This window comes from Onychostoma macrolepis, chromosome 07 (genome assembly GCF_012432095.1).
Source record: "Onychostoma macrolepis isolate SWU-2019 chromosome 07, ASM1243209v1, whole genome shotgun sequence".
NCBI classification, from domain to species: Eukaryota; Metazoa; Chordata; class Actinopteri; order Cypriniformes; family Cyprinidae; genus Onychostoma; species Onychostoma macrolepis.
Genome location: NC_081161.1, coordinates 44,354,617 through 44,426,705, shown reverse-complemented (window position 1 = coordinate 44,426,705; position 72,089 = coordinate 44,354,617). Strand labels below are relative to the sequence as shown.

Here is a 72,089-nt window from a genome sequence, read left to right as displayed (position 1 = left end):
TGTTTACTATGCTATGTAAATCACTTTGGAAGAGGTGGTAGTGAGACCAGCAGGGGGTGCTCACCCTGTGTGGGTCCTAATGCCCCCTGTCTATCATGGCCTCCCAATAATCCCCATCCACTTGATTGGCTCTATCTCTCTCTCCTCTCCACCTGTAGCTGGTGTGTGGTGAGCGCACTGGCGCCGTTGTCCTGTGGCTGCCGTCGCATCATCCAAGTGGATGCTGCACACTGGTGGTGGTTGAGGAGAGACCCCCCCACATTATTGTAAAGCGCTTTGTGTGTACAGCAATACACAATAAAGCACTATATAAATGCATCATTCATTCATTCAAGATTAAAATAACACTTCATTGTAGTCATATTTCATATCTGGTATTTATCTGTTTTTATTTACAGATTCACCCAGATCTACACTGACTGTGACACCAAAGACTATATTCACTGGAGAGACAGTCAATCTGACCTGTGTTATAGAGTCTGATCACAGTAACTGGAGATATGAGTGGTATAAAGACAGTGTAATGTTACAGACGTCTGATGGTTACACTGTAAACAGAGACACTCTCACTATCAGAGGAGCTACTGAGTCTGATCAGGGTCAGTACTGGTGTAGAGGACAGAGAGATGAAAGACCACAATCATCACAGGACAGTAACCGAATTAATCTGTCTGTTAATGGTGAGTAAATACTGTGATAAATACTTGCCTGTTGTTTAAAATAACCAGACAATATACTCATAAAACTTGAGGTTCCCTGAGAAACTTTTTGAAAGCCTTCAGGAGATCTGCAACGCTGCTCAATTGATAGTTTTCACATGACATCACACCCTGATAGGAACGCCCACCTGGAGGCAAAACGAAGCTTCGCTCCACTGACCGACAGTTATTTTTACGCAGATTGCATTAAGTAGTAATGTAGTAAAATGCAGATATTAAAAACTTGCATTTTGTTCACATACCTTTGTTTTATTCTTTTGAGAGCTGATTAAATATTTGCGGCTGGGAGACAGATGAAAAATTGACAGGCTTGTGCTGCAGTTCTGGATGTTTTGCCCTCCAAGTCTTCGAGCCGGTCATGTGACTGAAAGCTATGAATAAGTGCTTGTTTCTCTGTTTTTCTGTCACGTTCAGGTCAGATTTCTGTCTTCAACATCCTCAGTTTTCTTCTGGCAGCTTGTCCGTATCTGCTGTCGACAGTCGTGCTGCTGTTCAAATGCTGCAGAGCGAGAGGTACAACTGTCTGATCTGTCTGATCCGTCTCTCCTCTGAGTGTCTTTTCTCAAACCATTCACATTCACTGACAGACAGACCTTTACTCTGTCTTTTTATATGTTATAAATCAATATTTACAACAGATGGAGGTCAGTCATAAGCAGCAACTGCAGTGGAAGCAAAACAGAACATGTCAAATCGAATTGTGAAAGTAAATGTTTTGTGTGTGTGTGCGTGTGTGTGTGTGTGTGTGTGTGTGTGTGTCTCAGTTACATCTACTGAAGACCACAGCCAGTTTGCCGTAACAGAGGAACAAACTTCATCCTGATTTCATCCATTCTTCAAACCGCTCGTAGAGTCACAGGATGCTGGAGTCTGAGGCTGAAGGCTGGGAAACTCACAAGATAACAGACACACGATCACACTCTCACACATACGGATGATTTAGTGTCTCTAATTCACCTGTGCTGTATTAGACTGTGAGAGAAACCAACACACGGAGAACAGCAAACTCACACAGAAAGACCTCCGGACTCATCATCTACTCCAAAGAGTTTTTTAATGTGTCAGTCAAATTCACTATAAGCTATTAAAAGTTGCTCTTTAAAGATAGCCAACTATGGTTGTTAGTTCCATTGAACTCTATTGGTAACAATTTTTGGATACTTTTAAAATGGGGGGGGGGGGGTCGCTTTGTTGTTTGATAATGAATTGTGAGAGAGACTGATAAGTTGTGTTTGCTATGCCGGCTGGGTTCACAAAGGGGATCCATGGCGTTCGTGTTCTTTACTTTGTTACTGTACTTAAATACATTTTTCAATGCATACAATTTTCAATACTTAAATACAACTCACTGATTCAAATGATCCGTTTAGAGCGAGTCTTCAGTGAACTGAACTCATCTTGTGAGCGCGCGCATCTGATGCTGAGAAGAGTAAAGTTACTAATGTTGAATTTTAGGATTAATTATTGTAACTGAAAATCATATTTAGGTCAAAACTGTCAGTTGTTTGTGAACTAAATCTGCTGTAAAGGGTGATCTATTTAAGCCCACTGAAATGCTTGAATGCAGACAGAACAATGTCAGTGTTTTAGGTCAAAAAACGAAACATTAAAATAACACAGATTAAATAAAATAATACATGCACGTTCATTTTTTATTAAGTTTTATTAAAATGCTACGCATTTAGCCCTATATGACGTCTGTTTTTAATGTTCATCAACAGCTACATTTTTATATTTTTTAGATCAACTAGCCAACACTCAATGTTTATTCATAACCATACTGAAAATAAGTGAATATTGTTAGCTGATGCTAACTGTCTAGCTAACAAGCTTGCTGGTGCTAAGTTGAGGAAATTTTTAGATATAAAGTTTTAGATATAAAGATATAAAATATTTTTATTCAACCACCTAGATAGATTACATCTGAGGGTAAAAGAAAGGATGTGATGTTCAGAAGATGGTAACTACAGTAATTATCAAAGTGGGAAGTGATGCCCTCTGGGGGCCTTTGGCCAGAGGTGTTTTAACACCACAGACAAAAAAATCATTATGAAAATGTGATTATATTTTCCTAATCCCAGGTATTTTGAGCAGTAGGATTATAAAAATATGTGCTAATATAAAATTAAATTAAGTAGTCTATATAAAATTGCAAAATAAATCTATCAGTACTTTTACTTTTACTGGAGTAATATATTCTTATATGTATCTGTACGTTTACTCAAGTACTTGATTTGTGTACTTCGTCCAGCACTGATGAAATGCCTGTGCTCTTGCGTGAGATGCTGTGAGGAAGTGTGTTTCTCTCTCTTCTGTTTCTCTGTATCTGCTGTCACGGATGCCTCAGTCTGTCGTCTAAACGTTGAAGTGATGTGGTGGAGAGTCGTTGGGTGGCCTTGCTTTATGTGACATTATAGATTTTTGTCAGTTTATGCTTGGTTGTTTCCCAATGAAATACTTTGGTGTTAGGTAGTCAGTGAAATAAATTTAGAAAGCATGTATACTTTCTTTGTCTTCTTTTTTTATTACTTGCAGACACCAAAAACTGAGGAGGAATGGCAAACAATTGCTGCTTCGTTCCAGCAAAGATGGCAGTTTCCGCACTGCTTGGGTGCCCTTGATGGGAAACACATCTTTATTCAGCCACCAGCACACAGTGGAAGTACATTTCACAATTACAAAGGAAGATTCTCAATTTTGATGATGGCAGTGGTGGATGCCAACTATAAGTCTCTGTATGTGAGTGTTGGTGCTCAGGGCAGGATAGCAGATGCAGGACTTTTTGCCCACTCTGATTTCAGACAAGCACTTGACCAGGGACTCCTCAACATCCCACCTCCACTGCCAAACTCAGAAGCCGTTATACCATTCATGTTTTTAGGAGATGATGCATATCCTTTACGTGCAGACCTAATGAAGCCCTACTCTCACAGGCACATGGATCATCAGGAGAGGATCTTTAATTAGAGACTATCACGTGCACATCGTGTTGTTGAAAATGTCTTTGGCATTCTGGCCAATAGGTGGAGGCTATTTCGCACCACTATCCCTCTTCACCCAGACAATGTGGGGAAAATCACATTAGCAGCAGTCTGCCTCCATAACTTCCTCAGTGAACGGCGCTCTGATGCATACACACCCCCTGGACTGGCTGACAGAGAGGATGAAGACCACAGACTTATGGAGGGACAGTGGAGGAAAGAGGAACCAGCACTGCAGTCTTGGCAAGGAGGAAAAGCTAGAAACTTCAGCCTTCAAGTGCGGCAACAGAGAGACGCACTTAGAGTACTTTGTTTCTCCTGCAGGCCTTGTTCCTTGGCAAGACACATTTGTTTAATTGAGTGCAAATCAGTCTACCAAACTATTGTAGTAATATAATATGCTGTACTAAAGATAGTTTTTTAATTGTAACTATTAAACTTACAATACAATGTACAGTGATTGACAGTGATTACACCAGGATTGCACATTGCCCTGTTTATTTTATTTGATGAATAAACAGAAATAAATATACTTTTCTATCACCTCTTTTAACCCAATTAATTATTCTCTGCAATCTTCTACAACTTACAAATGAATTATGAAAATACATACAATAAAAATGTTACTGAACTAAGGAAATATGTAAACCAGGGGCACCCCTAGTTGGGCAGCCCTGATGTAAGCAAATATGAGCTCATAAAAACAAAATATAGTACATTTAAAGCATATTCATAACAAGCAGAATGCATAGCATAAATTAAGTTAAGTCTTTAGTCCTCAACATCATGGACCATCTTAGGAAACCCATGTGTTTGAGGATGGTCACATTGTGTCTTGTAATTATGTGCATGCGGTGGTGGAAGTGAGTGAGATGAAGAATGAGGTGAGCAATGAAGGGTGGGTTTTGTGGATAATTTGGGGTTGCGCCAAACTGCTCTGATTCTTGTGCCTCATAAATTATATTCATTATTTTTCTTTTTACACTAATTCGTAAGGTGTTATCTTTAATGTTGCTCATTTCTATTGCCACCTGGTGCCCAAACGTGGCTTCTGAATTAGCAGCAGCAGCAGACTGCTTTGAACTGGCATTTTGAACGAATGCTGACATCTCTTTCAACACTGTAAGTTTCTGAATTTCTATGTCTTCAGATTGTCTCTGTTTCTTTGGTTGTGCTTTTGTTGTTGGAAAAGCACTTTTTTCTTTTGTAAGTGTCAGTTTGAGCATTCCTGGACCGTTTTTGAAGTGGCCTTGCTTCCTGGTCAGATCCATGCAGTCTTCTTGATCACTCATTTCATTTGGGTACTTCTCATCTTCTGTCAACTGTTCCTTTATTGATGGGTCAAGCTGTAAAGACATTAAAGTCTTGGTGAATAATTAATTGACATATAAAAGTATCCACAATAAAGAAATAGTAAAATCTTTTACAAGTCTAGCTTAATACACAAAGTATATAAATATAAATATAAAATATAATATAAAGTAAGAAGTAATAAATAAATTTGAATAGACATAAGTGTATATAAGATCATTATTTTAATAAAAAATTAGAACATACATTTATCTCATTATTTACACATGATATGTCTACATTCAAAAGGGTGCTTTGCAGACATTTATTGACATTTCATTCAAGATCTGAATTTGTCAGTCCTCATTTATCATTTTAATTGTACAGGAAAGTGTGCAAACTGTGTATTACAGTCACACAACTCATTGTCTATACAAAAAAAAAAAAAAGCTGCTCTGCTGTGGCTTTGTTTGTAAATGAAGAGTTCATCTGCTAAAACAGATAACTGCGATAAAAGCATGTTTTTTTTATTATTCTGCATTCCAAGTAATATCAATCAAACTGCAGTTGGGTTGTTTTGATTAAATAATAAAATAAAAAATAAATAAAGCTAACTCACACAATAAAAACATAATAAAAACAGGATTTATGGAAATTAATAAAAAGTTATCTGTTAAATAAAAGTTATCTGTTTTTGCAAATTAACTCATCAAATACTTTCGTTGACAATATTTTGTCTAAAACGTAAGTCACTTAATGTTGAGTACTTGTGATACTGACTTTTTATGAGTTTTTTTGTTTTTTCTGTTTGGTTCCTACCCACACAGACAGGCTGCGCGAGCTAGAACACTACCTTGTTACAGTTAGTAAATAGCCGTTAATATATAACCGTTAATGTAATACAATCAATCATTAGCAGCTATTGATGAAGCATTTCATTTACACTGAAAAAAGTTTCATTTATTTATTATTTCATTTCCTAACCAAATATTATATAAATATTCACACGATCAATAACAACAACAAAAAAGCTGAGAAACACGTTAACAAGTTATTAACTTTCCTCCGAGAACTTTAGGTATAGTAATTGTTATGAAACCATTTAGTTGACAGGAGCCCAAAAAATAGACCATCACTCTCATCTCCATATCAGTGTTATGAAAATACAGGAGCTCAGATCAGATCATGTTTCTGACTAATTCACTGAAAGCTCTGTCTTCTTTCTTTACAGATTCACCCACATCTACACTGACTGTGACACCAAACTATCCTGTATTCACCGGAGAGACAGTCAATCTGACCTGTGTTATAGAGTCTCACAGTGACTGGAGATATGAGTGGTATAAAGACAGTGTAATGTTACAGACGTCTGATCGTTACACTGTAAACAGAGACACTCTCACTATCAGAGGAGCTACTGAGTCTGATCAGGGTCAGTACTGGTGTAGAGGACAGATAAGATCAGTCTCATCACAATCAAGCTCTACTGTTTCTCTCTCTGTGAAGGGTAAGATTAATATCATTGTCCTCATAAACAGTGTTTCCAACAGATTTTAAGGGAAAGTAGTTTGTATATGCATAAATATAAAAGCATATATGCAGACATCACTCACAATGCACTTGTGTAGCCAGTTAGACAGATTGTGTTTGTGACTGAGTGTGTGGCAGAGAAAATGGTTTTGTGTCATTTTGAGGGAAAATGCATGCATTTAAAAGTTTGAGTTCACAACTAGTCATTTTTCATTTGAATAATTTTACTAATTTCAGTTTGATTTAACAACACAATGTATTTTACATTTATTTTAAATGTATATCTCAATTAAAAGTGTATAAGTGTATGAATAGCATAAGAAAGTTTGCCTAACACAGCTATTCAAGATAAAAGTCATACAGTCATACGCTTGTAACGTCAGTGACTTCTAATGAGAGACATGAAGCTGGTGCTTATTTTTCAAATGTTTTCCAAACTGGGCTTCAGCTGACTTACTGACAAAGTCAGGATATTATGCAGCTGAGAGTCAGTTAGTTTGCTGCTCAAGTTCATCAGACTCCGAGGTGCAGGGTAGGTACTGTCTCGCGTAGCCAGACTGACGGCTGAAGGTCTGGAATAGATGGCAGGTTTTATTGGCCAAGGCCCGCCCATGAGGCCATTTGACCGACATGTCAAACAACCAATCACAGTTCGTTTCGTTTAGTGTCATGTTTCGGGGTGAATAAATGTCACCACAATAGAGTGGGGGAACTATGACGTCACTCTGTAGGCAGATCGGCGGTTATCATGAAACTGGTTCCTCAACAAAAAGTCAAAGGGATTTTTCCACAGGCTTTTGGATTATCGCCAAAAATAAGCTGTGTTCAATCATAGTTCATCAAACTTACACGTTTTGTCCATCAAGATAATCTTCACAAAATAATATAACTTTGATGAATTTTGAAGCCGAAATAAAAGCGCCAGAACTGAAAAAACTAAACTTAGGCTATAAACGAACTACAGCACCACGGTCGCTCGTCTTCAGCGTCACCACCACCGCGCTCCCGACAACTGTTTCAAACTTATTTTTTTTTATATGGTAAGATTCAACTTATTTTAGTGAACAAAGTACCTCATTTCAGCTCTCATTTTGTTAGGGTGGTTAGTCACAAAAAAAAAATTATTTTATCCTTGCTTCTAGGAAATCCTCAATGCTTTCTAACAGCTTCATGTGGCCGTAAACATTTAATTTTAACGTGGCTTTAAGCACTATGCATCATTAAAGTTTCACTTTCACCAAGTAAAGCCGGTAAATGTAGTGTTTACATGGAATAATCATAACATGAGTTTACCTTACGGTCCGAACCAGAGTCTCTGCATCAGTGAGCGATAAAACGAGCTTCTTCCATCCGAAGACGTGTCGCATTTCAGGGCAAAGCAAAAAAACTTTGTCGAACAATGATATAAAATGCAGGAAACAATTCATTGGTTATTCTACAATTAATTGTATTACAAATTATACTACAACTGGAAAATACAGTAAATTGATAAACTGTTCGGCGTGATGATGTTCAATATCTCCGACAGGCCTGTAGTCCCATTTAGCAACTTGTTAGCAACTGTCTATTTTAAGAAACATAACAGTTTTTAAAAAATCACGAGAGGGGTGTAACTGGTGTGTTTTATGTCGTAGAATAAAACGTGAAAGTATCTTCAGCTTGTGTGAACCACGGACCTTATTTCAGGAATTTAACCAAAATCCCATTCAAAAAACCCATTGACTCTGTGACGATGAACCGGAAGTGATAAAATGCACTCGCTTCCGGGTTTTCGCCTTCAAAGTGACATCATAGTTCCACCACTCTATAACAGAAAATAACTATAACTATAACTATAACTGTACAACTCTCAGATGTATTTGAAAGATTCTGTGCCGCAAACTTTAAATATTTCACATACTTTTGAAAATCCATATTTTATTTGATCCTGACAAGCGCTCGTCGTCAGTTATAAACATGACAGCTTTCTTCTTTCGTGAGAGGGTTTGGTGTCACGGCATCTTTGTTTCCAGGAGGAACGTTAAAGAACGTGACACACGTCTCCGGAAATCCTGTATAATTCAACCAATCCGACGAGGACTTCGAAACTCCTGAAGTGTTTCCAGATAAGTGCGCCGTATGCATCAGACGTTTAGCCAATGGTCCGTGTGCGTGACGTCTGAGGCTGAGACTAGGTACTGCCAAACAGAGACAATATCATTTGTGCCTGTTTGCATCAGGAAACTTCACTGGCAGTGATTTTGAGTGGATCAAGATCTATCAAGCTTAATGCTATATTATTATTATTATTATTATTATATGCTTAAAACACTGATTCTTTCATGAATGAAACAAGGTCTCAAAGCCACTTTATAAAGCTCAATCGATGATCAACGCTTCACCTGTAATGTTTCATTTCAAAGAGATCAATGGTTGATGTTGCATGAATACTTCAAGAAATATCGCTTTAATCTTCTAAGAACTTGTAGCAAACTGTTTCACAAATGTCTTGACCTGAAGAAAGACAGATGTAGGTAATCGCTAAAAATTTTTTTCAAACAAAATGCCACATAACATCAGTGTTAACTCAACGTAGAGTTACTCTCACGGGACATTGCACTTATTCACAATCACAAAAGTACATTATCTGCATCTGCTTCAAAGACTTACTGGTTAAACGATTCTCTCGTGTGCTGTTCTGACGAGCGCCTTTTCTGAGCAAATACACCCAATGCCCACGCATTAAAAAGCCCGTCAAACAGCGCCTGATTACTGAACTAAGTTATGTTTTGTGCTAAAACACACAAGGTTTATGTATAGACTCGGTTATGTCTAAAATGAAAGTAAACAGCTGAGAGAAACGGATGTGTGCCTGTATATTAGATGCGTGCAGGTCTTAAAGGGACAGAACTAAACATTGGCCGACTGTCATTAAAGGGATAGTTCAACCTAAAAATACATTTCTGTCATTATTTATTCACTGACATGTTGTCCCAAACCTGTATTAATTTCTTTCTTGTGCTGAACACAAAAGAAGATATTTTGAAGAATGTGGGTAACCAAACAGTTGCTGGTCCTCATTGACTTTAACAGTACGAAAAAAATACTATGGAAGTCACTGTAGACCAGCAACTGTTTGGTTTTCCACCTTCTTCAAAATATAATGTATGTTCAGCAGAAGAAAGAAACTCAGGTTTAAAACAAATTTTGAGTGAGTAAATGAAGGTATAAAAATAAAACACTAGCCTATTTTAATTTTGGGGTGAATTATTTCTTTAATTTTAATAAAACACCAAACACAAAGAGAAAAATCACTCACTACTCTTGACTGAAAAACTTTAATACAGTTGCTTTAATAGGAATCAATCTATATAGTGTTTTATTTTTATATTTGTTCATTCAGTTTCTTGACTGCTCCTGCTAAATACACTTATTATACCTGAAAATAAAACACGGTTTATTTTATTTGTATATTATGTGTATTTCTAATGTGTATCTTTGCTCTCATTTTTTAATAACAAAGATAAAATAATGACAACGATTTTTATCTTCACCCACTTTGGCCTAAATATTCACCATACTTTTTTATATTTTGTTACCTTGAAAGGCTTTGTCTTTATAATAGGGAAATTAGTTTGTAATGCTCAAACAACTTGCAAAATAGAAAAACCAACATGAAAAAGAATCATGATAAAATCGTGAATTGTGATATTTCTAAAAACAATTTTTTGCCATATCACCCACCCCTAACCGAGGGGGACCAAACCCATACAACACCCCCCCAACCTCCCCACGATTGTGCCCTCGTAACGCCATTTTGCCCCTCCAGAGGTCTGTGCACGCCACTGCACAAATTCATTTTATATATAAAATAAGATGGATAATACAAAATTACTGTGTTGAGTTAATACTTCATTGCAAGTCTCTTTATCTTTGTCTGCTTTTATCTTTAACAGCTTTACCCAGATCTACACTGACTGTGACACCAGACAGTCCTGTATTCACTGGAGAGACAGTCAATCTGACCTGTGTTATAGAGTCTGATCACAGTGACTGGAGATATGAGTGGTTTAAAGACAGTGTAATGTTACAGACGTCTGATGGTTACACTGTAAACAGAGACACTCTCACTATCAGAGGAGCTACTGAGTCTGATCAGGGTCAGTACTGGTGTAGAGGACAGAGAGATGAAAGACCACAATCATCACAATCAAGCTCAGCTGTTTCTCTCTCTGTGAAAGTTGAGTTGAATTTCATTGTCCTCATAAACTCTCTGTATTACATATTTGATAATTTATTCAGACAAGACATTTGTGCTGAATCTACAAACTCCTGAAATTTTCAGCGTAACATATAAAACATCAAGTTACAGCGAACAAAAATAACACAATCGACGATAGTAGTGATGGCCGGTGCAGAATGACAAAAAGATTTATTGCTTTGACCTTTCGTGACCTCATAATAATATTAATGATAACCATATGTGACCTTTGATCTCATAACGAGTTCCAGATGCGGAAATCGGAGAAGCGTGAAATTCCGACGTCATCCGGGGAAGAGCTATGTTGTTTGTACAAGTGTAAACCCATAAATGATCTGTCAAGCATTGTTTTTGAAGATTTTATGGACCGTTTTGCGTTTTGTTTTGGGGAGTGCCCTCCATCTGCGGCGCGCGTGTCAGGTTGCGTTCGAGGCGCACGCTCTCTCTCTCTCTCTCTCTATGGAAAAGATAATGGTTTTAAGGAGAAAATCAGAATAAATAAACATTTTTAAACAGAACAGTTTTAAGACACACTCCCCAGCTCGCACATATATTCGGTTGGCTGTATAAAAATAATTGAAATAATATAGGCTATCAATGAGAAGTGATACATACTAATAAAATGTTTAGTTTAACAAATAAAATGGTCTTACGTTCTTCATGGTATACCAGTTGGCATCAAATGACCTGATTACAAAATTGTGTTTAGTTTAAACTTTAATTATGTATTCCTCTCTGCAGAGTGAGCACGCTCCTGTCTGTCTGCCTCTGTGTGTGTGTGTGTGTGTGTGTGAGACGCAGGCCCTCCACCGCTCATGCCATTTCTGTACGCTGCGAGTGAGAAAGTTTTTGTAAACATTTGATTTATTTCTATGCTTTAATGTTTCCCTAATACGTCTGAGGTTCTTATATTTTAACTTATTTCACATCAAACGATTGTTTAAAAGTTTCTTATATCTTCAAAATTGAATGTTTTTAAACTAAAACTAGTAACATCTCAGTAGTTTTATAGCGGATTAGATGTTCGTTTTGTTCGCTTATCTAACCCCGGCTCGTAAGGGCTTCAAAACTTTTTCAATTATTTATCTAAAATGACAACTAATCAACCCTTTATGCTACGAATTTGACGTTGGTTGCTATCCTCTCTCTCGCTCTTCCTCTCCCTCTCTTTCTCTCTCTCTCTCACGCGCATGCGTGCGCATTCAATCGTCCCGAGTCGTAGGCTATTCTCTTCTTTTAAATGAAAATCAATAAATAAACTGTGCGATCATGCACGATATAAAACAATGCAAACATTTACACTAGTTTTAGTCGTCACTAAAAATATAAAAAAAATTTACCAGGAGCGGAAAAAAGAGTTTGTCATGTTAGAAAAAGTTATCAAAAGGGGAAAACAATATGTATTTTAATAGGCCACACGATAAGGGTTATCGTGGACATGTCTGGACATGTCAAATTTTTATGTTTTCCATAGACAATTCAATTCCATTCATTTATTTGCACAGTAACAAATTGTTGCAAAGCAGTTTCTACATTATATTTAGAACCTTTAATATTTATATTTACATTAATTAATTTTATACCGTATCATTATGGAATTAGATTTGTGCCAAATAAAATGAATGTAATTTTTAAAGAAACGTATGAAAATATCAAGTGAAACTAAATAAAATGTCTTTGAAACTAAAAAATAAATAAATTACAGGCAAAATCTTTGACCTCGTTTTTAATACACTGCAGGTTTTGCAACTGTTTTCTCATCTTTCATTCGTTGATCTGTACTTACAAATGCACTTCCAGAGTTTTCATTTACGCTTCTAAAGTTTTCTTTTACGATTCTGAAGATTTCATTTACGCTTCTGAAGTTTTCGTTCGCCATTCTGACACAAAGCTCTCGTGGGGGCGGGGTTAACAGCGGTGTGTTCTCATTGGCTACTGAGTTTTTGATTGACAGCTTCTTGACCTGGAAGTGAAGGCGTCAGTATCGTTGCGCCTGTGTGGATGTGAGCGTCTGTTAGCGGCTTCCTATTTCATTTTAATGATATAAAGTTAGGAGTTTTGTTTTTGAATTCAATCTGTATTCATCTGTTGCTACTACTCTGTCAACATAAGCTTTTAGGAGCATGAGAAAACGCGAGAGAAAAAGGTCATATTGAGGTTTAATTATTAAAGTACTGTAATACTGGAAATATCGTATAATGTCCAGTGTTCTCTTATTATATGTGTTTATTGCTCTTGATTCTTTTGCATTATAGGGTCTAATTAGGTTGAGCTGTTACATTTGAAATACAATACTATACTGTGATATTCAGACGTCAAGAAAGTCTCACTCCAACCAGGCAATCAAGCTCATTTTATTACATATCCCACACAAACAATGTTCTTGCTGCCAATTGTTTTTATCATGCTGATCATTTTGTTTAGTTATTTTATTTAGTTAACATCATCTAACATTTAAAATTTTAAATACATTTTTAACAATCATCAACTCTTTCAAGTGTGACTTTTATAAACCAGTTGAATGAATGTAAATGAAAATATGAATTAATTCAAATAAATTGACATTCTTTATTGTCACTATAGCATATACACAAGTATCAAAGTGAAAGTCTTGGATGCAATTATGTTGTGACAGGAAAGACCAGAATCCACAAAACACTAACTGCATATATACATAATGCACAGTATTATTATAATTTACATTACCACACAAAATGCACAAGAACATAACATACAGAATGTTTAAAATTCATATGTTTTAAACACTGCAATGATCCTTTCAACAGTTCCTGTTACAGTATAAGTTACAAAACAGGGAATGAGTATGTAATGTACTGGAGTGCAATATCAGTCTTTACGGGATAGTCCACGCCAAAAAGAAAATTCTTTCATTTACTCACTTTCATGCTATTCCAGATGTATATAACTTTCTTTCTTGACACAAAGATTTTTAAGAAAATAATCCATTTCTGAGAATCCACATAACACAAGTGAACTGTAACCCATGCACATTTGACAGTTGAGTGGAAGTGATTATTAATAGTCAAAAGTTTATATTATTAGTGTTTTTCTTATCTGTTGTTTCACTTCAAAAGATACTGATTTAAAAACTAAGGTCAGATGGATTACGGTCATGGTCACTGTGTGTGGTTTTTAAAGCATCTTTAGGACTCACAGAGATTAATTATTTGCCTAAAAATCTTAACTTGTGTTTACCTGTCCAGTAGAAAGAAAGTACAGTAATATGCATTTGAGACAGCATGAGGGTGAGTAAAATTAAAAATATATATATATTTTTTTTTTGAACTATCCCCTTAACAATCACATGCTGTTGGTATGCCAATTCGAGATCAGCATAGACTAATAAGAATAAAGTGCAACCTCTTGTGTACTTGTGAACAGTGTTTGTTTTATCTAGAGCTCCAAAGAAGTAAAAATATTTGCATAATATCAGGTGTTTGAAGATCAAGATCCCAGTCATTCAAAGGTGATGTGTCTGAACACAATAAGATTCTTGTCTGATGAGGGCAGTGGATCTCTGGTGCTATCACTACATCCTCTGGGTCAGCATCAGAAGTTTATGGAAGAGTTGCTCTTCTCTCTGGAAACAGAGAAAGGACATGTATCATAGTCTAACAATACAAACTGCTTTGAACTCCCATGGCACATTTCAAACTTAAAATATTTCAAACAAATAAATACACAATATAATTATTTAATATATATATTAGTATTAACTTGGTACTAAAATACCTCAAAGTTATGTACCATTAATCATCTGTAATACCGCTGTGTAACCATTAGATGGCTCTGTATAGCCCTATATAATCATGACTGTGTATACCCTAGTTGCTGGAAACTGTTTTCAGTCATAATTATTTGCATGTATTAGGTTTTGCATTTGGATATATATTTAGGCATTATTTGTCAAAGTTTGTTTGTTTGTTTGTAAAAGGCTTACCTTGCTAAAGTTGACAGCGCAGTGATTGACAGCGGGCTTGTAAAATAGCATTGGTTATTGTCAGATACAGTAAATTTAGTACTGTACAATCTATGTGCTGGGGGAAAATATGAACTAATCGAAGCAAATATGATCTAATTGAAGACTGTAACTGTGTGTAGATAACCAGGTCCTGTGATTGGACTAAATCAAGAACACTCACCGTGAGTATCCTGATAACAACGATGATTGATGATCATGATGATTATATCATTCATCTGTGCTATTCCTAAGAAATCATCTCATCAGTGTAGTGTAGCAGCAGAAAAATACTGATAAAATAATAATAAAAAATCTTTATATATCATTTTATATCATTAAAATGAAATAGGAAGCCGCTAACAGACGCTCACATCCACACAGGCGCAACGATACTGACGCCTTCACTTCCAGGTCAAGAAGCTGTCAATCAAAAACTCAGTAGCCAATGAGAACACACCGCTGTTAACCCCGCCCCCACGAGAGCTTTGTGTCAGAATGGCGAACGAAAACTTCAGAATCGTAAACGAAAACTTTAGAAGCGTAAATGAAAACTCTGGAAGTGCATTTGTAAGTACAGATCAACGAATGAAAGATGAGAAAACAGTTGCAAAACCTGCAGTGTATTAAAAACGAGGTCAAAGATTTTGCCTGTAATTTATTTATTTTTTAGTTTCAAAGACATTTTATTCAGTTTCACTTGATATTTTCATACGTTTCTTTAAAAATTACATTCATTTTATTTGGCACAAATCTAATTCCATATATCATCCCCTAAACCTACCCATTGCAGTAAACTTTTATTTTTCATAAGCATCATTTAGTATAATTTAATTTAAAAAGCTAATTTATTTACATTTTTTAATTTAATTTAAAAAAAGTTATGCTCGTGGGTACAATCATTTGGAGTATTACTACACTCCATAGACACTCCATGACACTCCATAGACAAAATCTTTTTTTTTTTACTGTATGCCTACCAAAATTCTGCATACAACCATTTTAATAAAATATTGATTGTAAGCTATCTTAATTATGAAAACTCAAGAAATTTCATCATCAATTTGCAAAACACAAGCATGTACATTCATGATGCTAACATATTATTGTAACACAGTTTGTACTGAATACACTATAATCAGACTTTAACCAGTAATGATGTATATTTTTAAGATACTGAAAAACACAAATGTCAAAACTTCTACGGTGCTCCAGCGATTATATGTATAGCATACAGTATAAAAACAAACATTTCAAGCTAAAAAGAGACTCAAGTAACAAACTTTTTTGTTTTGTTTTGTTTTGTTTTTGTAAGTAACAGTCATGTTTCAGCAAAGCAAACCATTTATCACACATTTTAAACAAGTATTTTAGTTTTTTTTTTTTTTTCACTGACCACACATAAATCCTGTTTTTCTTAAAAACACAAACATGCACGTTCGGGCTGCTGGCATACTATTGTAGACCAGTTTGTGCTGAATACAGTATAATCAGACTTTAGCCATTAATATGCTTTTAAGATTCTGAAAATCACCAATGGTAATACATGGGATGGTATCACAAAATGTTACAAAGGCAGTTCATTCATACATTTTAAACACATATTTAGCATTTATTTAAGTTTATTGAACTTATAAAACACACCATTCTCATCTTTTAAAGATGTCAATAAATACAATGTGATTATATGTAACATATTATATAAAAATAAACATTTACAATAGCCAGGCTAGGCGATAATAAAATGTCTTACTTTTTTTTTTTTTTTCTGTGAACAATGATGTCCATTCTGTGAATTAAAGATTTCCAAAAAATAAAATAAAATAATAAATAAAAATGTTTAAGTTGTAAACGATATCAAATATAAACAAAACTCGCAGCTCCTCTTTGGGGTAATCTCGACACAGACAAGACAAGGGAGGGTGAGGACCGAGTTACAGACCAGATGATCTGAGATGTTAGTCTGCTATCCTTCTCTCTAAAAGAGAGTGTCCCTACTTCAGCTGATGTCCGGTGACTCTTATTTCAACTAAAGAATAGTTTATATTAGATTTATTCCACATTAAACACTTCAGCATCTTTAAAAGGTTCTTATTTTAATTATCATCTCCAATGTTTTATTCCCCTCACACATGCGATAAAACATTTCGCCAAAGTCTTTCTGCATATTTAAAAAAAAATAAATTAAAATTTTAAAAAGGTCCATATGTGAAGGTTCTGGGTGTTTGTCACAGCGTTGACGTATCTTCCGTCAAATGCGGAGATTCCTTATTTAAGTTTTGTCTTTTAGAAAATTTTATATTTAACTTATTTCAAGGCATATTACCCGCTTAAAAAGCTAAATAAAAAATAAAAAAGCGGCCATATCTTAGAGTATTAGCCTACTAGGGTGAGCCTGTGATCTAGTTCTACACTTATATAGTTGTATATGGTCGTACTTTTCTGAACGTTCTTTATCAGCAGGGTGAAACATACCCTTAGCTGAAAATATACTATTGGTTGTCTACTAAGAAACATATGTAGACAGACCATATGACGATGTAACATCTTGCCTGATGGTAGCGTGATTTGAAGGGTCACGTCTTTGAAGAGGGAGTTTATGGCTTTTGCAGGAACCAATCCTTTTACCCATAACGTTCCGGCACATTTAAAATGTTTGTTTAAGTCAACTACAGTCATGTGAAAAGTCTTTACAAAATCGTCCATGTCGCCATGGTACACATTCTTCGGAGTTGTAAACTACTCTTGAATGAATCCGCACATGTGAGGAATACCTTATGCGGAGCAATGGGCCTCCCCCCTGAGAATATTTAATTACGCTTTAAAAACACAGAACAAGCTAAATGAATGTCAGACGGTATGAAAATACCTACAGTGTTAAAACCCATCTACAATATGTATTAAACATATGCTTTGTTGTTAAGACTGCTTACTAATAGTGGTAATACTGATGTTAAGTTTTAACAGTTCACAAGTCTCATAAATCTATATCATTTTCATTTATTACTTTTCTTATTTTTACAAAGATGCAATTCATAGTAAATATAAGGTCAAAACATGATATTACAAAAGAAATCAGGTTGACAAATGTTTTTAAAAATAGGGAATGACAACTCCAAACAGATCCTCACACCCACACCCACCCAAACACACACACACACACACACACACACAGAGGCACCATTCAGGAAGGTCAGCAGTTCAGATCAGAACTTTTTCAAAAATCAAGTATTGTGCATTTGTATAAGACTTACTGTTTTAAAGCATCAACTTCCTTTAAAGCTTGAATAAAAGGCTACCAGTTGTAGTTTCATATCCGTTGTGTTCTAACAAAGTCATTAATCGATTCTCTTTGATTTATAAGATTTACTTTTATTACTGCACAAAGGTTCCCACTACTTTTATAAGTCTGACAAATATGTGATGAATACATGAGGAAGTGAGAATCAGGTTACCAATTAAGTTTGACACAATGTTTTTTAAGAAAGGGATTTTATTTATTTTAAACACAACTAAACTAGATAAAGATTCTTCTTTCTTTTTGACAAACCTACATTTAAAAGTATTTGATCTTTAAATTATTTGCTCTTATTTTCTAAGGTCCAATAGACGAACCTTCTTAACTGAACAAAGAAAACATATTTTACATTCATTCATCATATTTTATTCAATATTTTTGTTCGTGTATCGTGGTTTCATGCCTTTGTCTAACGCTTTAGATGCATCAGAATGCGGATTTTTCACCATCCAACATGAAATTAAAGAGGCGTATCAGCCGAGCTTGTTTCAACTTACCGTTTAGGTTATTATTTTTACTCACATAGATATAGAACAGATATAGAATAAACCTTATTATCCATGCTTTTCCCCTACAGACCCAAAGATAATATCCAAACAAGATCTATGGGGGCACAGTTGTAGGCCTGCGTCTCACACACACACACACACACACACACACAGAGGCAGACAGACAGGAGCGTGCTCACTCTGCAGAGAGGAATACATAATTAAAGTTTAAACTAAACACAATTTTTGTAATCAGGTCATTTGATGCCAACTGGTATACCATGAAGAACGTAAGACCATTTTATTTGTTAAACTAAACATTTTATTAGTATGTATCACTTCTCATTGATAGCCTATATTATTTCAATTATTTTTATACAGCCAACCGAATATATGTGCGAGCTGGGGAGTGTGTCTTAAAACTGTTCTGTTTAAAAATGTTTATTTATTCTGATTTTCTCCTTAAAACCATTATCTTTTTCCATAGAGAGAGAGAGAGAGAGAGAGCGTGCGCCTCGGAACGCAACCTGACACGCGCGCCGCAGATGGGAGGGCACTCCCCAAAACAAAACGCAAAACGGTCCATAAAATCTTCAAAAACAATGCTTGACAGATCATTTATGGGTTTACACGATCAATGTGTCACCTGTGATGTTTAATTTCAAAGAGATCAATGGTGTTGATTCAATGCACTGAACAGTACTGACGCTAAATTTAGCTTCTCTCCTGAGGCCACAAGAGGAGCGCATCCAGCAAAATATCACTTATTCAAAGTAATAAAATAACATGACTATCTTTGAAAAAAGTGCATACTGTTTAAAATAATGTTAAGTTGCTTGAACAACTAGAAACAAAACAGCATCATGGATGTATGTGTTGTTTAACACAAAGGACCGAAAACCAATCACAAAGAGTACTTTTTTTTTCCATTTAAAAACATGAGATGAAGTGGGATGAGGAAAAAAACACCATACATTCTCGAGACATGTTTTATTAAAATTTGAACTTACATTAATTTTACATGGCTTTCTAAACATGTGACTTATGCGAAACGCGAGTGCAATGGTGATAGATGTAATAAATATGTGCTCTGTGTGAACGGCTTGGTTTCAGTTTTGCCGTAGATCTTCTTCACATTGATGTTCTCTTTTTCCGCAGTATTTTAAATGAGCAGTGCTACATCTAGTGGGTTCAGCTGGATACACTAACAAAAGCATTAAAATGCAACATCGTCATCGCGTCTCGTATGCCACTGATAAGGCTGCCTGACGCACAACTAAAATTCAAATAGAAAGTTTTTGCATTCGAATGTGGATTTTTATTTTGAATTCAACAAATATTCGAAATTCAAATATTTATTTGACTGCCCTAGTATGTTTTCCATCAAAACATTGAAAATATAGATATAAATGATTATTTTGTAACCTCGCTGCATGTAGCCTCTGATTTGAATGCTCTGTTGGAAAGGGCTTGTTACAAGACTTTAATGTAAACACACACTGCTATGATTGACTGACAATCCTCAAAAACTTTTACTAAAACAGACACCAAGATGAACTAATGGTGAAAAGTGTTGATTATAGCATTATATTTCGATCTATCAAAGGTTGCAGCAGTGAGCATTGTAGCCGAACACTCGTGTCTGAAACATGATGCAATAAACACAATCTCACAAATCATCATAACTAACACAATGAAAACAATGTAAATGACTTGTTGAGCAGGGTAAACTGTGTAAGTGATTATTACAGGAGTTTAACCACTGTTCGAGTCACAGGCTTCATCACTGATAGACTCCAGCGATTATAAAGAGAACAACATTTGATCGCTTTTCTGTATATAAAATAATCACAGTATCAATAAATCAAGCTACTAACAGGAACAGTGTGAAACTGATTTAGTTAACTGTTATCTGTTTAATCATTGCCTTGATTTACGAACGCATAAACCACAGTAAACCACTTTGTAACAAAGAACATCTGTACATCTATTTTATCTGTGTCTGCTTTTATCTTTAACAGATTTACCCACATCTACAGTGATTGTGACACCAAAGACTATATTCACTGGAGAGACAGTCAATCTGACGTGTGTTATAGAGTTTGATCATAATAACTGGAGATATGAGTGGTTTAAAGACAGTGTAATGTTACAGACGTCTGATCGTTACACTGTAAACAGAGACACTCTCACTATCAGAGGAGCTACTGAGTCTGATCAGGGTCAGTACTGGTGTAGAGGACAGAGAGATGAAAGACCACAATCATCACAGGAGAGTAACCGAATAAATCTGTATGTTAATGGTGAGTAAATACTGTGATAAACACTTGCTTGTTGTTTAAAATAAACATCTACAATTGCATTAAGTAGTAATGTAGTAAAATGCAGATATTAAAAACTTGCATTTTGTTCACATACCTTTGTTTTATTCTTTTGAGAGCTGATTAAATATTTGCGGCTGGGAGACAGATGGAAAATTGACAGGCTTGTGCTGCAGTTCTGGATGTTTTGCCCTCCAAGTCTTCGAGCCGGTCACGTGACTGAAAGCTATGAATAAGTGCTTGTTTCTCTGTTTTTCTGTCACGTTCAGGTCAGATTTCTGTCTTCAACATCCTCAGTTTTCTTCTGGCAGCTTGTCCGTATCTGCTGTCGACAGTCGTGCTGCTGTTCAAATGCTGCAGAGCGAGAGGTACAACTTCTGTCTGATCCGTCTCTCCTCTGAGTGTCTTTTCTCAAACCATTCACATTCACTGACAGACAGACCTTTACTCTCTGTCTTTTTATATGTTATGAATCAATATGTTTTGTGTGTGTGTGTGTGTCTCACAGTTACATCTACTGAAGACCACAGCCAGTTTGCCGTAACAGAGGAACAAACTTCATCCTGATTTCATCCATTCTTCAAACCGCTCGTAGAGTCACAGGATGCTGGAGTCTGAGGCTGAAGGCTGGGAAACTCACAAGATAACAGACACACGATCACACTCTCACACATACGGACAATTTAGTGTCTCTAATTCACCTGTGCTGTATTAGACTGAGAGAAACCAAACCAACACACGGAGAACAGCAAACTCACACAGAAAGACCTCCGGACTCATCATCTACTCCAAAAAGAGTTTTTTAATGAGTCAAATTCACTATAACCTATTAAAAGCTATTAAAAGTTGCTCTCTAAAGATATTCAGGGAACAAACAAAACTGTAAAATAAAAATAAATACATTTTACAGCAGTTTATAAGTTCTTCTATGGGTCCACAAATGAGAAATGTTCAAACTGATGGCATTTCAGCCCAGAGATGTTTTTATTCAGGGGCTGTTTCATAAAACTATAGTTTACCAAATAAGCCAGGCTTATTTCAGTTATTCTGACTTATTGTCACTAGATTTGGTTTCTGAAAGCAAGTTTACCAGCTCGAGCTCAGTCACTGTGGTCAGGAGCAGACTAACTGTCCGGCTGAGCTGAGCTCCTCTAACACGGACTGATAGGAACGCATCAATATTACCACTGACTCTCTCACATACTATTAGATGACTTTATTAATAGTCCAAAAATAAAAGTATACAGAAAATACACCTTAAATAATCAAATAAAAAAAAATAAAAAATAGGCTACAACCAACTGTAGGCTATTTAATGAAAAATGGAAAGGGTACTTGTAATTTTCCAGGACATATCCATTTTCCATTATCCATTGTAACCCAAAAGCACAAAATACAATGCGTAATTTAAAATGCAGGAAAAAAAAAAAAATCTTGTGAAAAATCAATACAGAACATTTCTTGTTTCTAACACATTTTCATTTCTAACACGTTAACAGTGGATTGTGCCCTATTTTTACAGATTTGTCTTAGAGTGTAGTATACTAACTAACCACTTATACACAATGCTTCAAACTATAATAGTTCAGAATGTGTATGTTTACTAGTTTACTAGCTAATAAGGGAAGTTGTGGCCTAATGGTTAGAGAGTTGGACTCGTGATCCAAAGGTTGTGAGTTCGAGTCTCGGGCCGGCAGGGATTGTAGGTGGGGGGAGTGAATGTCCAGCGCTCTCTCCACCTCAATACTAGGCTGAGGTGCCCTTGAGCAAGGCACGAACCCCAGGCCCCCACCTACAATCCCTGCTGGCCCGAGACTCGATCTCACTCGAACTTATTCCCTGATTCTCTGATCAATCCTCTAACAGGAACGTGAGGAAGAGGTCAGATAAAATAGAAGTTGATTTTGATGATTTTTTAGTTCAAGGGATACAAAGAGACTGGAGTAGGGAGTAGGAACGTCGCAGACGGGCCCAAGAGAGAGCGAGAGGACCAGAAGATCAAGATGAAGGCAATATTGAGACTGATGAGAAAACAGGAAACGACAAATAAAAGAATAATGAAATTAATAAGAGAGATGATTGAATTATGTGATTATTCAGATGAACTGCAAAAGTTAACAAATGATTTAGAGACAGTGAAACTCTAGACTCCTGTTATAAAAATATGAGTGTTGAAAGCTATGTATAAATATATCTTATGTTGAAACCATAGATGATTATAATCTTGTAGGTTTAACGGTTATATAGTTGCTGTGCTTATTTTGTAACATGACGGTTAAAAGCAAGAGGATGCACTTTCCATTTCCATGCAAGGTGGAACCTTTAGCTAAACCGTGGCATAAGATGCTCTTAACACCTGCTAGAGGTGTTATATTGTGGTTTAGGCATATAGGTTTATATGTTGCTTATGTTTGAAAAAGATGTCATAATTTTTTCCTATAGTTTAAAATAGAACTAGACACGCTTGCTATCTAGAGATGTTGTAATATTTCCTTCTGAACTTTTGACATTACTTTTGTATAGACTCTGACATAAAGGTCATGTTTCCTGCCTGGGATGGAGGAGGCAGTTACAAGCGGTGCAAGAACTATATAAATGCTTGTTAGACTATATGTCAGGGCCGGCACTTCGTGGTGAAGACTACTCGCTGTTATTTTATTGTTATTTGCTTATGAGTTATTTGTTTTTTTAATAAAACGAAACCAATGCTTTGGTGATTCGTTAACTTTCTTAAACAAGTCTCTGAGTGATTAATTAATAAGTCAAGTCAAGTCACCTTTATTTATATAGCGCTTTTACAATACAGATTGTGTCAAAGCACTTAACAGTATCAAATTGGAGGATAGAGTGTCAGTAATGTCAGTAATAAGATTAAACACTCAATTTTCAGTTAAAGGCATTTCATTATTGAATTCAGAGATGTCATTGTCTAGCTCAGTTTAGTTTAAATAGTATCTGTGCAATCAAATCGGCGATAATCGCTAGAAATTAAGTGTCCCCAACTGAGCAAGCCAGAGGCGACAGCGGCAAGGAACCAAAACTCCTCTGAGACATAATGGAGAAAAAAACCTTGGGAGAAACCAGGCTCAGTCGGGGGGCCAGTTCTCCTCTGACCAGACGAAACCCGCAGTTCAAAAGTTTCTATTTCTATTTTAATTTTGTTGCAATTTCTAACAATAGTAGTATTATGTAGTTAGGTATTTTATTATATTTTAGTTATTTTGTTATTTTTGGTTGATATATCTGGGGATATATCTCTGGGGTCATCCGGGCGTCCTGGTCTCCGCCGACGATCAGGGCCGCAGACGTCACCTCCGGCGCCGACCCACCATCTGATCGGACACGGACCGAGAAACAGACTAGGAAAGAAACAGACAAACATTAGCGCAGATGCCATTCTACTTACGATGTAACGAGTACATCGTGTGTTATGGGGAGTGTTCCCGGTTCGGTTGATCTAATTAATGCAGCCTAACAATCCTTTAACGGATTTGAATAATAGAAGCGTATTAATGTGTTATGTGTAAGCCAGGCTAAAGAGATGGGTCTTTAATCTAGATTTAAACTGACAGAGTGTGTCTGCCTCCCGAACAGTGTTAGGTAGACTGTTCCAGAGTTTGGGTGCTAAATAGGAAAAGGATCTGCCGCCCGCAGTCGATTTTGATATTTTAGGTATTATCAAACGGCCAGAGTTTTGAGAACGCAGCGGACGTTATATAATGCGATAAGAGCTCGCTCAAGTACTGAGGAGCTAAACCATTCAGGGCTTTATAAGTAATTAACAAGATTTTAAAATCTATCCGATGCTTGATAGGGAGCCAGTGCAGTGTTGACAGAACCGGGCTAATATGGTCATATTTCCTGGTTCTAGTAAGGACTCTAGCTGCTGCATTTTGGACCAACTGTAGTTTGTTGATCAAGCGTGCAGAACAACCACCAATAAAGCATTACAATAGTCTAACCTTGAGGTCATAAGCATGAATTAACATTTCTGCATTTGACGTTGAGAGCATTGGTCGCAATTTAGATATGCTTTTGAGATGAAAAATGCAGTTTTACAGATGCTAGAAACATGGCTTTCAAATGAAAGATTGCTATCGAACAGCACACCTAGGTTCCTGACTGATGAAGAATAATAATAACTTGTTATCTGAACCTGAATATAACTTAACCGAGCTTCAAGAGGTACGGATTTGACTGAGCCAGGACGGTCACCGGCTGGAAAGCACCCGGAATCATTAACGACATCCATCCAGATAAGAGGTAATTATGCATTCGCTATTTAGAAGGTACTTATGGATGATGAAGATGTGAATTATGAAGTTTTAGGGTCTTTTAACCGGTATATAAGCACAACAGTGTGCACGTTGGATGGGTTAAATGCAGAGCACAAATTCCGAGTATGGGTCACCATACGTGGCTGTATGTCACTTCACTTTCACTTTCACTTTCACACTTTAATAAAAAAAAAAAAACTTAAATTGTTCAAAAATGTGTGTTTAATTATTCAATATTGTATTAAAAATACACTTAGGCCTATCTATATTTTAATGTTATAGTATGCATTTATTATTTTACTAACAAATCTAAATTAACTTATATAAAATATATTTTTGCTGAGATTTGATGCAGTGACACAATGTTGCACTGTGATTACACAATGACGTCACAATGTCATTTAGCAACTTTTAGCAACAAATCAACCTTCCTTTAGCAACTTCCCCTGAAAATTAGTTGACAGCACTGCAGGAAAACAATGGATCGCAATGACAGTTGAGGACGCTGAGGAAATTTTAAATGTTTATTTACACTCGTATGATGGACCACGGATAAAATTACGAGCCTGTTATGCAGCCAAGAGAGCAGGAACAGGCCCGGATTAGACAGAACAACGGTCGGAGGAGACACATTGAGTTGATGTGTGAGGAGAACAGGGCAGGTGTCTTGGTGAGAGACCAGTGTTAGCTTACAGATATACACACGTTAGCTAACGATATGTAATCAGGCAAGAGCAAAGCTAGTATTGTTCATTTATGAGTTTTGACCAGTAACAGAAACTAATACGCATTGATCAGACGTGTCATGCTCATTAATATCCGACACTGTTACGTGATATAGCGCCCACCGTTTTACGTACCTTGCTGCACGTTTCGCCGCAGTTTCAAATAGAAATGTCCACTAAGTGGCGCTAAAACACAGGTTCAATATGTGAACCCTGGCACGTTTTTATTACGTAAATATTGGTACGTATTGCTGTTTTTTTATTACGTTGCTTCAGATACGTATTGCAGCGGTTCAGAATTCAAATATCCGGGGACTGTCGCTAAAGATTAATGCTCTATCGTGTTGGAAATATGCCCTACACCAAATCCAGCCCTAAACCTACCCGATAGTGTTAACAAATGCAAAACTGATATAAAAACGTATTAGCTGTTGCATCTGTGCCATTCGAACTTCCTTTCACGCAGATTTTAACTGCTTTGTCGAACCGTAATTACAAGTGATTCGAACCGGTGCTTCTTACTTTTGAAGTCCGTCTCCGTACTCCGTGAACCACCGAACAAACTTATCATCTATGAAAACCCATAGATATGAAGCTGGATGTGTGCGATGCTAACGTTCAAAAGCATCGGTTTTCAAATCTCTCAGCATATTAATATTGTTTTGAAGTCATAGCATGATATTCTTCAAGTAATTGTGCGAAAATTACGCTTTATTAATCGCAACTCTGTAAATTTGTGTGAAAGTGTTCATTTATTTTGGAAACTGCAGTGATATGTACTTATTGGTACGTATTTCATGTCACGCTAAAAAGTGCACCCAGGTACGTAAATGCCATGAGACCAGGTAGGTTTTTACACGTTTTTTAAAAATATAACTATATTACTAATGCTTACAGATAGCTGCGACGCTAACCCTGCTGAAAAAAAAGAACCCTGCCCAAAACACAATAGAAAATGTAATGGTTATAATGGGAATTGTATTGGTTTTAATGGAAACTGTAATTGTGTCTGGTATGTGATGGATTCTATTGGTGGGATGTTAAATCCTGTTGGAAAAATGCCCAAAACACACTACAAAAAGGAATTTTGTAATGGTTTTACTGGAAAAAGCTAATGGTTTATAATGGTATTTTAATGGAAACCATTAGAATTTCTGTGATGGTTTCAATTAGGCTTCTATTGTTTTGTTTTTAGCAGGGAATGCTAGCTGCGGTGCTTTACAACAACTTACATACATCTCATTGTGTCTCATTATTTAAATAACTTGGTAGTTAGCAAATGTTAAAAAACAAGACTTATGGTGCACAGTTGACATTTTCGTGGAGCTGCATCTCTGACGGATCCGTGAGCATCATGTCTCCCGCCAGCGGCCGAACCACAGGCGGACCGGGACCCGATGAAGGAACGTGGAGTCTCACTCGCTTTTTGCTTCGGTATCCCATGTTGAACTGTATCATATTGCCAGAATGATAATCTTCCGGTATTTATACAAAGTGATTTTATATAAAGCATATACAAGTGCTTATAAAGTGTTTATACAAGTGTTTTATATAAAGTGATCGCTTACACACCACCGCATTTCCTGAAGCAGATGCATTAGAGAAGTCCAGTCTCTTCAGCTGCACAAACGCACCGAGGCCTGGAAGACACCGTCCTATTTCTTGTTAGGAAACCTGTGGACTCGATATCCTGACGGGCTGGAGTTTGTGCAACCTCCACAATCACAGTAATTTACCATGACGATGATAAATTTAAATTAAAATAACTACCGAAAACACACTGACTCATGCCCGCTCCCACTGAATACCATGGCGGCTCGTGGGTTTTAAAAAAGAGGCGGCATGGTCTGGGGATCCCTGCTGATTAATATTATTAACGTAGCCTATTTGCTTAACCACTTTAAAATAGCTTTTTGGTTGGTTTTAGTCAGAAAACGTAAAGAAAAGGACTCATACAGCAAGATAATATAATTTAACTTACGTTACCTGGCCTATCACTTGAAGTAAACATAAAAGTCTGTGTTAAAAGCGAGCTGCTGTTGTGCCATTTAATTAAGCCGACTGCTGTAGCTTAGCCTACATCCAGTTTTAGGCTTGTTCTCCCTTTATTTTTAATTTGTGTACACTGTTTGAATGACAGCTTGGTAAATCTGTTGGCGATCTGTTGGGGTGTAAAAAATAAATAAATCTGTTGGCGATCAAATATTCAGTATCGCTACTCATCATAAGTAACTTACTTCATACGTTCAAACTAATATCACGTAATTTACATCTCTATAATGATTGGTTGATATACCAGAAGGGAGACTAGCCTTGCGAGGTTTCCCAGATAACAAAATTTGTCTGGCCCACCTGGCCACAACCTTCCCTAACTTCTGGCCCAATTCTGGCTGGGTCCCTGGCGCAAAACTGGCCCACACACTAAAAACCAACTCAAACAATTTCCTCTGGCCCAGATGCGGCCCACGCCCTGTAAAATGACTCTTATTTATTGACATTGCCCAAATCTGGCCCGCATACTGTAGAGTGACTTCTATTATTTTATGTGGCCCAGGTCTGGCCCAGACACTTTAAGGCAGATCTGGCTGAGACTCGGCTTGGTCCCCGGGCCAAATGTGGCTGTAAATGTAAATGTAATTCAGCAGTGAAACACAAATACAACCATTTAAAAACATTAAGAAGGCTTTCATTTTAAAATTACCAAATACTTTAATATAAATATATATTAACAATGAACATGTCATGTTTTTGTTATGTTTTTGCTCCCCATGTGTTCTGTGACCCAGTTTTTCCCGTCTGATTGTTAATTTAATTCCAGGTGTGTCTCCTTAGTTCCTTGATTGTCCTGTCTTTAAAAGCCCCAGTCCTTTCAGTTAGTGTTTGTCGGTCTTTGAATGTCTTCCTGCCTGTGATTTGTGTTCCGTGTGGATTAAAACTCAAGTTTTGTGAAATTCCTACTTTTCCTGGTTCCCGTGCTTCCCTTGAAGTGTGACAGAACAAATGCACTACAGTATAAACATTAACACACTTTTTATAGCTCTACTTTCTCAACTGTCACCCAGAATTCAGAAAATGTAGCTATACTGTTCAGTGCGAACTCATTGTAACACATTAAAGTAATTTAAATTAAACTTATATACACGTGTAAATAGAAATAGACATACATAAATACATAACAAAATATATACAAATAATTTAATGTTTTTATGACACAAACTGCAGGGTGGTCACATACATATAATACAACATTCATTGTGCTTCATGTTCATGGTGAGTTTGATATTTATTCTGTCAATGCTGTTAAGATGAAAATAGCAAATTTTAAAATGACATATTTATGAACTGACGCTGAATACGTTCATACTCATTTAAATTAAGTTAAATACTTTAGTATGCTAATATAATTACTTTTTCATATTATTCTGCTACAGATCTCATCAGAGATATGTAGTGTTACCTGCCTGCAGGACATCTGCACATTTCATCTCCGGTGTCTGGCGTCCAGTGATCAGAATCCCTCCTACAGCTGGACCGGTCATCAGATCCAGACTCAAGGATCTCACCTGAATATCAGCCTCCGTCCAGCAGAGAGCGCTACACTCAGGGCCGTTGCCAGAAAATCTTCAGTGGGGGGGGGCACACTTTTTTATGATCTCAGAAACAGACATTCACCAAAAAATAACAACCTGTATTATTACTTAAATTGATCACGTTCTATTTTAAAACATATTTAAAAAGATAGTCTGTCGATAATCTGTCGACTTTTGTGTTACTGTTATATTATGACTTGTATGTAGGCTGTTAGAATCACTGCTCAAATCGCCAGAGTTTAGTTCTGCACGCTCGCGAATCTTCTCTTTGTAACACTATTTAAATAGAGATTCACTGCGCAGTGTAGAGAGAGATTCCTTGATTATAACTTAACTATGAGATCGTGATGATGAACTAGATGGGTGACAGCTTTTTAATTGCTGTAAAGGGAGCTTTCTGTCATATATTATCCATTCAGAATTTGAACATAAGTTGTTTATCATACTGCTAAGAGAACCACACCACTGTGTTATTAGCTTCATAATAATTTACCGTTGTAGAAATGAGTGGTTCTTTGAGCTAAATGCTGCTGAATACATGATTTTTTCCACGCAATATTCATAGACTAGATCAGTAAAATAAATGTTTTTCGTTCTCAATATTAAGTTCACTCGTGATCATGTAAGCAGGGGGGCACGTCGAGTCATTTAGGGGGGCACTGCCCCCTAATGCCCCCCCTTGGCGACGGGCCTGGCTACACTCACCTGCACAGCCAACAACACCGTCAGCGTCAGGTATACTACTGAGACTGTAGTGTGCAGAGAGACATCTGAGGAGCAAAGGTTCTGTGTAAAACGTTGAATTCTTAAATTATATAATTTACAAAAAGTTTACTTTGAAATAAAGACAGACTAAGAAACAGGCCCACACATTTTGGAGACCCATTTGAATGGCAAGATTATGTATATTTGTTAAATTGCTCTAAAATGATCTTGTTAGATTTTTATTCATCATGATCTGTACTTAAGCAATTTTAGGATATGTACAACAGACCACTCAGATCATTAGGATCGAGTCAGTTAGAAATACCAAGGGTTCACACAAAACCAGGAGAGTCTGCTTTTAGCTATTATGCAGCCCGCAGCTGAAGCAGCTTCCAGAAGAGATCAGATCTGCTGAAACATTAGCCAGATTTAAATCCAGACTCAAAACTCATCTGTTCAGCTGTGCATTTACTGATGAACACTGGTCTATGTCTGAACTTACTGCACTGTATTCTATTCATAATCATTTTCTATTCTTAACTGTTTTAAATTAATTTTAAATCAATTTCCAAATCATTTAAAAGTTTAAAAGTTCCCTGTTTGGTCCTTTTATGTAAAGCACTTTGAATTACCATTGTGTATGAAATGTGCTATATAAATAAACTTGCCTTGCCATATTAACAACAACGTGGGCACAATTACAGCAGTAAAATCTGTTCAAGCCACCAGTTGATACAGTGTTTTTATTTATCTTATTTACTTTTGATATTGTTTATTTTTGATGAGATGAACTTGCAAACATCTTCAACTTGCATGTGTCACATACTGCTCAGTGAATCTAAAACACTCAGTGAATCAAATCACAAACTACATTTTAACCACAAGATGTTTGCAGCCACATCAGGTGCAGTTTTTTAATACTAAAAGTAGGCTACCAGTATGGCTCAGATTTTCCCCTTAAAAGGGCTTTTAACACTGCACTTAGCCCCAAATTGTCTTATATTTTTCCTGAAACTCACTTTTATCCCCTGGTAAAGGAACGTTGCACAGAATTGTCTTTTACCTGGGATTTACCAACTTAACATTTGGATTTTTCCCATTTCCTACTTGGAAATAACGTCTGGATCACCACTTGATGATGGATATCCGACCTGTGAACTTGGTGCAGATCGATCAACCCTGACCTCAATGACACGAGTTATTTGATGTGGTTTCCAAGATGGCAGCATCCTACTTCCAGCGAGCGTAGTGTGGAGCGGTCTCATGTCAAACTTAAAAACAAACCTGTTTGTTTACAATTAGACATTAAAAACAAAAGTTACACAGGTAGGTCTTTACCTGCTAGGGCACTGCTGCCTAACACACCTCCTTTGGTGCCTACGAACTGGCAGGCTGCAGGCTCATCAGCCAGGTACCACCGCTCATTGACGTTTCGCCTCTTTTAACCCAGAACGTCTCCTGGTGGCACGGCAGTGACAGAGACGTCTCCCCGTCACCCCCTGCAGCCTGCGTCTGTGCTAGGTGGTGCCCCAACACACGTCCTTCCTCTTTATGCAGAGCCAAAATCTACTCTTCTTGGCTTCTTCAGCCAGATCTTTGAGGGCCTTCCTAAAGCATGCTCCAGACACTCCCAGCTCTCTCAAGAGGTGAACAGCTGATGTCCCCACGAAGCCACGGCATCCCAACTCCACCGGATAAATGATGGTTTTCCATCCCTGCACTCAGCAGTGAGATCATCGTATTTCAACCTCTTCCTTTCCAATGCAGCCTCCATCCCTGCCTCCCACGGAATGGTTAACTCAATAAGGAGTACTGTATTGGAGCTGCTGGACCATATCACAATGTCTGGGCGCAGGCTTGTGCTGGTGATCTCAGTGGGGAACTGAAGCTTCCTGTCAAGGTCGACTCTCATGCTGCAGTCCTGGGTCAAGAGGGTTGGTCTCCGTGGCACTCCGTGGTGCTTGTTCCACCTCCCCCTTCCTGAACAAACTGGATGTAATGGACTGCTGGTGCAGAATGCCCTCTACTCGCTTCCTGCCTCTGTCTCTCCAGGATCTCTGCCAGCCTCCTAAGGACCTGGTCATTCCGCCTGACAGGATATGATGGAGGCTTGCTCTCGGGGTGTTGCAAAGAGAGCAGCATTTCTCCTTGCCAAACCACATCTATATAGTGACAGGTGCTGTGAGAAAAAGTCAACACTGATACTTGTTGCTTATTTCAGTGTTTCTGTCTCACTCTTGTCCTAAGGTTATCGTAGCCAGCCGGATCCGGTCCGTATCCAAACCAGATGATGGACCTGCACCCGGAGACGACCACAACGCAGCCCTGAATGTCAGTGAAGACCACGACAAGTGAACATCACGACTGGACAGACATCAGATCACAGATCCTCAGCGAAGACCACGAGAAACAGACAAGTCCTCTGCACAGACCCCTACGGCCAGCAGTGAACGTGTCCGGCCAGGAGCTGCTAGGACCACGATGCAGTTTTATCATGCTTACAGTCACTGTTAAACAAGCTGTCCACTACTGGATAAACAGCAGCCCTGCTGGACAGACTACAACTTCTCCTCCGACCGAATTACAGCGTGACGGATCCTGATCTTCAGCAGTAGGAGCTGGATGAAATATTGTGAATGACATCAGTCCACAATCTCACTAGTGATGCAGTCTGAAATCATAATCACACCATCTTTGTTCATTTAACCAGAGGAGAGCTGAGCTGACTGCTCCAGGTGTTTTTTCTTGGTTTCAGTCACCTGCTGGAGTTTGGGTTCCACTGTCACCTCTGGATTGCTTAGCTGAGGTTTAAAAAACACTGAATATTCAGGAATAATATTGATTTGACTGTCCTGACACTATTGTATAATGGCAAGACTTGAACTGAATCGAGTTGGATTATGATTTCACTGTTTTCTCCAGAGCTTCTTTATTGCTGAATTGACTTTGTTTCATAATGTATTAATTTTGCAACATTTTCACTGATATTGAATTTTATTAAATCAACATCAAGCTGACACAAAGTGAATAATGAAACTTTTGTGTGCTATAAAATTCCTTATAGCTGAATTGGACTACTTCATTCGTAAAGATTAACTTTACAAAGTTATTGGAACTGAATTTTCTTTTAGAGGTAAAGTTTCTCATTAAATAAAATAATGTTTTTGTACAATTTGTGGTTGCATTTGATTAAATTATTTATTATTAAGGAAAGTTTAGATTTTTTCAAGTTTTGAATGATTTTATGCTTTATTAATATTAATAAAGGGAGACATATGGAATATTTAAGCTTTCATAAAGCAATCTAGTCTATATAATATTTGTCAGCTCTACTTTAGGTATTTCCATAACTAGTTTTGGACAAATTACCCATTTTAAATAAGGTATGAACCGCTTTATTAGTGGATACAGGGTCTGTTCCGGATCCGGTCCGTATCCGTAATCCTTATCTGTTCCAGATCCGTTGAGCTGTGCAAGTGGACCCCGATATGGAACCGTTTTGCTTGTGGTACCTCCGGAGAGGATCCGATCACGGACGCTAAACATTCTTGCAAACTGTCTAAACTGAATTATACATGTCATGCAGACATTCATATGAGGAGTATAACATTTACATTTACATTTACATTTAGTCATTTTGCAGACGCTTTTATCCAAAGCGACTTACAATTTGGGGAACACATGAAGCGATTCATCTTGAAGAGGCAATTCGACAAAGGAAGTGCTTGTAACACCAAGTCTCAGGCATTGTTTAAATAAGTACAAGCTAGCAAGGGAAGGAATAAGTAAGGAGAAAGATTTTTTTTTTTTTTATGTGTAGGTTGAAGTCAAGTAGTGTCGAAAGAGATGAGTTTTCAGCTGTTGCTTGAAGATTGACAGGGATCCAGTACTCCGAATATGGGTGGGAAGATCATTCCACCAGCCAGGAATGGTGAACGAGAATGTTCTGGAGAGTGATTTTGAGCCTCTTTGTGATGGTACCACGAGGCGTCGCTCACTAGCAGATCTCAGATTTCTGGAGGGATGTAGATTCTTAATAGTGAGTGCATGTAGGCGGGTGCTGAGCCTGTGGTTGTTCTATGAGCAAGCATCAGTGTCTTGAACTTGATGCGAGCTGCGATTGGTAGCCAATGCAATGAGATAAAGAGAGGTGTAACATGGGCTCTTTTGGGTTCCTTGAAGACCAGTCGTGCCGCATTCTGAATCATTTGTAGAGGTTTGACTGTGTTTGATGGAAGTCCAGCCAGAAGAGCATTGCAGTAGTCCAGCCTAGAAATGACAAGGGCCTGGACAAGAAGTTGTGCAGCATGCTCCGTCAGAAAGGGCCTGATCTTTCTGATGTTGTGTAGTGCAAACCTGCAAGATCGAGCAGTCTTTGCAATGTGGTCTTTGAAGGTCAGCTGGTCATCAAAGATTACACCAAGATTTCTGACCGAAGTTGATGGGGTAATTGTTGATGAACCTAACTGGATCGTGATGTCATGCTGTAGAGTTGGGCGGCAGGAAAGACAAGAAGCTCAGTCTTTGCCAGGTTGAGCTGGAGGTGATGTTCTTTCATCCATGCCGAGATGTCTGACAGGCAACCTGAGATCCTTGCAGCTACCGTTGGATCATCTGGTTGAAAAGAGATAGAGCTGTGTGTCATCAGCATAGCAGTGGTAGGAGAATCCATGTGCCTGTATGATGGGACCCAGTGATGTAGTGTATGTGGAGAAGAGGAGGGTCCAAGAACCGATCCCTGAGGAACCCCAGTGACCAGTGTATGTGCTTTGGATACCTCCCTCCCAGGCCACCCTGAAAGACCTACCAGTGAGATAGGATTCAAACCAGCGAGTGGAATTCCAGCGATGCCCAGTGATGAGAGAGTGGAGAGGAGTATCTGATGATTGACAGTGTCAAGCGGCAGATAGATCCAGCAGAATGAGGACTGATGATTTGGAATGGGCTTTTGCAATTCGCAGGGCTTCAGTGACCGAGAGAAGCGCAGTCTCAGTTGAATGGCCACTCCTGAAACCTGACTGTTTAGCGTCCAGTTTGTTGTTCTGTGAAAGAAACAATGAGACCTGGTTGAAGACAACACGTTCAAGTGTTTTCGCTATGAATGGAAGGAGAGAGACAGGTCTATAGTTTTCTATAAGAGAAGTGTTTAATGTAGGTTTTTGAGCAGTGGGGTTACCCGAGCCTGCTTGAACGCAGTGGGGAAGATGCCTGTGAGGAGGGATGTGTTGATGATGTGTGTGAGTGTCGGTAGGCGTGGGAGAGATTGCTTGCAGAAGGTGCGAGGGATTGGGTCAAGAGGACATGTTGTAGGATGGTTGGAGAGGAGAAGTTTGGATACTTCAGCCTCCGTCAGGGGACAGAAGGAGAAAATGGGAGGTTTAGCAGTGGAAGTGGTTGGTTGGGGGTCCTGTGTGCGTGGAGATGAGAACTGATCACTGATCGATCTAGTTTTGTCTGTAAAAAGTAGCAAAGTCATCAGCTGTAATAGAAGTGGTGGGAGGTGGTGGAGGGGACAGAGGAGAATTAAATGTTCTGAAGAGATTACGCATGTCTGGGCGCTGTTGATCTTGTTGTGGAAATGTGAGGATTTGGCAGTGTGGACATCAGCAGAGAAAGATGAGAGCAGAGACTGATACCTACTCAGGTCCGACGGGTTGTTTGATTTGTGCCATTTTCTCTCTGCCGCTCTGAGTTTAGTCCGATGTTCACGAAGAACATCAGATAACCAGGGGTTAGAAGGGGCAGTCCGTGCTGACCTAGAGGAGAGAGGACAAATGTCGTCTAGACAAGAAGTTAAGGTAGAGCATAAAGTTTCAGTAGCTGCGTTTACATCCAGAGATGAGAAATGGGTAGGTGAGGGAAGAGAGGAGGATACCACAGAGGAAAGATGGGAAGGAGAAAGGGAGCGCAGGTTTCGTCTAAAAGTAACCGGTAGGGGGGTTGGTGGCACACGGGTAGCAAAATGTAGTGTAAATGTAATGAAGAAATGGTCCGAGATATGTAGCGGTTGTACCAGAATGTTATCTGCAGTACAATTGCGTGTGTAAATTAAATCAAGTTGGTTGCCTGATTTGTGCGTGCTAGTAGTGGTAAGGCGATTGAGATCAAATGAAGCTAGTAGCGAGTGGAAGTCTGTAGCATAAGGCTTGTCTAGGTGAATGTTGAAATCACCAAAGACTAAGAGTGGAATGCCATCCTCCACAAAGAGGACAACAACCCGTCCAGCTCCTCTAGGAAGGTGGCTAGAATTTGTCCAGGGGGACGGTAGATTACCACAATCTGGAGTTTTATCGGAGCTGATACAGTAATGGCATGACATTCAAATGAGTTGTAATTGCAAAGGGTAGAGTGGGTTGAGTATTTCCAATTGTGTGAAACGAGCAGGCCAGTACCCCACCCGACCAACTTGACGCCAAGTATGAGAGAAAGAGAAATTAGTAGAGAGCAGCTGGGGTTGCTGAGTCTTCTGGACGAATCCAGGTCTCAGTCAAGCCCAAGATGCTGAGAGTGGATTTTAAAGAAAAGGCAGAAATGAAGTCAGCTTTGTTGACGGCTGACTGACAATTCCAGAGACCCACAGAGAAAGCCAGAGGTGTAGTGGAAGATGTAGAGATAGGGCGAGGTTAGCAGTATTACGTTGCCGTCTGCGAGTGATGTTAGGCGTGGCTGAGAGAGAACCGGAATGTTTTGGAGACACATGATAGAGGTAGAAGGAAAGAGGATAGGAGAGCAGAGTGAGGAAGGAAAAAGGTACTTAAGTGTGTAGCTCGGTGTCGTTGCTCGGTTCAAGTCGCACAGGAAAAAGTCGCAGGTCTTTACACCTCGGTCTTCACACGAAGAGGCTGAACACGACGGCTGAACGCTTCCGCAGACGCTTCGCGTCAGCGCACACACCTCAAACAAATACACAGTCTAGAGTGAAAAAGCTGTGGTCGCTTTTAATTAGCACAACCACCAGCCAATCGCAGGGCAATGGCTCAAATCGAAACTAACACTTCGCACTTAAGTGCAGGAAAGGAGTTTAAGCTAAAGGGCAGTTATTATAATGATCAATAAGTGCAATCAAAAATATAAACCACAACGAAAAAGCAGAATAGAAATAGGTAGGAAACGAACTATTCTTTCCTAGCAACAAGGAATTAATTTAAACAACAGAGCTAAGAATGAGTATTAAAACACTTACGCACTGCCGTCTGTCTCTTCTGGTGACTAATCGCCTTCTCCCGGGGTCTAACAGTGCCCGAACAGTTTAAATAGTTTTTACAGTCGCTGTGGTCGCTTTTAATTAGCACAACCACCAGCCAATCGCAGGGCAATGGCTCAAATCGAAACTAACACTTCGCACTTAAGTGCAGGAAAGGAGTTTAAGCTAAAGGGCAGTTATTATAATGATCAATAAGTGCAATCAAAAATATAAACCACAACGAAAAAGCAGAATAGAAATAGAAATAACAGCAAATTAGTCATTCAGAGAACAAGTTTTATTTTTGAACATGAAAAATATACTGAGGTTCGGACCTCAGCGACCTCATAGCTGCTACGGGCCTGTCCTTGCTGTCTTTGGAGGGTTAGAGAGCTCTCGGATTTCATCAGAAATATCTTAATTTGTGTTCTGAAGATGAACGAAGGTTTTATGGGTTTAGAATGATATGAGAGCGAGGGTTTCAGTTTGGCCTTTAAGAGTCCTAATAAAAGTGTTCAGTGAGTGGATGGAGTTGAGCTGATAGTTGCTGGTGTTTCTTCTGCTTTGTTCTCTGCAGCTCTTTTCCACTCGTCTTGACTGCAGCTGCCTGTCGTCTGTGTTGAAGGCAAGGCTTTTGGCCGACAAACTGAGACCAGAGCTACTCACAATCTCTCCAGAATGAAGCACACTTCAGCTGCAAACTACAAAAAGTATAACTCAAATTACATGAAAAGGCCTACATTAGATGTTCCTCGTGACATCTCATCTTAATGTGTGCGGCTGTGAGTGTGAATGAACAAAATAACAGTTTCAGAACAATTCTAAAAGAACGTATCTTCAAGTAGAGAAACAGAGCTCTAACAACTTGCATGCACTAAAAAAAGAAGCTCAATATCTTAGAATGGATCTGTTTTTCTTCCTATTTCTTCATTTATTTCTGTAAAGAGTTTCGTCTCCTCCCTCATCTCTTCTTGAAGTGTGAAATGACTGTTTAAACAGGAAGTGTCTGTTTTAGATGACACCGGACAGCAGGTTATTTTTATTAATGTGTCAGTATGGGGTCCGGTGCACTGCCTCTCATTCTCCGTAAGTATTTTATTATATTCTATATCTGGGGTGCAAAGCTCAGTTTCTGAAGGGCCACAGTCCAGCAGTGTTTCCAGCCTTGTTATCTGTAGTTCTCAAATCAGCTCAAATTTGCAGAGCTTCAGACGTCCAGGAACTGAGTTTGGCTGCCCTCTTCTACACTTTCTTCTGTTTTCTGTTTCAAATATGTTGTATTCAGTTGAAGATCAATCTCAACAGGTTGTGCTGTGTGTAGGAGGGTTTGTGACTTTAGTCTTACTGCTGATTCTATTCTCTTTTTCTGGCATGTTTTGGTTTTATTGAGACAGTACAGATTAGAATTGACAGGAAGTGAAGTGTGGGGTGGATCAGGAAAGGTCCTCGTGTCAGGATTAGCACAATAACAGCTGTATGTTGGCGCACTGCAAGACTATCAGCACCGACTGCAGATTATATTCTTTATTGTTCAAATTTAATGTGATGACATCTTAAAGTATATGTTAAAGTATTTAGACAGCTGAGTTACACTTAAAGGGTTAGTTCACCCAAAAATGAAAATGATGTCATTCTGCCAAAGCCGTAAGACCTTCGTTCATCTTCAGAACACAAACTAAGATATTTTTGATTAAACCCGAGAGCTTTCTGACCCTCAATAGACAGCAAGGAACCCGAACCCTTCAAGGCAGCTATGAAGCTATGAGGATACTTTTTTTGTGCAAAGAAAACAAAAATATAAACTTTATTTAAGCATTATTTCTCTTCTGTGTGAGTGTTTAATGCACATTCAGGAGAGCACCACAGCGCATGTGTGTGATGCTACTAAAGCAGGAGTCGTAGAACCTGCATACGCTGCACCTTCTTTACAAGCAGAAGAAGATGCACACTAGGGCTGTCACGATATTAGATTTTTCATATCACGGTTATTGTGGCCATAAGAATCCATGGTATCGATATATCGCGATATCTATAGAAAACTTTGGGGGATATCAGTCAAATTATTTTTACTTTGTTTATTGAGTTTTCTTTTCACCCAACAAACATAAAGATACTGATAAACACAGGGCACAAGACTCTGGCTTTCTCTGTCATTTGTTAACGTTAGTTAATGTATTAACTAACATAAACAAACAATGAACAATACATTTATTACACAATTTATTAATCTTTGTTAATAAAAATACAGTTGTTCATGTTAGTTCACAGTGCATTAATGTTTACAAACACTACATTACATTTACATTAGTAAATGCTGAAATTAACGAACTAAGATTAATAAATGCTGCAGAAGTATTGCTCATTCTTATATCATGTTAACTAATGCAATTAACTAATGTTAACTAATGAACCCTGTTGTAAAGTGTTGCCATATTAACATCTACACTATTACTTTAACCTGTTAACTTGTATACCTGTATTTTAAGCTCTTTAACCTATAGTTGTGCCAGCGCCACTGAAGGCATGCAGTTTTAATGTGCATGTAGCGCCCTCTTCAGGTATTAGGTGAATTCACCTGTTTGAACCGTTGACGCTAGAACCCGGATTCCTTTTGATTGTGTCTCTCGATGTGATTTCACTTAAAATCAAACGGTGATTCTGCTGGTTATACTACCACTTACAAAGTGCAACTCTGATCTCTGTAAACTACTTTCCACGAATATTAACTACCTCTCAATACATTGGAGTGACCAAACTATGTAGCAGAAATACACAGACTAATTCTAAAGAAGATAAACAGAAGGAATCAAAGATGAATCAAAACCTGTTCTCTCAGCTTATAACTAAACTTTTACCTTCAAACACAGTGCTTGATTGACTCTTCTCACCCCCTCAACAACCCACTTCAAGGGTTAAACTTTTACACAAATATCAAAATAGAGGTTTTCACTGAAACACTCTTCCAAATGAAACTTCAGCTCTTTCCCTTGAGAAGTACAAATGTGTTTCCAACCAGTGTAAACCAATATATCAGTATCCTTTGGAAAACTAAAATATAAATACAGTATGTAAAGAACTTTAGATATAGTTAGAAATACAAATGTAACCCTGAGTACTGATGTACTCTCCAGCAATCACAGAGTATCGAACAACAATATTGTTCAGAAATAGAAAAATAGCTTAATGTGGGCCCACCACACGAACACATGCACACTCAAACACACGCACACAGCACAAACCCTGTTGCAGGCCTGAAAGCGTCGCTTGAGTGCGTTGAGGCCGAGAGAAACGTAAAATGGCCGCTTCGCTCTTCAAGAGCACGAATAAACCAAACAAAATGTACCTGAATACACTTCAAGGATCCCGTCACCCGTCAGATCAGTCCACGTGAGGCTGTGGTCAGTCGCCGAGCTCCGTGACGCTCCCGCGATGCCAGAGGAACCCCTAACCCCTTGGCGATTAGGAGCGCTATCTGGATTTCCTCTATGCACCTAACTCTTTCACAGGCGCTAATTTTGATGATAAACCTGATGTAAGTTTATAAACCTCACCAGCAATCCACGTTAGTCCCGTTTACTGCAATGGCGATCAAGCGTTAAAACAGCATTTCTTCCGAATCGCGTCGAGTTGACCTCTTAGTGATGTCGTGTTGACTTCACAACAGAATAATATACTGATTAGCACTCAAACAATACAGTTCTGACTACGTTATTCACAAATATAGTGACACATTTTCTGTTCTCATGCCGACAACATCACTTACGCACCCTTTTTTTTCCGTCTCCCCCTCTCTTGACTGACAACCTGGCTAACCAATCACAGTTGCCTGTCTTGACATTAGGCGGGATTAAGTCAACTCTTTAAACAATAACCTTAAATCAAACACAACTTGTTGACACAGACATGTCTGAACAGGTACATTTCTTTAAAACAGAAACACTTTAGCCACAAGGGAAAATAACGTAGTAAATAAATGTAAATATTAACAAATTAACCCAGGGTTACATGCATCTAGAACGGCCGCAGATGAGGCATTAAGTGCATGGCACTGCGACCAACTTACCAGTTTACAGAGTTTAATATAGCAATGTGGTCGCTCATTTTTTCAAGATCGGTTTTAATCGTGTAACTGTTAATAATAGATTTTGTGACGGGGTGGAAGAATCACGCGACAAGGAGAGCTCAAATAAATACCCCGGAGGGTGGATTTTTATTAACAAGAAGTGCAGATGCGAGGTGAAAGGTGGCAGGCTGGCGTGAAGTGGTGCTCTCAATGTGGTTCCTCGTGGTGCGGTGAATGTGGCGTGCAGCTCTCGTCAGAGCGGGCTCGGTCACTCGCTGGCCTCTGAGGGAAAGGAAAGAGACAACACACATTAGTCTTCAGCCTGAGCGGAGTTCTCCCCCATCGTGCAGCCTCACGCGGCTTATCTGGCCGCGGGCTGACGAGTTGCAGGTGTGGCCGATCCCGTCGTGATGAGCAGGTGCAGGCGTTTCGTGTTTGTCTCCAGGGCAACGCTGATGAAGTGTCGGGACGCTCGTCACACTCCCCCCCCCTAAGCGTTGTCCTGGTCCTGGGAAAAAAAGGCAACAATAAGGGGGAGACTGGGGGTGGGTGGGGAGTGACCCTTGACAGACCTGCATAGGCTGACCACAGCCGAGAGAGTCCATCGGCGTTGGAGTTGGAGGCTCCAGCCTGGTGACGGATGGTGAAGCAGAAGTCCTGGAGCGCGAGGAACCACCGCGTCACCCTGGCGTTGGTGTCTTTTGCCCTGGCCATCCACTGAAGGGGCGCGTGGTCGGTTAGCAGGGTGAATTTCCAGCCCAGCAGGTAGTACCTCAGCTCCAGGACTGCCCACTTGATGGCTAGAGCCTCTTTCTCGACAGTCGCGTAGTTCTTCTCGGCCTTCGTCAGCTTCCTGCTGATGTATAGGACAGGGTGTTCCTCACCTTCCTGCACCTGGGACAGGACGGCTCCCAACCCTGTCTCGGATGCGTCCGTTTGCAGCAGAAAGGGGCAGCCGAAGTCGGGGGCTCTGAGCACCGGTTCCTCCGTGAGCGCCTGTTTGATGTGTTGAAATGCCTCTTCGGTCTCGGGTGTCCAGTGAACGCGCTCGGGCTGCCCCTTTCTGGTCAGGTCTGTCAAGGGGGCAGCTATAGAGGAGAAGTTGGGGATGAAGCAGCGATAGTATCCAGCCAACCCCAGGAACGCTCGCACTTGGGTCTTCGTCCGGGGTTGTGGTGCGTCTCGCACTGCTTCCACTTTCCTTTCTTGGGGCTTGATAAGGCCTCTGCCCACCCGAAATCCCAGATACTTGGCCTCTGCGAGCGCCAGGTGACATTTCCTGGGGTTGGCAGTGAGTCCAGCCTTGCGCAGATCTATGAGCACCCTCCGCAGACGGTCTAGGTGGTCCTCCCAACGCTCCGAGTGGATGACTACATCATCCAGGTACGCAGTGGCATACTGTTGGTGAGGCCGGAGGATGACATCCATCAGTCGCTGGAAGGTGGCTGGGGCCCCGTGAAGGCCGAAGGGAAGGGTCCGGTACTGCCAGTGGCCGGAGGGGGTCGAGAAGGCCGTCTTCGGTTTGGCATTTTCGGTGAGGGGGACTTGCCAATATCCCTTGGTTAGATCCAGGGTGGAAATGTACCGGGCCCTTCCCAGACGATCCAATAATTCATCCACCCGGGGCATTGGGTAGCCGTCGAATTCGGAGACTTCGTTGAGGCTTCGAAAGTCATTACAAAAGCGGAGGGTGCCATCCGGTTTTGGGACCAGGACTATGGGGCTGGACCACGGGCTGCGCGATGGTTCAATCACCCCCAACTTTAGCATTTCTTGAATCTCGTCCTCAATAGCTTGCCGACGAGCCTCTGGGATCCGGTAGGGCCGCTGCTTGATGATTACGCCTGGTGGTGTCCGTATGTCATGGTGGATTATTTGGGTTTTCCCGGGGACAGAGGAGAACACATCCGAGAACTGACCGATCAGGTGTTGCAGCTCAGCCCTCTGGGTCGCCGACAGATCCGGGTTGGTGTCTACAACGACGGGCTTCATGGCGGCAAGGGCGGCTGTTTGTTCTCGGGTCCCCACCCACCTTTTCAGGAGGTTTATATGGTAGAGTTGATGCGGGCTCCGCTTCCCCGGTTGTCGTACCTTATAGGTTACTGGGCTTATCCTCTCTACCACGGTGTAGGGCCCCTGCCAGGCGGCTAGAAATTTGCAAGCGGAGGTGGGGACCAGCACCATGACCTGATCGCCCGTCTGGAACTCCCGGGGCTGAGCTGCTCGGTTGTAGTGGCGAGCTTGGGCCTGTTGTGCCTTGGCCAGGTGTTCCCGGACTAATGGCATGACGCGGTCGATCCGGTGCCTCATCTCGTGGACATGCTCGACCAGGGACCGATGTGGGGTGGGTTGTTGTTGTTCCCATGCCTCCTTTGCGATGTCGAGCAGCCCATGAGGTTGCCTTCCGAAGAGGAGCTCGAACGGGGTGAAGCCGGTGGACGCCTGGGGGACCTCCCGTATCCCAAACAGGACGTAGGGCAGCATCTGATCCCAGTCCCTCTTGTCCTCTGCTGCCACTCGCGGAGCATCTGTTTGAGGGTCTGGTTGAACCGCTCGGAGTCCGTCCGTTTGGGGATGGTACACGGTGGTCCTCAACTGTTTTACCCGGAGCAGGCGGCACAGGTCAGCCATTAGCCGGGACATGAACGGCGTTCCCTGATCGGTCAGAATCTCCGTCAGGATGCCGACCCGGCTGAAGAGCAGGAAGAGCTCGTGTGCGATATTTTTAGCGGTGGCTTTTCGGAGTGGGATGGCCTCAGGGTACCGGGTGGCGTAGTCTACCACGACGAGGATGTGTTCATGTCCCCGGGCCGATTTGGGCAGCGGGCCTACCAGATCCATCCCGATCCGCTCGAAGGGTACCTCAATGATGGGCAGCGGAATGAGCGGAGAGGGGGGAGGGCGGTTTGTCGAGGTTTTCTGGCACTCCGGGCAGGCTTGACAGAACCGTCGTACTTCCGCCTCTAGGCCGGGCCAGTGGAATCGGTCCCGAATTCGGTTGATGGTATTCCCCGCCCCGAGGTGTCCAGCCAAGGGATGGGCGTGTGCCAGGTGCAGAATCGTCTCCGTCTTGGAGCGAGGGAACACCAATAGCTTTTTTTCCTCCCCCCTTCGCTGAGCGACACAGTAGAGTAGGCCGTTCTCTACGATAAAGTGGGGGAGAGGGTGGGGCTTTGGCCAAACTTCTTTCCCCTCTAGGACACAGACCTGGTTCCAGCTATTTTTTAAGCGGTCATCTTCCCGCTGGGCCTGGCCAAACGAGCCCCCTCCCGACACCTGTTGATACACATCATAAAAGAGGTTAGAATCATGGGAGGGGGACTCACCATCTCTCCCGCTGTCGGAGGCCAAGAGAACGGGGCGGCTTCTGGACCTCCTGGTGCTGCGCCGCCAACAGCGACCCCCATTACGGCAGGCAGGCTGTGTTGCGGCTCGGAGTAGGGCCTCGAATCCCGGCCAGTCTCGTCCTAGCAACACCGCTATGGGCAGGTCCCTCACAAGGCCGACTTCCAGTGGCCAGGCAGGCGCCCGGTGCCGCAGAGATTGTAACGCGTCGCACGGGCACCTCCCGTGTATCTCCATGGACACAGGTAAGGGGAAGGACGGTCTTGGCTCCGTGAAGTGGGGGCAGGATCTTGGTCTGGACGAGACTGACCGCGCTACCCGAGTCGAGGATGGCCTGATGCGGTCGGCCGTTGATTCGGACTTCGGCCGATGGAGCTCCTCGTGGAAGTTCCCGGTGGAGAACACAGCCTGCCCACCAGGTTCGGGCTTTTGATGACGACGGAGCTGTGGGCATCGACATGTCCTGGACATCGGGAGCCGCCGCCCTCTCTACTGGTCGTGAGGCACCCTCCGGCGTGCGTTGCTCCGGAGCCACCCTCCGGGGAAACGGCGGTACTCTCTCCCCTGCTTCGCGTCGATGGGCCGCCTCGGCCAGCTCGATCGCCTCCACCAGTTCAGCCGTCGTGTTGGGGTTCCTCATACCGACGGCTTGCCGAAGTGGACGCGGTAGTGCTCTGAGGAGACGATCGATGATGACGCGTTCCGTTACCTCGGCAGCGGTGGGCACTCCAGCCAATAGCCAGTGTTGGGCCAGCCGGGTCAGTTCGGCAACCTGCAGTCTCGCTGGACGTTGCGGCTGGTAGGTCCAGTCGTGGAGCGCCTGGGCCGCGCACACTGGGGACAGCCCCACCCGGGCTAGGATCTCTCTCTTGACTGCTTCGTAGTTCTCAGCCACGGCCGTGGGGAAACTGAAGAAGGTTCTCTGGGGTTCACCAGTTAATAACGGCGCCAGTGCGTGGGCCCACTCGTCCGGATCCCATCCCTCCATTGTTGCGGTGTTTTCAAACATTTGGAGGTAGGCCTCCACGTCGTCGTGGGCCGTCATCTTCGGTAAGAGCTGGGCGGCTTGTACGCGTGGGTCCGGTAACAGAACGCGCTGGCGGGCGGCCGTGCGAAGAGCGGCGATTTCCTGGTCAGCCTGGCCCTGTCGGGCGGCCAGATGTTCCACAATTTGTTGTTGGCGCAGGCTGACTTCGGTTAGCTGCTGGAGTAGCTCGTCCATCCTTAGGGGAGGAGTACTCGCTGACCTGAAAGTGCAGAGAACAAAAAGAAAAACTGGGGTTGAGATGTGTAGATCACTTGTCGGTGAAACTTCCGTTCATGCCCGCATTCTCCACCACTGTGACGGGGTGGAAGAATCACGCGACAAGGAGAGCTCAAATAAATACCCCGGATGGTGGATTTTTATTAACAAGAAGTGCAGATGCGAGGTGAAAGGTGGCAGGCTGGCGTGAAGTGGTGCTCTCAATGTGGTTCCTCGTGGTGCGGTGAATGTGGCGTGCAGCTCTCGTCAGAGCGGGCTCGGTCACTCGCTGGCCTCTAAGGGAAAGGAAAGAGACAACACACATTAGTCTTCAGCCTGAGCGGAGTTCTCCCCCATCGTGCAGCCGCGGGCTGACGAGTTGCAGGTGTGGCCGATCCCGTCGTGATGAGCAGGTGCAGGCGTTTCGTGTTTGTCTCCAGGGCAACGCTGATGAAGTGTCGGGACGCTCGTCACAATTTGAACAAACAAATAAAGTGTTACGCACAGGCCGTATTGACTGCAAATACAAAAATAAGACGAGTAAAGAAAACGCGGTACTTATTAAAATAATCACCCTTTACTTAAATATATGAACACAGAAAACCTCGGTTAACAGGTTAATGTAAGATTTCCCATTCTATGACTAATCCAATAATCACAATTTACTCTGTAACTGAACATGGCTTTCCTCGGAGTAGCTGCGTGCGCTGCGTCGTCTTCTTGTTTGACAGGTGTCAGGGATAAGGCACAATACTGCCACCTGGAGGTCAACCAGGTACTGGCGCTGGAGTATTTACATGTGTTATCATAAGAGTCCTGTTCATTTTAAATATTGCGGTTATCGCCAATACCGGTATATCGTCACACACTAAATTAACACGATATCGATAATTGTTTCTTTGAATATCACGGTTATTGTCAATACCGGTATATCGTGACACCCCTAATGCACACTGTAGCTACATAAAACAGTATTCATAAACATTTTGAAGACTTCAAAAGAGAGGATGAATTGCAATTTTTTGCCCAGCCTTAATTATTAGAACCAGATTAAACAGACGATAAACTAAGAGAGATGGACACCGGCTCCTGCGTCAGCAGCATCACACGCATGCACTCTCCTGAATGAGCATCAAAGACCGAGACAGAAGTGTCATAGCCAGTGTCTGCTGTGCCCTTGACAGCCACCAGAGGACACGCTTCTGCATTATTGTTTGTTTTGTTCTGGACTTCAGTTCCCATCACCCCTTGCACTGATTGTGTCATTCCCACCAGCTGTTGATCATTTACCTGTTAGCTCCAACCTGATCTCACAGAATTCCGTGTAATGTTCACGGACTTAATTAACCCCGAATCTGTGGTGGCATCACGGAATCGCCGAAAATTCCGTGATGGGCTCACAGAAGGCATCAGCCGTGGTCCATGCACGGATTCACTGGTTCAACACCAGCACTGCATCGGACCACGTAAAAAGAATGACTCCGATGCAGTTATACTTTCACTGGAGTACCTGACCCCACCCCTACCCTAAACCTACCCGGTTCTGAACAATAATGATGACGATAAATTCCCCAGTATCGCGTCGGCATATTGATGCTAAGGGTTTCCGTGCGTGGAGCACGGCTGATGCCTGTCAATGACTTACATTGGTATCACTTCTGTGAGCCCATCACGGAATTTTTTCTGTGAGCCCATCACAGAATTTTTTCTGTGAGCCCATCACGGAATTTTCGGCGATTCCGTGATGCCACCACAGATTCGGAGGTTAATTAAATCCGTGAACATTACACGGAATTCTGTGAGATCATGTTGGTTAGCTCACTGTTATTTATGCCATGCTCACTTTGTCCTTGGTTGCTGCAGTATTACCTGTTTCTTTGTGTTTGGGTTCTGTTTGTGGATTACCTCGTGCCAGTGTTTTTGCTCTTTGTTTTTGTAAGAATAAAGCTACACTTGGATCTGCTATTTTTTTCTCCGAGTCATTCAGTGACAAAAAGAGAATGAATTGTTGAATAAAGTCATTATTTTTGTTGTCTTTGCACACAAAGTATTCTCATAGCTTCATAAAATTACAGTTGAACCAATGATGTCACATGGACTATTTTAACAATGTTCTTATTATCTTTCTGGGTCTTGAACATGGTAGTTAATGTTGCTGTCTATAAAGGGTCTCGGCTCTTGGATTTCATCAAAAATATCTTAATTTGTGTTCCAAAGATGAATGAACGTATTACTGGTTTAGTACAACATGAGGATGAGTAATTAATGACAGTATTTCCATTTTTGGGTGAACTATCCCTTTAAAAATGTATGAATTTCTTTGCATTAGACTCAACATGTCAAACCAAGTGCCAACAAATGATGCTCGAGCTTTTTTAGAACTAACTTCTGTTTTCTGAGACACTTTTTCACTAAATTTTTAACCAGGTTGCTTCAACATAATTTTTAGTGGATGTTTGAAGTCAGTTCTGCTCAGGTTTATAAACCAGAGCTGTAGTTCATCAAATTAACATAAACATGTTCCACTAATGCTTGACTCTCAGAAAGACTCTGGACTGCAGTTTGAAAGACATAATTATTATACATCATATTTATTATCATGTTTTATTTTGTGAAATGTTTTTCATTGAAAATTGTGATTGTGCTATATTTCGTTAAAATAAAGGCCACTTGTTTCGATATATTGCAAATATGTATATGTTGTATCAGCCTGTTTACGTTGTGAACACTAAAAGCACTGAGGTCACTTACAGCAGTTTTCTTTTCTAACTGAACTGAGTTTGGTTCATTTAAAATATACTTCATGTGAAAACACCCTAAGTGTCTAAATTATTTTTGGGGCCACTGTAAAGTCATTATTAAGTTGATGGTACCAACGTCAAACAGGAAGTGAGTGTATTACATACAGTTATATACATTGCGTATAATTATATACAACTACAGCGTGTCTATTTTCCTATTTTTAAACAGGAGATTTAAATAATCAAATATAATAAATAGGATTATATATATATATTCTAAAATATGCTTTTGGTAAATAAATTCATTTTATTTACAGAAGACAATCATGTGACTAGCCACGTGAGCAACGTGTTCCTGGGTTCGTAGGATCACAGAACTCGCTTCTCAACTGTGAATAAATCACCTTCTGAATCCATGAGTTTTATCACTGTGTACACAGGTGTTGTGTACATTTTTTTTTACAGACGTCCACATGAGAAACCGTCCAAATCGGGCTAGTTTCTGGCATGCAAAAATTCTGCATTTGATATATTTCAAGTTTTACGAAAAAAAAACAAAAAAAAAACAGGTGAAGCAAACAGAGGAAACAATGCAAAATTTATTTGGGACATTATACAGACAGAAAAGCAAAAATACAAAGATAGCAAAACAAATATAAAAACAAAACGAGCAAAGAAAAGCTAAACAGACAGCACTACAGAAACTGGTACCACATTGGTTGATGAGAATATTGTGATATTTGTTGTTAATCTCAGTGGTTGAAGGTGCTTCTCTGGCAGGCCAGACTTATTTATTTAAAACGTATTTATTTAAACCGTTAATGGATAATTAATTGGAGGAGCATGGGCGCACGTCTGCAGAGCACATAAAGTTGTGTTTGATTCGAGCAGATCAATCAGCGTCTGACTTGAAGCAGTATAAAGCCCATCAAAGTAGGCGACAGCAAGAGTGATTCGCGAGCAGGTTTACAGTCATCACAGTTTCTCCAGAGCGGCTGGCTGCACGAGCTTTGATGATGACAGCTAATTCACAGTTGACCAGACTCACTCACTGTATCCAGGGAAGTGCCCTTGTGTCAACAAGCTTGGCCCCCCTCTGGTCCCCCTAAACTTGGTATCATATCACACCAAAGGATTCTGGGTACAGCATTTTGTGACAAGATGATTGACAGGGTAGTTTAAACAGTTACAGGATGCACGTAACTAAGCAACAGAGCATCTGTTAAAGAAGCAGCTATGACGAAGTAGTATGTCCCAAAGCTTGCCTACTATTCTGCTACATACTCAAAAGTATGTACTTTTTCTTCACAAAAGAGTACATACTTTTAGGGCATAGTATAAATAGCGAATTGGGACGCAGCACATCCATTTCTCGTGACCACAAGTTTAATCCATAAACAAACCTGCGTGACCATAGCAACCTGGGATTATCAGCTATTTCGTCACCTCGCGCGCGCTGAATGAATTCTCTCAGAAACAACAGAATGAAGATGAATGTAAGAGATTCATTCACAGTGTAAACAGCTTGAGATATTATTATGGGAGTTTTTGAGAGTGCTTGAACTCACTGGACTGAAGTGAAAATGTTCTTTGATAAATGTTCTTTGCTTTCTTTCTGTACAATGAAAGTGTTAAAGGCAAATTAGTAACTTACAATGTTTTTATTAAATTCACATTAAATACAAAGTCAGTCGTATTAAAATATGTTATGGCATGACACCCGTATTGTTAGGAGTTGGGACTTCAGTTTTGTCATTTTCTGTTTCATCTATCTGTTCTTGTTTTCCCTTATTTGGTTTTGTTCCGGTTTTCCTCATTAGTTCTTCATTAGTTAATTAAGGTTAAGTCGGTTCACCTGAGCTTTGACATTATCTCATTTACTCCCTAGTTTTAGTTGGCTTTATAAGCATTCAGTTTGAAGTCCGTTTTTCTCGAGTCTTAACGTTATTCTTATGAAGTTATCTTTGTGTTGTTTACTTTGTTACTGAACTCATTATTGCTATTAAAGATCCTGATTGCGCTGTTCCTTCGTCTCCTCGTACTCCTTGGGAACAACACTCGTAACACATATCTGGTTCTTAAGTAAAAAGGCGTTTTTATGCAAAGTTAATAGATTACAGTATTAGGCTACTTTGCACATCAACAGTAGATCAACTAACAATCTATAAAGGTGCAAAATGCATTTACTTCCACATATTTGAGAAGCGAGATATTTCATTATATAGTTTGGGAATATTTAGAATATAAATAAAACATGAACATATATCAGTTATACAGTGGTATCGTTGCTGCTGTGTGTCACATGACACGCGATCACCCCTTCACTCGTGCCCCCTCAAAAATAATGAGTGCATGATGCCCCTGACACTACAATACAACATTATTTGTCAAATAAATGAAACATGATGAAACATTTATTTGAGTTGAAATTGTTATAGCTTATTCTAGAGATTGCAGTGATACATGACTTAATGAAAAATGACTAAATTAATAATAATGTAAGTAGGTTAAGATACATTTTAAAAGTTGAATGAATGAAACTGCATCATATCTGTGTTTCTTCTGCTTTTAGTGCTGATGTCCTTCATCCGCGCTGGACTCACTCAAGGTACTGTGCTGTACTGCTGTACTATTAACAAATGAGAAGTGTTTTGTTGTTCTTTGATGTTTATTTGCCCAGAATGCAGTGTTTTTTCTCACAAGGAGGTTTTGAGTTCATAACAGTAATTGATACAGTAGGCGATCAATATTTACTCATTTGTGTATTAATACAGAGAGACCAAAACCTGTAGTGAAGGTGACTCCAGATCAGCGTGTGTTCAGAGGAGAGACAGTCACTCTCACATGTGACATACAGCGAGCAGGAGACATTCAGTGGAGATACAGCTGGTTTAAAGATGGAGACACTCGCAATTCATACAGAACAACAACAACAGCAGAGTTCAGTTTCACAGTTTATGTGTCTAATAGCGGTGAATACAGCTGTAGAGGAGAGAGATCAGACTCACAGAGATCAGACATCAGTGCTGCTGTTACACTGACTGTATCAGGTGAGTGATCATATTCACATCTGTTTAATGCTCATTTAAATCATTATTTGTTGCTCCAGGGTGCATAAGTTTAGCATTTTAGCTCTGACTGATTTAATTGAACTGAATATATGTAGAAAATTACTTGCTAAAATAATTAAATTAACAGCAACACTGAAATAACAGCATACAGTTTATCTGTCAGTCAGATACATGTGAAAGTTGTATTTTTTACTATAACCCTGTGCATTTTCTTCAGAGGTGTCAAGTAACGAAGTACAAATACTTCCTTACCTTACTTAAGTAGAAATTTTGGGTATCTATACTTTACTGGAGTAATTATTTTTCAGACGACTTTTTACTTCTACTCCTTACATTTTAACGCAATTATCTGTACTTTCTACTCCTTACATTTTAAAAATAGTCTCGTTACTCGTATTTCATTTCGGCTTGTTTTCATTCCAGCTTGTCATTGTTCAAAAAATAAAAATAAAAAAAACCTATCCAGATAAGCGCCATCCGGATAGAATGAATTTGATTGTGGTTGGATGAGAAGTATAAACATATACCATTCCGACACCCTATCGGTTTGTACGCGATCCATCACGTCACACTCCAGCAAGGACATAGCCAGTGTTGGGGTCGTTACTCAAAAAAGATTATTTCTTAAAAGTTATTATTTCTCCACTACTGGCTCATTTATCAAACGGGTGCTTTCTCTTCGTCCTCCGCAAATTAAGCTACAGTAAGTAGTTCGGTAGAGAGACGTTTGAATAAATTAGCGATTGCGATTGACAATGTTGTGATAAGTAGGCTACACTACCCCCAACACTGGACATAGCAGATGTAGCCAAGTACGAAGATGTCCGTGGCAGAGACTCAAGAAGAGAACTCGAGCGAAATGTAACTGATGTAGATTACCCTGTTGTTGTACACAGCATTGAGTCCAAAGTGTGTGTTACATCTTCTAGTTAAATGTGACATTGTTGCCATTAGCTATAGAATTGAGCATAGTACAAACCAGGAAGTTATCAGGATTGAGTTTATTAATCACTTGGATTAATCATTAATTTTGACAGCACTAATGTTTATTGTATATAGTCAGGGGTGCACATAAGTGGTCCGCATGCGCGACCAAAATTAAAAATGCGCTGCGTAAATAAGTTCTGCCAGCGCATTTGTGTACCGACATGGTTGACAGCTGTTAATGCACAATTACCATTTTAGATCGACAAACTGTACTGTATGAGATTTCTATTCAAACTGAAAGCACAATCTAGGCTACCGCTGCCGTTTTCAAAGCAAAACTGTCTGACATTTCATACACTGACGCAATTCCATCAGCAGCGCTAAACCCGGAAGCCATAATATTTACTTGCTGGCAACCCGCCAAAATAAAAGCTCGCTGATTTTACGTTTGAAAATGATGAAAATAAAAATAAAAATAATGATAATAATAAAAAAAATTAAATGTTAACATTTTTATTTAAGTTTACTATGAAATAATTGCATTTGTATTATCATACTTGATTGTTTAGTTTATTTATTTTTAGTTAGTTAATTTATATATATAAAAACAAAAATAATAAATGAAGTGCAATAGTATTATTATCACTATTATTAATTAATTTTTTTATAGTTATAGTTTATGGGTCACACTACATGCCATGGCCTGTGTGAGGACCAAACCAAATCTCCAGGTTCTCATATGAGAACCAGGCTGAAAAATTCATGTGCACCCCTGTATATAGACAACCATACAAGGGTAATTGTTACTAAGCCTGCCCTGGGTACAGCAATTTTCTTGTCCGTTGCCCTCACAGATTCCTGCAGCTAAGCTTGGGTGTACATTTACATTCCAATATAGGTTAATGATGACATTCCTCTGAAGTTTGACTTTTTGCACCATTACAATACTTATAGGCAACTAGTCATCATATCTTCTGCTCCATGAAACACGTTAATGCTCAGTCGTACACATATATGGTTCTTTAATGTATTTACATTGTACTAAAATGCGTTAATTTTTTAATGGGCATATATGCGGCTGAAACAGGTAGCCTAGTGCAACCCAAATTTTTTAACATTAACATTTTAATATAACATTATATTCATTATGGCCTTTAGAAAAATGTTTTTTTGAGGAGGTGGGGTAGTGCACGATAGGCCCCTGTGGCACGGCCTAAGCTTTTGTCCTTAATGGCATTTTTTCCCTTACATTACTTTTACTTTTATACTTTAAGTAGTTTTGAAACCAGTACTTTTACACTTTTACTTGAGTAAAAAGCTTGAGTTGATACTTCAACTTCTACAGAAGTCTTTTTAAACCCTAGTATCTATATTTCTACCTGAGTAATGAATGTGAATACTTTTGACACCAGTGGTTTCGAATCATGCTTCGGGATCTCGACACCGTGTCGAAACATCAGCTTTGTGTCAGCCGTTGCTATAAGAAACAGGCCCTCCCATTTTGGAGACCCATTTGAATGGAAAGATTATGTATATTTGTTAAATGACTCTAAAATGAAAATTTAAATTAGAGTCAGCCATCCCTACTACATTTGGCCTTAAGATGTTTTGTGAATACGGTTCCTGATGGATTCTGACTCTCATTGTGAAGTCTTGTTTGTGTTTTACACTGTATTTCTGAGCGCTCGCTCTGGTTTTCATGTCATGGTTTTAATCTTCAGCCTGGTTTCCTGGATTTGCCTGTGTTTACCTGTTGTTTCTATTGTTTGTCCTGTGGTTGACCCTTTGTCTATTACGATGGATTACCCCTTAATAAATCTGTGTTTGGATCTTCGACTCAAGGTCTAGAACAGTGATTCGTTACGATTAGCAGAATCAGTTGTGTTTAATTAAGGATGAAGCTAAACTCTGCAGAGCTGCAGCTCCTGGTTAAAGTGAACTAAATGAAATAAACTGAAGAAATCCAGCATACGTCACCAAAGAGAAGTCTGTCGTTTCACTGGATGTATGTGTGGATCAATTGTTCAGTTCTGTGAAACATTTACAAAATTAAAACAAAAGAGTTGTTTAAAGTCCACGTGAACCTGAAGTTGCTGCCAATTTTATTTCAGTGTTGTGATATATTTCCAGCTGAAACTGAATATTGAGTAGAGGGCAGGGGTTTATTTTTGCGCTCCTCCTCTCTGTCTCTCACTCATAGCAGACTAACGGTCGGAGGGGTGTGTTTAAAGATATTCTGCCCAAGCCATCAATCTGACGTCATCAGAGAAGAAATGCCATTCTAATAAAGTAAATAAAGTTTTGATTTCATGCAGACCTTAAGTCACTTTATGTTTTTGGCTTTCTTTACAGATTTACCCAGATCTACACTGACTGTGACACCAGACAGACCTGTATTCACTGGAGAGACAGTCAATCTGACCTGTGTTATAGAGTCTCACAGTGACTGGAGACGGAGAAATGGACTGACAGATGACAGGAGATATGACTGGACATATTACCAGACATATGAGTGGAGATATGAGTGGTATAAAGACAGAGTAATGTTACAGACGTCTGATGGTTACACTGTAAACAGAGACACTCTCACTATCAGAGGAGCTACTGAGTCTGATCAGGGTCAGTACTGGTGTGGAGGACAGAGAGATGAAAGACCATCATCCTCACATTTCAGCACTATTGTTTCTTTCTCTGTGAAAGGTGAGTTGAAAATCATTGTCCTTCTGCACTACATGTATGATCACACATCCAATCAAAACACCTTCTCCTTCTCAAATGTTACATTCACTCTACTCATAAATATCATAATTTACACTTAATTTGAGGGTTTCGTTGTTGCATCTGTTGTGAACACAAGAACAGGTCCTGTGTGAACAGCTCCTTAACAAGTTAAAGGAGAATTAAACAATTAAACCCTGTGTGTGCTTACAGGAATCTCAAAATGTATTTTAAATTTGAACTATGAAGTGTCATCTTAAAAACACAACACTCATGGCACTATATATATATATGTATTATAGCTTTAATAATGTTGATAAAAGCTAGAGACACGATACAACAGATAAAGGTTTCAGTCTGATCTGAGCACAGACCTGAACATCATAATATTTCTGTGTGAACTTCCCCTATAATACACTCTTAAAAATAAAGCTTTGATGTTAAATGAAGAACCTTTAACATACATAATAATATCTTTCCATTTAACAAAAGGGTCTTTAGATTATCAAAATGTTCTTCAAACTTTGCAAAATGGTTATTTTAAGAACTGTTCACTGAATGGTTCTGGCACCAATACAGCTCTTTTATTGCATCACTATGACAACTTAAGTCACTTATTAATGATGACAGGAGCTTTCAAAGTTCAAAAAGGACCTAAAACACCATGATTGTTTTAATAAACCAATGACTCGTGTGCTATATTCAAGCTCTTCTACCTTTATACAATAGTTTTGTGAGAAACAACCCAAAGTGTCTGAAGTATTTTAGTCCACATCACTCTGCCATCAGAGCAGTCAGACAATATTAACCAGCATGTATTGGTCATTAGTGAATTAAAGTGAATTGCCATTTTCTTTTCATGTTTTCAGAGGATGGATGTTTCCGTGATAATTAAGACACAAAGCATGTAAAGGTGTTTTGAACAATCGCCAAAGGTGTTATTTGCTGCTTAGCAACAAGCTGGTTTGTTTACATCAGCATGGGTTTGAAAATGATGTTTCATTGGTTCAGACTCATGACATCAAGTATTCTCTATGAATATTCACAAAGCTGGATCGGTGCGCTTTACAACAATACCAAACTTGTTCTGAGGGGAAGCAGCTGTCGAGTAGTGAGCAGAAAAACTGAAAGCTTTAGAAAGCACACAAATAAAGGCATTTTAGATGTTTAAGTGCTACACTCTTAAAAATAAAGGTGCTTCACGATGCCACAGAAGAACCTTTTGTCTAAACGGTTCTATAAAGAACCTTTAACATCTGAAGAAGCTTTCTGTTTCACAAATGGTTCTTTGTGGTGAAAGAAGGTTCTTCAGATTATAAAAGGTAAGAAAGACATGGTTCTTTAAATAACCTTTGACTGAATGGTCCTTTGTGGAACTAAAACCAATGGTTTAAAATGGTTTTTCTTTGGCATCTCTATGAAGAACCTTTTAAGCACCTTTATTTTTAAGAGTGTATGTGGAGCGCTGGGATCAGCTTAATGAACTCATTTTTGTGAAAACCTCAAATTCAACCAAAACTGACGTTTCACTTGTTTTGCCTGCAGCTCATAATTAGTCCGGGCACGTTTGAACTCATTTTTCCAGCACAGGTCACATTTATACTGAATAATACAGAGAAAAATACAGCTGGAAGAAAGTGCAATGTTTCTCAATGTGCATTTATCATTATGGCAGTTATACTGAAAGTTTTCATTTATTTTTTATTTAATTTCCTAACCAAATATTATTAAAAAAAAAATATTCACATAATCAACAACAACAAAAAAGCTGAGAAACAGCTTAACAAGTTATTAACTTTACTACGTAAAGTTCTCAGAGGAATTGGCATGAAACCATTTAGTTGACAGGAGCGAAAAAAAAAGAGACCATCACTCTCCTCTTTAACATCAGTGTTACACAAATACAGGAGCTCGGATCAGATCATGTGTCTGACTAATTCACTGAAACACCTCCGTCTTCTTTCTTCACAGCTTTACCCAGATCTACACTGACTGTGACACCAGACAGTCCTGTATTCACTGGAGAGACAGTCAATCTGACCTGTGTTATAGAGTCTCACAGTGACTGGAGATATCAGTGGTATAAAGACGGTGTAATGTTGCAGACGTCTGATCGTTACACTGTAAACAGAGACACTCTCACTATCAGAGGAGCGAATGAGTCTGATCAGGGTCAGTACTGGTGTAAAGGACAGATAAGATCAGTCTCATCACAATCAAGCTCTGCTGTTTCTCTCTCTGTTAAAGGTGAGTTGAATATCATTGTCCTCCTAAACAGTGTTTCTAACTAATTTTCAGGGAAAGTAGTTTATATATACATAAATGTAAATGCATATATGCTGATGTCACTCACAGTGCACTTTTGCAGTCAGTTAGACAGATTGTGTTTGTGACTGAGTGTATGGCAGAGAAAATTTGTGCTTATTTTTCAAATGTTTTCCAAACTGGGCTGCAGCTGACTTACTGATGCAGCTGAGAGTCAGTTAGTTTGCTGCTCAAGTTCATCAGACTGCTCACAGCGGTAGGTACTGCCAAACAGAGATAATATCATTTGTGCCTGTTTGCAGGAATTTCATCAGGAAACTTTGCTTGCTGTGGTTTTGAATGGATCAATATCTATCGATCTTAATGCTATATTATTATTATGCTATATTAAGAGGCTTTCAAAAGTGTTGATATTTCAGTTATATCAGTACAGGTACATTTGCCTCTGTGTGCACTAGACAGGCTGTCAGTCAATGCATTTACATTTACCAGTAGGTGGCAGCAAGGAACTGTCTTTATTAGCAGTTATCATTAAACCAGTCCATTCATTCGATGGATATAATGGATTCTTTCATGACTGAAACAAAGTGTTGAAATATAGCAGAGACGCAGTTCCACTCTCTGCCAGCAGGCGGCGCTCATGGAGCAGTGATGCAGCGTTCCCTTGGTTACCGCTGTAAACAGCAGCGCTGCGCACATTAACACCAATTTAATATGCATTATACGGAGACAAGATGAAAAGAAAACGCCATTTCTGTAAACAGTCAGTTCCGCTCAGAAACACGTTCATATAAAATTCAATATTTGGATTTTCTTCCTATATTTCTATCATATTTCGCGCATCGTGAACAGAGATCTTGTTTCGTCTTCTAGTGCTACAGTATTTTCTCCTCTTTGTGTCCGTCTTCATCGTCTCTGGCCTCTGTTAACGGCCGTTTACAGACTAATTATAATAATAACGTAATATTTCCACACAAAAGGCATTTGGGGGAATGATTGCAGTGCAGTTTGTGTGCAAGCACGGAACAGAAGATGCTCTAAAATGAAACAAAAAATGTCCGGTCGATCGGTGCATCTGTACTCCAGTCTATAAATTCAATATAGGTTAATCATTGTTAAAGTTACTTTCCAAGAGGGGTATTTTGACATACTTTTGTATGTATTTGCCCGTTCAGGCGGCTCGCACGTGTCAGAGACGCGGGTGTCTGTGCGCGCGCTGTTCACGCTGTGATGGGCTTTACCACCATTTTTTAATGCAATAAGATATCTACCTGGTCTCATGGCATTTACCTACCTGGGTGCACTTTTTAGCGTGACATGAAATACGTACCAATAAGTACATATCACTGCAGTTTCCAAAATAAATGAACGCTTTCACACAAATTTAAAGAGTTGCGATTAATAAAGCGTAATTTTCGCACAGTTACTTGAAGAATATCATGCTATGACTAATATGCTGAGAGATTTGAAAACTGATGCGTTTGAACTTTAGCATCGCAAATTTGTTCGGTAGCTCACGGAGTACGGAGACGGATTTAGGAGACGAGAAGCACCGGTTCGAATCACTTGTAACTATGGTTCGACAAAGCAGTTAAAATCTGCGTAAAAGGAAGTTCAAATGGCACAGTTGCATCAGCTGATACGTCTTTATATCAGTTTTGCATTTGTTAACACTATCGGGTAGGTTTAGGCAGTGTTCGAATTGTGTCAAAGCCCCCGGGTCCCCCCCTCCAAAAAAAATAAATATAGAAAAAAAAAAGAATTAAAACCTTATATAAATAAGATTCTTTTTTTTTTTTTTTTGTCTTGTCCTTGTGATCGTTGAGAAAACCTGATTTAAAAGCTTATTTTATGATGATCAGTGAATTATTTGTACCAAACAATCACTAAGCAAAAAATTATTAAATATCTAGCCTAGGGGTGTGCGATATAGACAAAATATGATATCTCGATATTTTCTGGGATTTTATCGATAACGATAATCAGACATTAATAATAATTATTATTATTATCAGACAATATTTTCCTGAGTGTGTTGCGCTGCAGGACTGCCGTGGACAGCTGACTCCTATAGTTTTTGATATTCTCCATATTCTGTGTGGTCAGTTCACAGAAGTGACAGAAATTATTTTTTTTTTTCCAACAAGTTTAAAGTGATTTTGACCTTTTATGGGCATTTCAAAGCCTTTTTTTTTTTATAGAAATGTGCGTTATTTTGCGTCAAATTCTTATATTTAATTAATAAAGTCAATTAGAATAATAAGACATTTGGGGCTGTTACCAAACAAATAAAATCATTATCAACAAAATTCATCTTTGCAATGCAGAGGAAACACAGAAGCTGCATCTGAAGAGACATTTAGATGTATTTATTTATACACACACTGAAGGACATGAATGCATTTAACCTGCAGTTTACAACTGCATAAATAATGTTTTGATATTTTAATCCTAAAACGTTGAATAGGCTACTGATATTTGAAATTATAAAAAAAAAAAAAAAAAAATTAAAAGGTACTTTAAATGTGAAATTTAAACCTCTAGTAGGGGTCAGTAAGTCACTGTTAATTAGTAAGTCATTGTGATTGAACCAAATCATTAAACGGTTGATTCATTCAGGAACGAAACACCTTCATGTTGCTCAGAGACGCAAAAACAGTGCTGTGGCTGTGATTGGAACCAGTTTTGTTGGCGAAATAGAGCAAAAATAGGCAACATGGTGTCTAAAACGTAAGTCTATTAATATTAATTTCTAGTTTATTGAACTGCTGTATAGGTCTGTAAAATCAGTCTCACATTTGTGATTTTTGTGAAAAATGTCACTCTTCGTGTGATATTGGTTAACTATATGAAATGATATAGCCTAAGTATATACATTTTCTGCTCCCATATCTTGAATTTTGGCAGCATTCTAAATGTATTTTATTAGACTGAATCATGCAGTGAAAGAAAGAACAGGCTCTAAATGAGCACAGTTAGTCTAGTTAAGCACTCATAACTCCTCTTATAATCTGTATGATAAATGAATCTCTTACTTTTATCGTACATACATCTGCACTTTTGATGCTTATGATGAGGGAATTCGTGAGTTTCAGTCTAAACAAAATTCAGCGATGACTAATCTGAACGCCTCTGATTGGCCACTGCATTCCTAAGCTCAACTGAATCGTGTGATTGGTTATCATGAGCAACGCCGTAAAAACATGTAAAAATAAAATATGATGTAACATGAGCTATTTTTAGTCTAAATTTAATACAGCAATCAAATCCTTTCATTTAATTTTCATTTTCACTAGTTTCATGTTTCAAGTATTATAGTTTTATTGAAAAACTAGGGAGGGGACCCCCCAAGTATATATTTTTTGGGTGTTATGGGGGGGTCCCAATGCTTATGGGAGGTCCGGGACCCCCCCAGCCCCCCCTCAATTCGAACACTGGGTTTAGGGCTGGATTTGGTGTAGGGCATATTTCCAGCACGATAGAGCATTAACCTTTAGCGACAGTCCCCGGATATTTGAATTCTGAACCGCTGCAATACGTATCTGAAGCAACGTAATAAAAAAACAGCAATACGTACCAATATCTACGTAATAAAAACGTGCCAGGGTTCACATATTGAACCTGTGTTTTAGCGCCACTCAGTGGACATTTCTATTTGAAACTGCGGCGAAACGTGCAGCAAGGTACTTAAAACAGTGTCGCACAAAAAGTGCGCAGAGGTATGTATTTTTATGAGACCAGGTTGCAAGATACCAATACTTTTTGTTAGTATTTTAACGATACCAATACCACTTCTTATATTTAAATGTGATTTTTCAAAATAATGTTAATTTTTAGAAAAAGATTATTACATGTAAAGGCAAATTACATTCACATACTGGCCATTAATAACAAATTTATTAGAAAATTTAATTTGACAACTAATACTTCAAAATGTTTAAACAACCTTCTTACGGAAATATTGAATACATAACAGAAGTCTTAATAAAATAAACAATACCAACAACATAAACTCTGCAAATTTTTCTTAATTTTTTCTTAATCTTCAAAATTGTACCATCTACATATTTTACAAAATAAATATTGAATAAATAACTCAACATAAATCTTAATAAAGAAAACTAAAACACCAACAACAGAAAACCGTGCAGACTTTCACTTATTTCTTAATTTTAAACAGACCATTTTTTCTTTATCTTCAACTTTCTACCTTGTTGTAGTATTTAGCAATGCTCAGAAAGATACTGTAAGATCACTGCAATTGTTGATTAAGATTTTCTAATCTTTGAGCTGTAGATTAGAGTTTAAGAAAAGCAACATGTTAACGTTTTTTGGTTTCAGCCGATTTCGCCTCCTGCCTTATTAAACAGCCTCTCTGCTGGAACAGAGGCTGCGACAATTCCAAGGTATTTTTTTTTTTTGCCAGTTTGCTGAGCAGTGGAAATGTGTGCTCACTTTTCTTCCACCATTGCAAAGGGTCCTCACTTCTTGGGATCACCTTTTCTTCCATATATCTGCGCATTTCAATGTACGTGTCTGTATTGGCTGTGCGGTTCCCCTGGAAAGCCAACATACGTGTGTCAAACTCCTGCCATAATCCTCCTTTGGATGTTGAACAGTCTGCACCCTTCTTATCAGTGTTTGCAGCAGGTGACTCTGTGGCACTGACAAGGATTTTCCCAGAGGTGGTTGATGCAGAGGGTTCACTGGTTGTTGCCTGTCTGTGCAGGGCTTGCATCTCACTGATAAGCCCTGATTTAATGTTTTCTACGTTTCCAGTATCACAAAACACAATGTTTTTGAACCTAATGTCCAAAAAGGTGCTGGCTGCAAGAGTATAGTTGTGCTCAATGTTTTCAAAGCGCCGTTTGCACTGTGTTGCAAGCTGTAAAGCCAAAGTGTTATCCTTCTGCCCGGCAGAATTAGTTTGTGCTCTGGCAGTTGCAAATGAATTTGCACTTCCTTCAGCTTGTCAGATGCTTTGGTGCTATGATGGATGAACCGAACAATAGCACCACATTTCTCGAGGATGGACTCCAAATTTGTCTCAGCCTTAATGGAGTCTTTCCAACCAAGTTAAGGGTGTGTGAAAAACGCGGAATGTGTTTCCATTGGGTTTTCCGCACAGCTGAAACCATATTAGCTCCGTTATCAGTAATAACAGCAAGGACCTTGCTGGTAATGCTCCAGTCATCGGATATTTTTGTGAGGAGCTCAGATATATTTTGTGCTGTGTGCTGTACAGCTACATGGACTGTCTCAAGAGTGCAAGCCTGCATCTGCCAGTTATGGTCAATGAACTGTCCTGATACAGTCAAGTAGGCTTGGGTTGTTCTTGATGTCCACGTCACTTGTTAAAACCACACTGCTTGCAGATTCTATGGAGTCCTTCGGTGTGGTTTTGACTTGCTTGCAGAGCTTTGGAATTTCACTAGACATCAAGGATGTCCTACCCGGGATCAACCACCTTCATAAAACGACGGAAACCTGCTTCCTCAACCATTGAAACTGCTTGCAAGTCAGTAACAATCATCTTGGCTAGGCTCATTGTGATGTCCCGGGCTCTTTGGGAATCATCTGAAAAGGATAAAGGTTTTCCATTACGCATACATACATAAACACACACACACACACACACATACACACACACAAACAATATACTGTACACACACACACACACACACACTGCATATTCACATACTGGTATTCCTAACATTAAGGGGACATCCCATACATTTAATTATTTTTATACTGTACAAACTGTAGATTCTATCCCCAGAAGATCACAATTATTATATTATATTATGATACGTGTCGTTGGGATGTTTTTGGTGAGAGAGAGAGAGTACAGTTAATAAGTTGTCTAATTATAGGGTTTGCCTCCCTTAAAACTGTCCTGTAACGTATTTTGTCGGACAGAGGGAGACTTAGCAGAGGAAGACTGGGCAGCTTGTTTTTGTTCCGCCTCTTTGTAAGTTTCAGGGTGTGTTGTCTGTAAGTGTTTAAAAAGGTTGCTTGTATTGTTGCTGTGTTTGACTTTCTTATCACAAATATTGCATCGTGCGATATTTTTTTCCGCTGTTGAGAATATGCAAACAAACCGTCATTGACCATCCTGTACACAGCGTAAAAAACATTTAGTTATGCAGAAATTATTAATATAGTTAAAATATCGATACTTTTTAGAAAATATCAATACCAAATTAGAAGCTTCTGAGTATGGATACATCAATGTGCACATCCCTAGTTCACACAGAACAGAACACAGCGCGCGAGTACTGAAAGAAGTTGTCTTTTGTGCCCAAATGCTTTTTAATCGCTTGAATTTTTAAATTAACGAGGCTTAAAAACGCGTGCAAATGATAAAATGTCTTGACAAAACTGTAGCTGCAGTGGCCCCATCGGGACAAATCCGTTTACTGTCCCGAGCGTCAGAGGTGGGTAGTAACGAGTTACATTTACTTCGTTACATTTACTTGAGTAAATTTTTGGGGTAACTAATACTTTTAGAGTATATTTAAAAATGGTTACTTTTACTCTTACTCAAGTAAATTTTTTGTGAAAAAACGGTACTTTTACTTCGTTACTGTGGGCGACGCTCCTCTCGTTACTTTATCTTAATGCAATACAAGTTAAAAATCCTTCAATTTATTCCAAGCGCGCCGTCTACTTTTTTTCTGGGCAATGAGCAATGTCCATTCGTGCATGATTCATTCTTTTGAGTCGATTCTGTTCGAAGGCTTGATCAAACCAGTTGGCAGACCAGTGAATCGATTCGCGAATCAGTTTGAATGATTCGTTCAGTTCCCTGCCGCGCGCCGAGTCGTTGTAACATCAAGAGCGTTGAAGGCATGGCTTTGGATCAACAGTCAGTTGAAAGCAAAGGCTATGGTTTGCTATGAAGATCTTTATTAGACGAACACCGCGTGTGCTGTCTATGGTTCCACAGGTATAGATTCGATTACAGTACACGATACCACTATGACATTACAGTTTGTTGTACATGTACCTTACACATTAAATACAATGTATAATTTATTCATTAAATAAGCTGTCACAGAGTATGCAATAAACACCCGCCAAACCCGTGTTAGTTCCAGGAGGAATGCCTTGCCTAGACACAATTAATATTGATATTTTCACAATATTTACGCTTGCAGAAATAAAGGCTAACAGACGGAAGAAGTGCATTTGTTTCGATATGTTCAGATGTTCTGTAGTGGTCATGTAAGGAGTTTTCACTCTTCTCCGTGTCAGAGGTTATATACATTTATAATACATAATTCAACTTTAAAATATAATTTAATTTAACTCAGTGATGCAAATCAGCATTTGTATCAGCTGTTACTCCAGTTTTGTCATATGATCTTCAGAAATCATTCAAATATATTGATTTATTACCAGTGTTGTTGAAAAAAACAACAACAACAACAACAACAAAAAAAAACAAAAAAAAAACAGCATATGCTGGTTAGGTATGTTTTGAAGCTGGGATGCTGGTTTATGCTGGTCATGTGCTGGTCTTGAGCTGGTCGGAGCAGTTTAGGACCAGCACATGACCAGCTTAAACCAGCTAAAGACCAGCTTAAATCGGGTTTTTTCAACAGGGAACAGTTTTGCTGCTTAATATTTTTTGGAACCTGTGACATTTTGTTCAGGATTCTTTTATGAATAGAAAGCTAAAAAAGAACAGCATTGATAATCAATCAGGCTGATAAAAATTCTGATTTGCATCACTGAAATAAATTACATAAAAAAAAAAAAAAAAAGTATTTTGAACGGCAGTGTGTGTGTGTGTGTGTATATATATATATATATATATGTGTGTGTATATGTATGTATGTATATAAAATTTTATCTAAATATCTATGGATCTAAATAAAAATAGACTATATTCAGTATATGATCCAAAGTAACTAGTAACTAACTACTTGAGTATTTTTTTTTTATCCGATACTTTTTTACTCTTACTCAAGTAACTATTCGGACTATTACTTTTACTTGAGTAAATATTTGTTCAAGTACTTTTACTTTTACTTGAGTAGTTTTTGGGTACTCTGCCCACCTCTGCCGAGCGTCCTTCACGCAGGCCCCGGGCCATCGGGCAGTCCCTATTGTCGAGCCCTGAAGAGTATTTATTTTTTATTTTTTTCATTTAAAAACATGAGATGAAGTGGGATGGGGGGAGGGGACGCCATAAATTCTCGAGACATGTTTTTTTTTTTCAAAGTTGAACTTGCATTAATTTTACATGGCTTTCTAAACATGTGACTTGTGTGCAACGGTGATAGATGTCTCTACAGAAAATGCAATAAATATGTGCTCCGTGTGAACGGCTTGGTTTCAGTTTTGCCGTAGATCTTCTTCACATTGTTGTTCTTTACTCACCCTCGAGGCATCCTAGGTGTATATGACTTCCTTCTTTCAGACGAATCCAATCAGAGTTATATTAAAAATTGTCCTGCTCTTCTAAGCGTTATCGTTGCAGTCAGCGGGTGTTTCTGTTCAACAGTCCAAAACACGTCAATTATCTGTAATAAAACGTGCCTCACACGGCTCCAGGGCATGAATAAAAGCCTCCTGTAGCAAATCCATGCGATTTTATAAGAAAAATATCCACCAAGATGAACTAATGGTGAAAAGTGTTGATTATAGCATTATATTTCGATCTATCAAAGGTTGCAGCAGTGAGCATTGTAGCCGAACACTCGTGTCTGAAACATGATGCAATAAACACAATCTCACAAATCATCATAACTAACACAATGAAAACATAATGTAAATGACTTGTTGAGCAGGGTAAGCTGTGTAAGTGATTATTACAGGAGTTTAACCACTGTTCGAGTCACAGACTTCATCACTGATAGACTCCAGTGATTATAAAGAGAACGATATTTGATCGCTTTTCTGTTATAAAATAATCACAACATCAATAATTCAAGCTACTAACAGGAACAGTGTGAAACTGATTTAGTTAACTGTTATCGGTTTAATCATTGCCTTGATTTATAAACCACAGTAAACCACTTTGTAACAAAGAACATCTGTACATCTATTTTATCTGTGTCTGCTTTTATCTTTAACAGATTTACCCACATCTACAGTGATTGTGACACCAAAGACTAATATATTCACCGGAGAGACAGTCAATCTGACGTGTGTTATAGAGTCTAATCACAGTGACTGGAGATATGAGTGGTTTAAAGGTGGAAACAACAGTGTAATGTTACAGTCGTCTGATGGTTACACTGTAAACAGAGACACTCTCACTATCAGAGGAGCTACTGAGTCTGATCAGGGTCAGTACTGGTGTAGAGGACAGAGAGATGAAAGACCACAATCATCACAGGACAGTAACCGAATAAATCTGTCTGTTAATGGTGAGTAAATACTGTGATAAACACTTGCCTGCTGTTGAGCATTAATATACGCACTGATGCTTATTATCAGCCTTATTATCATTGGATGTTTATGATGCAATAAACACAATCTCACAAATCATCATAACTAACACAATGAAAACATAATGTAAATGACTTGTTGAGCAGGGTAAGCTGTGTAAGTGATTATTACTATAACCTGTCTGTTAATGGTGAGTAAATACTGTGATAAACACTTGCCTGCTGTTGAGCATTAATATACGCACTGATGAACTAAAAATTAATTATCAGTTTTGTGTGGCTTAAAGATGCCTCCTTTTGAGGCAAATAAGGTTTATTATCAACCTTATTATTATCATTGCATGTTTATCGATGTTATCTTTATTTAAATTAATGTTATACCCATCAGGAGCACAGGGGTTGAAGTCAGAAGCCTTGGAATATTAGGTTTTATGAAATATTATCATGTGACTTAAGATCAGATCTGCATGTTTATGTTCTCCGGTCTCAGCAGCTTCATCTCTTCTTCTGGTCACTGGAGTGGTTTTGGGATTGAGTGTTTGCTTGTTGTTCTTCATCTCACTGCTGCTGCTGCTGTGGAGATACAAGAAGAACAAAGGTGTGGAGCAGTTCATAACATGATTAATACAACTGAACAGCAACAAAGGAAAGATACAGTTTCTGAATAAAGGCTCATGAGAAGATCTCACTGTAATCACTGCAGATACTCTTAAGTGACCATAATGCTCTTTGTTTCTATTATAGATCAGCAGCGTAACATTAACCAGACATCAGTCCCAAATCAATCTGGAGAATCTCAACCAGAAAACTCTCCTCTACAATCTGGTCAGCCTCAATAACTGATCAATTAAAGGGATAGTTAACACACACACACACACACACACACACACACACACACACAGACAGAATTAAGCATGTCATTTCAAATCTGTATGACTTTGACATCTGTGGAACAGAAAATATATATTTTGGAAAAAAATATATATTAACATATTATTATAATTATTAATATATGTACAAATAATTTAAAAAAAAATCAGTTGGGTTCATTTTGGACCCCAGCATTCTTCAAAATATATTTTTGAACCATCCCTTTAAGCTTCATAAATAAATATATATATATATATATTTTTTTTTTTTCAAGACTGCTTTGCTGTTCACATTTTCTCCTCAAATGTTTGTTTTCTGTCCAGCAGATCCTAATCACATTTATGATGACGTGACTGAAGTGAAGAAGAGACACAAAGGTTGAGTTTTAAACCATCTTAACACATACCATTCAAAATCAGCAAATATCATTCATTAATGTTGACGTGTTTGTTTTAGATGATCCAGAGTCATATTGGGAGGTCACATATTCAGAGGTCACTGTTCAGAAAGAGATATCTGTGGATAAAGGTTAAAAACCCCTCTTCACTATAATTGGACGATATGTCATCAGTCATTAACCAGTAACTTTAATAGTGTATCAAAGTATGGTGCATAAAATAAAAAAATTATAAAAAATAATTTTGTTTTGTTTTTGCAGATGATCCCGTGGCAGAGTCAAATGAAGTGACATACTCAGAAGTCAGAACAAAAGTAAAGAAATGCAAAAGCAAAGGTGTGCACATTTATGAACATTTTAATTTTGGGGGTGAACTATCTCTTTTAGTATTAAACATCATGCACCGTTTCTGCTACAGATCAGAATGACTCCTAACATGTGTCTCATTGAGGAAATATATAAATCTTAAATTTGATAATTATTTTATTATTGATGATTTGTGTTCTTTAGATGCTGATGCTGGAGTTGGTGATGCAACTTATGCTCTTATTAGGAAGAAGGGTAACCAAAAATAAAATAAAACAATAATTCTGTTATAATTGTACAATAATTTTATAATACAGTGAGGAAAATAAGTATTTGAACACCCTGCTATTTTGCAAGTTCTCCCACTTAGAAATCATGGAGGGAGACAATGAAATTGTCATCGTAGGTGCATGTCCACTGTGAGAGACAATCTAAAAATAAAAATCCAGAAATCACAATGTATGATTTTTTAACTATTTATTTGTATGATACAGCTGCAAATAAGTATTTGAACACCTGAGAAAATCAATGTTAATATTTGGTACAGTAGCCTTTGTTTGCAATTACAGAGGTCAAACGTTTCCTGTAGTTTTTCACCAGGTTTGCACACACTGCAGGAGGGATTTTGGCCCACTCCTCCACACAGATCTTCTCTAGATCAGTCAGGTGTCTGGCCTGTCGCTGAGAAACACGGAGTTTGAGCTCCTCCAAAGATTCTCTATTGGGTTTAGGTCTGGAGACTGGCTAGGCCACGCCAGAACCTTGATATGCTTCTTACAGAGCCACTCCTTGGTTATCCTGGCTGTGCTTCGGGTCATTGTCATGTTGGAAGACCCAGCCTCGACCCATCTTCAATGCTCTAACTGAGGGAAGGAGGTTGTTCCCCAAAATCTCGCAATACATGGCCCCGGTCATCCTCTCCTTAATACAGTGCAGTCGCCCTGTCCCATGTGCAGAAAAACACCCCAAAGCATGATGCTACCACCCCATGCTTCACAGTAGGGATGGTGTTCTTGGGATGGTACTCATCATTCTTCTTCCTCCAAACACGTTTAGTGGAATTATGACCAAAAAGTTCTATTTTGGTCTCATCTGACCACATGATTTTCTCCCATGACTCCTCTGGATCATCCAAATGGTCATTGGCAAACTTAAGTCGGGCCTGGACATGTGCTGGTTTAAGCAGGGGAACCTTCCGTGCCATGCATGATTTCAAACCATGACGCCTTAGTGTATTACCAACAGTAACCTTGGAAACGGTGGTCCCAGCTCTTTTCAGGTCATTGACCAGCTCCTCCCGTGTAGTTCTGGGCTGATTTCTCACCTTTCTTAGGATCATTGAGACCCCACGAGGTGAGATCTTGCATGGAGCCCCAGTCCGAGGGAGATTGACAGTCATGTTTAGCTTCTTCCATTTTCTAATGATTGCTCCAACAGTGGACCTTTTTCACCAAGCTGCTTGGCAATTTCCCGTAGCCCTTTCCAGCCTTGTGGAGGTGTACAATTTTGTCTCTAGTGTCTTTGGACAGCTCTTTGGTCTTGGCCATGTTAGTAGTTGGATTCTTACTGATTGTATGGGGTGGACAGGTGTCTTTATGCAGCTAACGACCTCAAACAGGTGCATCTAATTTAGGATAATAAATGGAGTGGAGGTGGACATTTTAAAGGCAGACTAACAGGTCTTTGAGGGTCAGAATTCTAGCTGATAGACAGGTGTTCAAATACTTATTTGCAGCTGTATCATACAAATAAATAGTTAAAAAATCATACATTGTGATTTCTGGATTTTTTTTTTAGATTATGTCTCTCACAGTGGACATGCACCTACGATGACAATTTCAGACCCCTCCATGATTTCTAAGTGGGAGAACTTGCAAAATAGCAGGGTGTTCAAATACTTATTTTCCTCACTGTAACTGACAGCAAGCTCACATTTTACACTTGTTGTCAATATAAAATATAGAATAAATAGTATAAAATATTAAAGTGTAATTGGCCTTAGGTTGATAGTTAAATCTGTTTTTGTTGTTTTGTTTTACAAAATAATGCTTGTGTTTTTGCCAAGTCATTAGTCTTTTCTTTTCTTTAGTTTTTTTACATATCCACATACTGCTTTTTACATTCATATATTTTCATTATTTTTTTGCAGTTAATGAAGTGTGAGTTGTATATTTAATAGATAAAAATACGAACAAAATCAAAATCAAACATCAGTATGTTTTATAGCTTTTCTAATCTTTTTGTATTCTATGTTTGTTTTCTTATTTATTTATTATACAATTAACAAAAGCAAAAAAGGCCTCTTAACACTAGCTTGCTCTATTCTTTTTCTATTCTATGTTTTCTTTTTATTTATTATATGAAAAAAACAAAACAAAAACCTTGCTATATGTACTGTGTTAAACTAACTGAGACGTGTTAAAGCACTTGAGTATCATTGCTCTTTTGTTGGTTTTGATTGCTTCTGTTGTCCTCATCTGTAAGTCGCTTTGGATAAAATCGTCTGCTAAATGACTAAATGTAAATGTTTTCTTTGCATGAGTTTTTCACAATTGTTAATCTACTGCCATTTTAAAAATAGGTTAAAATAATTCCAGATTAGAAACAAGTCAGCCTTTTGCTTTGACTGTAGAACAATTTTAATTATTATTATTTTTTTTTTTTGAGGACGTGGATTGATTATGCAGTTATTGTTATGAACAAAATAAAGCACCATATGTTGGACAGTTGACCATTAGAGTAATGTCTGTTTCCTGAGCTGGAGGACATGTTTGAGTCTTTAGCATCTTTTATCAGATATGAGTCATGAACATCAGACACTGATGAGGAAACATGAATGAACACTTCTATGAGATCACCTCGTGGAGTCAGTCAGAGTCCAGCACATTATGATGAGAATCCTGCAGTTGATTCCTGAAGCGCACCTGACTTATATCTTCATGACAAGTAGAGATGATCAGCATCGTCTTTCTACAAAAAACAACTAGAAGCAATAGAATTATTTTAAGCAGACTTTCAGACTTTAAACAGAAATTCAAATTCTTAAATTAAGATGCATGATAAACAAACCAAAGCATAGCAGAAGAATATCATCAGCTCTGATGTGTTGTAAAGTGATGATACACTCATTCACCGCAGGACAATTACACACGCTACAGAAATTAATTATATTATTAAAGTATATAAAAGCATGTAAAAGTTCAGAGTTCAAACTTGAACAAGAAAAAAAAATAGAAATAGAATTGAAAACAAGTATTTTTAAATGAATGGACAGAAGAGAAAAGAGACGATTCCTGGATTGTTTGTTTTTGAAGGGAATGCATCCTCCGATCTACATAAATGTGTTTATGTTCACGAGAATCATTCGTGATCAAGCTTCACCTCCAGAAGAAGTGAGTATGAGGTTATTTTATGAA

General features: G+C 39.0%; 3 protein-coding genes across 3 annotated transcripts in view; 2 read left to right on the top strand and 1 right to left on the bottom strand.

Moving 5' to 3' along the window:
• Nucleotides 1-10,835, top strand: part of LOC131543886 (obscurin-like) — a 17,341-nt gene extending 6,506 nt beyond the window's left edge. Inside the window, exons 3-5 of the mRNA XM_058781694.1 lie at nucleotides 399-680; nucleotides 6,222-6,497; nucleotides 10,456-10,835. Of these exons, the coding sequence (XP_058637677.1) occupies nucleotides 399-680; nucleotides 6,222-6,497; nucleotides 10,456-10,835 (938 nt within the window). The remainder of the gene's footprint in view (nucleotides 1-398; nucleotides 681-6,221; nucleotides 6,498-10,455) is intronic.
• Nucleotides 10,836-35,054: 24,219 nt separating this feature from the next.
• Nucleotides 35,055-36,532, bottom strand: LOC131544705 (uncharacterized). Its single transcript, XM_058783101.1, has 2 exons — nucleotides 35,784-36,532; nucleotides 35,055-35,185 (listed from the first exon to the last, which is right to left on the bottom strand). Exons 1-2 carry the CDS (start codon nucleotides 36,460-36,462, stop codon nucleotides 35,166-35,168), a joined length of 699 nt encoding a protein of 232 aa, XP_058639084.1. The 5' UTR covers nucleotides 36,463-36,532; the 3' UTR covers nucleotides 35,055-35,165.
• Nucleotides 36,533-38,381: 1,849 nt separating this feature from the next.
• Nucleotides 38,382-68,997, top strand: LOC131544700 (obscurin-like). The gene is made up of 12 exons (XM_058783089.1): nucleotides 38,382-38,412; nucleotides 51,291-51,326; nucleotides 51,493-51,768; nucleotides 55,069-55,416; nucleotides 57,406-57,681; nucleotides 66,786-67,079; nucleotides 67,591-67,698; nucleotides 67,845-67,925; nucleotides 68,294-68,347; nucleotides 68,427-68,498; nucleotides 68,629-68,703; nucleotides 68,878-68,997. The coding sequence occupies exons 1-12, from the start codon at nucleotides 38,382-38,384 to the stop codon at nucleotides 68,940-68,942; spliced, it is 1,716 nt and encodes a 571-aa protein (XP_058639072.1). The 3' UTR covers nucleotides 68,943-68,997.
• The last annotated feature ends 3,092 nt before the right edge of the window (nucleotides 68,998-72,089 follow it).

Excerpts from the sequence above, each read along its gene's own strand:
- LOC131544700 (XM_058783089.1), top strand. The coding sequence starts at position 38,382 with ATGGGGTCCGGTGCACTGCCTCTCATTCTCC. Across the intron at positions 55,417-57,405 it reads TGTTTCTTTCTCTGTGAAAG|CTTTACCCAGATCTACACTG; the intron begins GTGAGTTGAAAA and ends CTTTCTTCACAG. Across the intron at positions 57,682-66,785 it reads TGTTTCTCTCTCTGTTAAAG|ATTTACCCACATCTACAGTG; the intron begins GTGAGTTGAATA and ends TATCTTTAACAG.
- LOC131544705 (XM_058783101.1), bottom strand. The coding sequence starts at position 36,462 with ATGTCATGCCATTACTGTATCAGCTCCGATAAAACTCCAGATTGTGGT. Across the intron at positions 35,186-35,783 it reads AAACAACCCGTCGGACCTGA|AACAACAAACTGGACGCTAA; the intron begins GTAGGTATCAGT and ends TTTCTTTCACAG.